Here is a 72,089-nt window from a genome sequence, read left to right on the forward strand (position 1 = left end):
TAAGTTAAATTGAAAATGATCGAAGGTTAATTTTAAGATGTTCGTGCATCGACGTCAAGTTCATTCAAATAGCACTTATGGTGTGTGTGTTTTTTTCTAAATTAGGCTTGATTGGGTTCGTGACCATACACATGTTCATATTGAAAATTGGGGTCCAAATTAGATTTCAAATTAAAACTCTTTTATTTGATACCAAATACCCATATATAAATGTCTATTTACATATTCAATACCCATACCCAAACATTAAGCCCAACAAGCACCCACATTCAAAATTTTTTAGATACCCTAGTTCTCAAGCCTTTAAAGTTTAACCACATGCCTCTTCCAGCCGTACCTCTCCACGCGTGTGATCCTCATCAGAGTGACCCCAATCCCAATAGCCCTCGTCTGTATTCATCTTTGTCACATCCTTGCCACGATAGCCACCAACGAGACAAGGGCCCTCGGTGCTTCTCCATGCCAGCATCCCTCGTGCACAAGACAACAAAACAAGACCATGAGTTGAAATAAAGCTATTATGTAGTGAGAATTAGTGGTTTATTCACGCTTTATTCCATCTAGTTTTGCCGCCTATTTATAAAATGGTCACTGCTTTCTTCTTTTCCTGCATTTCGAATATTGATGCTCATATTTTTATTTATTTTATTTTAGTCACTTGTTGGGTGCTTTACTTATTGCAATATATTCAATCCGATCTTGTAGTGACCCGATCCAGGGGTAAGACTCAAATTATTATGATCCAGACCCTTTTAATATCATTCTAACTATTGATTTTTCTAACTTCTAACTACTAACCACTAGCTTTTAATTTCTTATATTCGAATCATCGTATGACCTCGCAGTGATCCGTCTTAGAGTACGATCTGCATTATTACAGTTCAGGTTAAAATTCTAATTCTAATGTTGTTTTTATCTTTCTAAATCTACTAACCATTAATTTTTTTTTGTATTTGAACCATTGTACGACCTTGCGGTGACCCACCCTCATGTACAATCCACATTATTATGGTACACATTTAAAATAAAATATTAATCCCCTAACTTTATTTTTCTATTTTTTTTATATATTTCGGCCCTTTATTTTCTTGTCATTTACATTTTTGCCCTTAAGTTTCTACCATTTCAATTTCAGTTATACAATTTATTTTATTTACATTTCAGCATTTATTTTTCTGTTTATTTTTTAATTTGTTCCATTTTAACCCTTCATGTTATTTTTGAGCTTTATTTCATTTCTAATACATGTAATTTACTTCGTTCGTATTTTAGTCCCTATACTTTATATTCTTATATCTTTTTATGTTCATCTATATATATATATATATATATATATATTCCATACGTGATAGGCCTAGACTACGGTAATGTTTATGTATATGTATAGTATATATGTAAATATATGTTATTTATAGCATGTGTGTGTATCTATATTAAATAATACACTTTTAATTTAATTTCCACTTTTATTTTAGTTTTTTTTGTCTATAATTAATATTTTATTTATGTATTTTAACAGTATGAGTGTTCTTTTCATATATACCATTATTAATATTGTTTTTATGTTTCAAAAATGGATAAAATGATTTATATTTTCTTTGTTTTAATGTGGAATAAAAGTGAACAGAGGGATAATTTCTTTTGTCTTAGATATTAGAGAACTTGAATTTGTTCGATCTCATTTTTGTTTCATATCAAATACTAACTATTATTTTCATTAAAAAAATATTTAAAGGGAATTCAATTTATCTTAGATTTTAGACAAATCAAGTTTTTTTAATTTATTATTATTATTAATTTTTAAATAAAGTTAAAATATTGAAATAATACCTTCTTGTTCTAGATGTTGAATGAGTTAGAGCTTTTAATTTTTTTTAGTCCATATCTTCCGCTTTATTTTTTTAGGTATTAGATACGTAGTTGGGGAATTTAACACTTGATGATAGGATGAGAGAGCATTAGTATTTTTAGAATATAGAATGGTTAGTTTTAGAACTAGAATGGATAGTGAACCTTTTTGTGTTTATATTCTTTGCTTATAGATTAAAGAAACATTCATACATTTTCAGTACTTTCGTTACATTATTTCCAACGGACTATGATATTGAATTAATGGGACATTCGATATCTTTCTAGATGTTGAATGATTTTGAGGTTATTTAACGAGAGAACATATCTTTGATTTTTATAAAATTTTCATCACGGATCATGAGATTTTTGAAATTTGGGGAATATTTCTAAATTTTCTTAGACGTTAGAAAATTTTGAGGTTTAAAGTGGTGTAAGTCCCAAGCTTTGAGTCTGGTTCATGAAAATCGAGGTGTCTTGATGTGGAAAAATGTATTAAATAAGTTGGTTTGGAAATTCAATTGTTTTATTTGAATTAAATTTTATTGTTTTGAAATGTTATGTTATTTGTATATTTTATCTCACCTTAATTTGTTATACTGCCTCATTAAGTTTTACTTAGCGTGTGATATTTTCACGCGTAAGTTCAAATAAGGAAAAGGACGTGAAGTGAGGAGACTCCCGAGCATCTTTTTGGAGATCGTACCTACCTACAGTATCAGTAAGACATATATGATGTTGTTTTGACTTTTAGTGGCATGTATAATATAATTGTTTGTTTGCTGCGGATTAGTTAGAATGGTCTATAATAGTAAACCAGAACTATTTTATTTTGGTTATTATTAATTATGTTTGAAAGGTTAAATGAATAGAATATATATATATAATATTATGTTTTTTAAAGTTGCTTAAATGATCTCTAAATATAGCAGTGTTTAGGCAGTTCTATAAATATTATGAAACAACATCAAACTGCCTACTTGCTGCATAAAATTGGATTTGGATAAGATGATAAATTATTATTTTATGATTTTATGCAATTAGTTAAATTGGGTTTTAATTGATAAACTGAAGTTTTGAAATAGAACAAAATTTTATGGATTTTTAAGTAAGAAAGGTCAAAAGAGAATAGTGTGACATCTTTAATGCGTATTTACGACATATATGGGTTAAGGGTGTTACAAATATTCATTTCTACTAACATGGTTTCCTTTTGTCTTGTTATGTACTTGTTTGTGTTTTCATTTTTTGCATGAACATGAGACTTCAGTAAAAGTATTAATCTTCGAAATAGCTGGTCATTTAGAAGGTTATTGAAACAAAATGCCTATCATTGAGTTAGACAAAATTTCAAAGATTTATCTGGGGGCAGAATAGAAGTAGCATGAATCAGAAGCCAATTTACCTAATGAGGAGACAATTTGGAATGAGCAAAATTCAACGCTGATGGTAGTTGATAACTCCATAAAAAGGTTATATTTAGGGCTTTTTCACTTAAGTTATTGATTGTGGAAAGGCTCATATAGGTTCATTTAGATGCATTTAAGAGCATATAGTTGCATTTGGTGCATTTGGTTAGCCTTAGCATTTTGTTTTGTCAATTGTGTTATTTTATGGGGAAAATCTTGTTTTGGATGTTGGTGTGCAGGATTCTAAGAGCAAAGGGTATGTGAGGAAAAATTTCATGGCAAACTAATTTTCTTAAGCATAATGAAATGGATTAGCATTGCTGGATGCAGAAGAAGACAAAGGAGTGAAGATATTTTCACAAGTCGCTAGTTGTATTTCCAACACGTGTTGTTTGCTGCCATATATAGGGACCATTCTCACCTATTGTATTCACACTCACATGAAGGGAATGATCCTAGGTTACTATGGGTATTTTGGCCCAAAAACCTAGGATATTTTCTTAGTATAAAAAACGTTTGGCACAAAAGTGAGGGTGCTAACTTTTTTTGGGAAATTGTGAGCTAAACAAGAAAATGGGAGGCTAAAGGTTCCATATTTCCTTCCCCTTTCATCTTTTCAAAGGTTTTCTTCCATAGTCAAGCTAGAGGGAGTGGTGTGCCACACGTCTGAGAGACGCTAGCCGCTAAGGTGACGTTCGCGGTGGTCGGAAGAGCTACCAGCAGTTGGCATTGGGAGTTTTCCTTCACCCTTAAGCTTTTATTTTTCATTTAAATATTTGGTTTGTATGGAACGGATTATTGTCATGGATGATTTGAACCCCACCATGAACTAAACTTTATTTAGTGGAGGTTCATTTATGGTTTACTAAGTGTTTGTTTTAATGAATGTTTGAGGCTTCTATGTTTATCACTTGTTTTGTTCATTGTTTCGAATTACTTAAGATTTTAGGAGGCATGAGATTGACAATTTCTTAATTATATTACTTAGTGTTCGAGAGAAACTAAGTTAATGATCCTTAGTGTTTGAGAGAAACTAGGGGAAGATCAATATGAACAATGGGTTTAGATAGTAACTAGAGACTAATCCAATGTTAGTGTTCGAGTGAAACTAAAGTAGGATTTCAATGACTAATATGAGTTGTTATTAATCGATAGATTAAATGTTACTGCTCGGGCCAAGAGGATTGCTGTGGCATTCTAATTTGTTAGGTTCCATGACTAGAGATAGCATATTGTTGAAAACATTTTGATATTTCGATATAAAAAATTAAGTTAAATGAATTTTAAGATTTTCCAAATGATTTTCTAAGTATATTCGATAGAATTATTCGAATATCAAAACATTACTCCAAATCTTTCAAATATCATTTTTAATCCTTACTCAAAGTGTAAAATTAAGTTTTAATCTTAAAACAATTTCAAAATAATTTTACAAAGTATTTCGAACCATTTCAAAGCCAAAAATTCCAGATTGCTCAGAGGGAACCGATTCCCCCTAAGGGGGTACCGATTCCCCCCTGAATGGTTTGGCTCCGAGAATTCCAGTATGCTCGGAGGGAACCGATTCCCCCCCAGGGGGTACCGATTCCCCCCTTGTATAACGGTCGAAATATTTGAATTTTACACTTAGGGAACCGATTCCCCATAGGGGGAACCGATTCCCCATAGGGGGTACCGATTCCCCCCAAGCTCCAAGCTGTTTTATTAATTGTTTTCACACTAAAACAACTATATGATCTTCACTAATCATCCTCAACGTTCAGAAGTGATTCAAGGTGTATTTAAACAAGTTCTGAAGCCCTTGATCAATATGAAATTATAGAGAAACAAGAGAGAAAGCATCAAACACCAAGTTTGTGCAAATCAAGCCAATTTTCCTTTCAATATTCTTTTTGCTTTCAAGGAACACCATTTGTGCTCATTTGTAATTATTTGTGAGTGTTCTTTTCTTGTTCTAGAATTGTGCAAACATCTTACCTTGTGAGGTTTTCCTTGTAAGTTTGCAAATTTGTAATCTTCTATTTGGGAAAGAGTGTTCTTAAGAATTGGGGTATATTCTTGAGGGTGTTGTAAGGTTATCTCTTTGGCCTCAAAAGAAAGAACAAATTAGTGAATTTGTTGGAAAATCCTTAGTGTGGATAGCTAAGGTAGTGGACATAGACTTTAATTGAGAAAGTCAAACCACTCTAAATCGCTGTGCAATTACTTTCAATTTTCTGCAAAAGCTTCCACCAAATTTTTAATTGCCAATTCACCCCCCTCTTGGCCAATTCCATCAATCGATTAACTCAACAATTGGCATCAGAGCCTAACTCATTTGAAGGTTTAATCGCCTCTTGAGTCGATCCGGGAAGAGTTAAATCGATAAAGATGGCGTCCCCTTCCGGTTCATTCTCCATGGAAGAATCCAGACCAATTGACGTGCCTCCACACTTCAATGGAACAAATTATCGTCATTGGAAGATGTGTATGATGATATTCATCAAAGCATTTGATATGGAAGCTTGGATGATAATCAAGAAAGGATATTTCTCTCATACTAAGAAGGCAAAAAAGTGGAGTATTCAAGAACGGAATGAAGCTCAACAAAACTCAAAGGCTATGCACATGTTGTGTTGTGCAATTGATCCTAATGTATATGACAACTGTCGTTTTGTTGTCAAAATAATTCCTTATTCTCAATCAATAAATTAAGGAAATGCGTAGCAAGGAGAAGTAAGGGTCGATTCCACAGGGACATAGAAAATTATAAATTTATGTCTGAATTATTTATGCCAGGCGTGAAACAGTAAAAATGAGGGGATTTTAGTAAAAGATAATAAAGTGATTAAATAAAAGTAATTAAAGTAAAAATAAGAAGGTGAATATTGTGAATAAATACGGTAAAAGTAGCCTCAAGCTTCGCTTTGATTCAATTTCCTTTAGATCATCGAATAAGATTTTCTCTTCGGGATTCACGTCGGTTACTTTGTCTACAAGGGCTATCCTTGTGACTCTATCTTGTATACCGAATACCCAAGGCAATCTTTGATTCCGGCTTCTGTAGTTGATTCTAACAACATCTATTGTCGTAGATCAAATACCGTTTAAGTTCGTGGCGACCGACTCAGATTGTTGTTTCTATAACCGTCAATTCCGATCTCAATTACCTCTTGGCGAAGCTATCTCACCAAGTGTGTTCCCAGGAAGTTGAATTGCTTTCTATAAGCCGAATCTTCCTCCCACACGTTTAATCGCAACAACTTCTTGACCAAAGTCAATCTTCGATTTTGAAAACTGTTTTGATTTTGAAAAATAAGCGCAGAGATTGAGAGAGAGATTCCGAAGATATTAAGGGATCGTTTCAATTCTCCCGTTGGAATTGAATCATCGCGACAGCTCTCGGCTTATGAAAAGTTTAGCTAAGCATGACAAAAGTCATACTTAGCATAAAAATAAAACTTGAAAATAAAGAAAAATAAAAAGAACTTGAGAAGGAAAAGAGAAAACTTTTATAAAAACTAGAGAGAAAAGAAGAATGTATTCTGAATGATGAGTTTAGGCTTACCCCAAGTGGGTATTTATAGCCTCTCAAAGCCTAAAGGATAAACAAAGAAAATAATAAAATAATACAAAAGATAATTGTTTTTAAATTTAAATTTAAACTTAAACTAGTCTCCTAATGCAACTCTGCTCATCAATCTTCCAGAAGGCGTGCAGACGAAGTCTCCTAGAAACCGCAGCTGACTGGACCTTCTAGAAACTGCCATGTCAGACCGCGTCGTGCCCAGAGTCGTGCCCATGTCTCCAGCCGTGACCAAATAATAAAAAAAATGCAGAATTCGCCCGTTTTATCATTAATTCTGGAAAGTAAGGACCTGCACGAAAATAGACATAACACAACCAAATCAGCAGCAATAACTTCACAAAATCGAAGAAATAACGAACAGATATTAACGATTCTGAACACTCATCAAATTCCCCCTCACTTATCTCATGCTTGTCCTCAAGTATGATTAACCAAATCAGTCAAAAACTTCATTAAACGTTCTTTGTCAAGTTTCATATTCAAGGAAGCAAGGTAGAGACCACAATAACTATTGAAGTCAAGAAATCAATCAACTGAACATCACCAATTGAAACAAGTCAAGTGCAATTGTAATATCCATTCATTCATAAATCTCAATGCTCATAACACAATACCTTATCGGGATTCACTCAAATCACTCAATGTGTTTGGGGTAAAGAAACGCTCAATGTCAGAATCGACACGATATTACCATAAGCCTGCAAGTAAATCAAATCTCCACTACTAATAAGAACAAGATGCATAAATCAAAGGGTCTTTTATTGGTTGTAACGTGGCTTAGGTAAAGGTGGGGAAAAGGCTAAATATATGGCTAAAATTCAAGGCAATGAACTAACAAATAATAATCTCAACTCCATCAAAACATTAAGCACAACAAGATAAAAAGACGACATATCAAACAACAATTTTCTCGTCGAAATGCATTTTTTTCTTTTTTACACTTTTGTTGTTTTGTTTTCCATTTTTTCTTTCATGTCTTTTTTTTTGAACAGTTTTTTTTCGAACTGCTATTTTTTTTCAACATTTTTTTGTGATGGAGAATACAATGGTAAAATTATTCACTTGCCCTGAAAAAGATAGAAAAGAGGGATAAAATAAAAAGGGTTTATGAATATGGTGGAAACAAAGAAATGGAAATAGGCTCAAAAGTGGTTAACTAAGGGAAAATATGCATGGGTAGGCTATTTAGTGGGGAAACGGAATGGTTAATCCTAAGGTGCGCAAATCATTTTTAAGCATCATGTTCATGTGTAATCTCGACAGTATTTAACATGCAGGTTCTAAAATGCCAATGTCAAATTCGACACACTCAATCAAACAAAATGAGAGCGAAAATGATATGCTCGTAAAGGCTCAAATCTCACCAAATTGTTTTCATACATTGAGCTAATCACATTTCAACCAAAAAAATCATGGAATATCACAAAAATACCAACTTCTCACAATCCATGCTATCCATTATCAAGAATATCATGACCTAAATAATCATGTGTTCCCAAACAAGCATAGCATTCCAAAAAATTTCACCAAGACAAAGACAATCAATGAAATTTCCGACCAATTCAACTAACACATACTAGATTCAAAGCATAAAAATAAACAAAGAGAAATACAACCGACACTCTACTCCCCCTCACTTAAAGCGTTTTGCCTCAAAACGAAAAAAATTAAAGTGCAAGAGAAAGAACAGAGAACTCCCCGGATTTAATGTCGACCGCGGTCATGGTGGGAGGTACTGGAAACATCATGTTGTCGGTGGAAAACCAGCATCTACATCCCCTGATTGTGCGTACCATTATGAGTGGAGAGGTTGAAAACACGTTAGCAAGGGCGACGGTGAGGAGAGGAAGAAAGGATGATGGTCTCGTGCTTTTTGGGGAATGAGCGATCGGGTTTGAGAAGATGAAGATGGTTGGAATTTTGGTTGAATTTGGTTTAAAATTAGTTCTTGCCGTGGGTTGTAGAGTTGGGAGTAAATGAGGACTTTTGGTTTTTCTGTAATTTAGAAAAAAGGTATACTTAAAAATTGAAAAGGTGATTGAAAACGATAAGGTGGGGTCCATGGTCAAAGTAAGATAAAAGAGGGAAGGGGATAAGGTGGGCGGCAGAAGATAACAAAAAGGAGGAAAGAAAACAAATGGGGTTTGCTAACGTGCGCCGACCCCTCCATGGGTTTTGCTAACGTGCGCCGTTTAGTTAAATGGTGCGCACGACTTGAGGCTCTTTTTTTCTGCTCAATTCGATCGTGTACTGCTCAATGGACTCTGAAATTAACACTGTTCGAATCATAATTCCGTAATTTCTCGCCGTTTAAGTTTGAAAAAATATTCGGTTCCTGCAAATTAAAAATAAAAATTAAATTAAACATGCTTGAATGAATAAAAATAAAAAGTAAAAATATAGCGGAATTGAAAACAATGGGTTGCCTCCCATGAAGCGCTTTTGTTTAACGTCATTAGCTCGACGACCTGATTCAGTCTATAGGTTCCGTGACAGACACTTCCACTTCATTCACTTTTTCCAACTAAGAAATTCCTTATGAGAAATTTGAAAATTCTCACAAAGATTTCTTCGGATATTTCCCAATTTTAAAATCTTGTCCAGAAGAATGGCCGTCAAAACATCTTTTTTACCAAAAAATGATTTCTTCAAATGACTCCTTGATGATTTCGACTTAATTTTTGATGCCTGCAAAAAGGAATGTAAATCTTTAGTTTTTAAAGGAGTTGAGATCAAATTTGAATCAACAACTGAAATATTTTTCAACTCCCTTATGTCGTCTTTTTTATCATCCGATTCCTTGCATAAATCATCAACAAAGTTAGATTCATCATCAACAAGTTCAAAAATGCCAACAAAATTAATACTATGAATGTTATCCGGATATCTCATTACTTTATAAACATCAAATTTTAAGATCTCACCGTCAAACTCCATAGTAAGAATACCGCTTCGAACATCAATTTTTGCATTTGTCGTGCTCAGAAAAGGACGACCGAGGAGGATTTCAGAACCAATGTTGCTACGATCATTTTCCATATCAATCACATAAAAATCAGCAGGGAAAATTAAGTTTTCTACCTCCACTAGAACATTTTCTATGAGTCCTTCAGGATAAATAATTGATTTGTCGGCTAGCTGAAGTGTAACTCTCGTCTCTTTCAAAGGCTTGGTGGAAATTAAATTATAGACGGAGAGGGGCATTACATTGATAGAGGCGCCTAGATCGCACATAGCTCGCTTGATCTTAACCTCACCAATTTTACAAGGTATTGAAAACATACCTTGGTCTTTATACTTCGGTGGAAGCGGTCGTTGGAAAACTGCTAAGACGTTTGCGCCTAAATCCACTTTTTCGACCCCGGTAAGCTTCCTTTTAGTCATACAGAGATCCTTCAGAAACCGGCAATACCTTGAAACTTTCCGGATAACTTCGAGGAGAGGTATGTTAACTTCCACCTTTCGAAGTACGTCTAATATTTCCTTTTCCTCAGCTTTTTTATCCTTTTTAACTAACCTTTATGGAAAAGGTGGTGGCACGTCGTAGAGAGATGGCTTCGGATCGTCCAATTGTTCTTCTTCATTCTTATTCTGGGATCCTGCGTCATTGGTCTTCTTTTCTTTTTGGACTGCTTGGTCCGATGGGATAGGTGGCGCTACTACTGTACCACTCTGAAGGGTGATGGCGCTAACGTTTTCCCTCGGATTCACTTCAGTTTGAGACGGAAGTTTACCTTGTGACTCTAATCTCCCCACGGTTTGAGCCATTGGCTCAATTGCTTGTCCATCTCTTGGAAGTGGGCTTCAGTTCGGGTCTGGAATTTCTCCTGGGATAGTGCTAACCTTTCGACAATCGATTCTAGTGATGTCTTCTGCGGTTGTTGTTATGGTGGAGGTCTCGCTTGATAGCTTTGATTCGGCCTCGGGTTCTGCGCATAACTGAATTTCGGGTGATCCCTCCATGCTGGGTTGTATGTATTACCGTAAGGATTATAAGCTTTTTGGGGAGGTCCCGGGAAGTTTCCGACTACGTTGACTTGAGCTGTTACATCGTCTTGAATCAGTGGACAACCGTCTGTTGGATGATCAGGCAATGCATATATTCCACATACTCGGTTTTGTCCTGTCTTTCCTGCAACAATAGAGTTTACGACTTCAGTGAACTTATCTATTTTACTTTCCAATGAAGATGAACTTATCTCATGAACCCTTCGAAAAGGTTCATTATTTGCGCGGAACTGTTGGGAATTTGCAGCCATCGTTGATATTAAGTCTCTAGTCTCGGTAGGAGTCATATTCACCAAGGCTCCACCGCCATCGGTCATCTTCATTTCCAGGGGAGATAATCCTTCATAGAAGTATTGAATGAGTGTTTGTTCGGTTAGCCCATGTTGTGGGCAACTAGAACACAACTTCTTAAACCGCTCCCAGTAGTCGTAGAGCGACTCTCCATCAAGTTGCTTGATTCCAAGTATTCTCCTTCGTAGTTCACTTACTTTTGCTGCAGGGAAAAACCTGTCAAGAAAAAGACGAGTCATATTAGCCCATGTAGTAACAGAATTAGGAGAAAGATAAAATAACCACTCCTTAGCCGAGTCGGCTAAGGAAAAAGGGAAAGCTCTAAGTTTTATTTGGTCCTCGGTTACTCCCTGTGGTGTCATGCTAGAGCAGACCATGTGAAATTCTTTGAGATGTTTGTGTGGATCCTCGTTTGGCAATCCGTGGAATGTAGGGAGGAGATGAATAAGGCCAGTTTTAAACTGGTATGGAGTTTCTCCTTGGGGAAAATTAATGCACATAGGTCCTTGCTCAGTGGGTGCCGCGGCTAACTCCCGAATAGTAGGTTCGGCCATCGGATTTGTATTACCTGAATTTGATCTTTCTTCTGGATCTAATTGTTGTCTCCTTCATTCCCGAAGTGTCTGTGCGTGGAGTCTCCTAGCTTCAGCTTCAATCTCCGGGTTGTACTCCACTAATGTGCCCGGATTAGTCCTGGTCATAAATTAAAAACAAACAAAAATTAGTAACTTTGGCGAAGTCCCCGGCAACGGCGCCAATTTGACAACTGTCGTTTTGTTGTCAAAATAATTCCTTATTCTCAATCAATAAATTAAGGAAATGCGTAGCAAGGAGAAGTAAGGGTCGATTCCACAGGGACTTAGAAAATTATAAATTTCTGTCTGAATTATTTATGTCAGGCGTGAAACAGTAAAAATGAGGGGATTTTAGTAAAAGATAATAAAGTGATTAAATAAAAGTAATTAAAGTAAAAATAAGAAGGTGAAGATTGTGAATAAATACGGTAAAAGTAGCCTCAAGCTTCGCTTTGATACAATTTCCTTTAGATCATCGAATAAGATTTTCTCTTCGGGATTCACGTCGGTTACTTTGTCTACAAGGGCTATCCTTGTGACTCTATCTTGTATACCGAATACCCAAGGCAATCTTTGATTCCGGCTTCGGTAGTTGATTCTAACAACATCTATTGTCGTAGATCAAATACCGTTTAAGTTTGTGGCGACCGACTCGGATTGTTGTTTCTATAACCGTCAATTCCGATCTCAATTCCCTCTTGGCGAAGCTATCTCGCCAAGTGTGTTCCCAGGAAGTCGAATTGCTTTCTATAAGCTGAATCTTCCTCCCACACGTTTAATCGCAACAACTTCTTGACCAAAGTCAATCTTCGATTTTGAAAACTGTTTTGATTTTGAAAAATAAGCGCAGAGATTGAGAGAGAGATTCCGAAGATATTAAGGGATCGTTTCAATTCTCCCGTTGGAATTGAATCATCGCGACAGCTCTCGGCTTATGAAAAGTTTAGCTAAGCATGACAAAAGTCATACTTAGCATAAAAATAAAACTAGAAAATAAAGAAAAATAAAAAGAACTTGAAAAGGAAAAGAGAAAACTTTTATAAAAACTAGAGAGAAAAGAAGAATGTATTCTGAATGATGAGTTTAGGCTTACCTCAAGTGGGTATTTATAGCCTCTCAAAGCCTAAAGGATAAACAAAGAAAATAATAAAATAATACAAAAGATAATTGTTTTTAAATTTAAATTCAAACTTAAACTAGTCTCCTAATGCAACTCTGCTCGTCAATCTTCAAGAAGGAGTGCAGACGAAGTCTCCTAGAAACCGCCGCTGACTGGACCTTCTAGAAACTGCCATGTCAGACCGCGTCGTGCCCAGATTCGTGCCCATGTCTCCAGCCGTGACCAAATAATAAAAAAAATGCAGAATTCGCCCGTTTTATCACTAATTCTGGAAAGTAAGGACCTGCACGAAAATAGACATAACACAACCAAATCAGCAGCAATAACTTCACAAAATCGAAGAAATAGCAAACAGATATTAACGATTCTGAACACTCATCAGTATATAAAGGAGTTTCTTCTTGTTCAAGTGCCAAGAAAATGTGGGATAAGCTTTAGGAGATCTATAGAGACAAGGAAGAAGAAGAACCAATAAAAGTGATGTCTCTATTAGCTCTCACAGAGCCAAAGGTATCTTCTAACTCAAATATATCAAATTCAAAATCTTTTAATGAGTTACAAGATACTTATGATAAATTATTTTCGGAGTTTGAGACCATGAACTCCAAATACAATAAATTGATTTCTAAATTTATTGCTAAAAATGATCTTCTTTTGAAAGCTAAAACAGACTTGGAAAATCAAAATGAAATGTTGAGAAAGGAGTTAGAGCTTTCAAAAATAAAATCTGAAAACTTTGAAAAAGAAATTTTCAAATTAAACAAACTTCTTCTAGAAATGAAAATGGATTTTGAAAATCAAAATGAAATCTTGAAGAAGGATTTAGAACTCTCAAAATGAAATTTGAAAGTATTGAAAAAGAAAATTTCAATTTAAAAGATAAGCTTGAATGTTTAACAAAAGAAAAAGAGATCATTCTAAATAATTCATCTAGTTCAATAATGACAATATGTTCACATTGTCATTATCATGGTCATAAGGAACATACTTGTCCTTTAAAGAAAGGAAAAAGATTTAAAATTAGACAAGTATGGATTCCAAAAGGAACAAGAGGCATTGAAACTAATGTTCAAGGATCCAAAGCAATTTGGATACCAAAATCTACTTAAATGTCTCTTGTAGGTGTGTGGGAGCAATGGTGATGAAGTTGATGATATTCAAGATACTCTAGCCACACATGAAAAAGTAATAGGTAACCTCTAAACTTAATTTTTTTATTTTATTTGGTTGCTCATTTATTCTATGCATGCATGAGGTTTTAAATGTTAAATAATTCTAAATGATTATGTTTTGTCTCATGTATGTTGAAAAATATTGTATGATGAACATGGTAATTTTTTGGTAATTTTTTTTAAACTCTAGTTCATCATATTAATTTTTGGTCAAAATTGTTTTTAAAATGTAATTGATATCTCTTTAATAATTGATATTGATTTTTCAAGAACTTTGGTTTTGAAAAATTTTGATCTGAAATTTTAATGTTTATGCATAGATTTTTTGTTTAAATATTATAAAGTTTTAATGCATAACATTTTCAAAAACTTTATGCATGTGCTCTTACTCTCTATAATCAACATTGCATAATGTTTTATATGTGAATGGGTTAAAAGCATAATCTTTTGAAAAAATAAATTTGATAAAAGATACAATGTTTTATTTTAAATGATTACAAAATTGATTGACATTGCATCTACTTTCGATTATGCTTATTGGTCATAAAATAGGGATATCTACATGGTGCATTTAGATTCTATTGATATGACTAATTTGTGCCTAGTTGCTAAGGATGAACATGATAGTTGGTTATGGCATAGGAGACTAGGACATGCTAGTATGAGTGTTTTGCAACGGCTAATTCAAGGTGATTTAGTTCGAGGGTTGCCTAAGCTTAAATTTGATAATGATAAAATCTGTGATGCTTGTGCTAAAGGAAAACAAAAGCGAGTTTCTTTTAAATCCATTAATGATGTATCAACTAGTAGAGTTTTACAATTGATCCATTTAGATCTTTTTGGGCCAACTAGAACTACTAGCTTGGGTGGAAAACAATATGCATTTGTCTTGGTAGATGACTATTCTAGATATACTTGGGTTCTATTTTTAAATACTAAAGATGAAGCATTAGAACAATTCATCACGTTTTCAAAAGTAATCCAAAATGAAAAAGGTTACTCTATAACTAGTGTTAGGAGTGATCATGGAACTAAATTTGAAAATCTTGGATTTACTGAATTTTGTAACTCTAATGGTATTAGCCATAATTTTTCAGCACCTAGAACCCCTCAACAAAATGGAGTTGTTGAGAGGAAAAATCGAACTTTAGAAGAAATGGCTAGAACCATGCTTTGTGAAAATAATTTGCCAAAATATTTTTGGGCGGAAGCCACAAATACCGCTTGTTATGTTGTAGATCGAGTAATGATTAGGCCAATTTTAAAGAAAACTCCATATGAAATTTTCAAAAATAAAAAGCCTAACATTAGTTATTTTCATCCTTTTGGATGTAAATGTTTTGTTTTAAACAACGGTAAAGAAAACATTGGCAAATTTGATGCTAAAACTAATGAAGGAATTTTTCTGGGTTATTCCTTAAATTCTAAAGCCTATCGTGTATTTAATAAAAGAACTTTAGTTGTAGAAGAGTCTATACATGTTGTTTTCGATGATAATCCCCTTCCGAGGAAGGATTCTTGTGTGAATGATGATGTAGGTGTTATAAATACAAATGACGTTAGACAAGATGTTGGAGAACCATCATCAAATGAAGAAACGAAATATGAGGAAACTCATGATCCTCTTGAGAATCCAACCATTGAAGAAAGGGAAGTTTCTTATCCAAGAGAGTACAACTATGTCAAGGATGGTGAAATTATAAGTGATCCATCCAAAAGGGTAACAACTCGATCTTCTCTTAGAAATATTTGTAATTATGTTACATTTATCTCTTGCATAGAGCCTAAGAATATTAAAGAAGCATTAAATGATGAACTTTGGATTATGGCTATGCAAGAAGAGTTAAATCAATTTGAGAGAAGCAAAGTATGGACATTAGTTGAAAGGGCTAGTAATAAATTTAGGAATAAGCTTGATGAGAGTGGTAATATAGTGAGAAACAAGGCTAGACTTGTTGCTCAAGGGTATACTCAAGAAGAGGGCATATACTATGATGGAACATACGCTCCCGTAGCTAGGATGGAAGTAATTAGAATGTTATTAGCATTTGCATGTTTCAATGAATTTAAATTATATCAAATGGATGTTAAAATTGCATTTTTAAATGGTTTTATAAAAGAAGAAGTGTATGTGGAACAACCTCCAGGTTTTGAAAATTCAAATTTTTCGGATCATGTTTTAAAATTGACAAAAGCTCTTTATGGTTTAAAGCAAGCTCCTAGAGCTTGGTATGAAAGATTGTCAAATTTTTAATTGAAAAAGGTTTTTCAAAAGGGAAGGTTGACACTACATTGTTTTTGAAGCATAAGGGTAAAGATTTATTAGTAGTTCAAATTTATGTTAATGATATAATATTTGGTTCTACTAATGATGTTCTTTGCCAAGAATTTTCTAAGCTAATGCAAAGTGAGTTTGAGATGAGCATGATGGGGGAGCTCTCATTTTTCTTGGGACTCCAAATCAAGAAAAGAAAAGATGGCATCTTCATCAATCAAGCTAAGTACGTCAAAGATTTGCTCAAGAAGTTTGGACTGGAAAATGGGAAACCTCATGACAATCCAATGAGCTCTTCAACAAAGCTTGACTTAGATGAAGGAAGTAAATGTGTAGATGTCAAATTATATAGGTCAATGATTGGATCTCTACTTTATCTAACTGTAAGTAGATCGGATATTATGTTTAGTGTTTGCTTATGTGCTAGATTTCAATCATGTCCTAAGGAATCACATTTACTAGCTGTTAAGAGAATCTTTAGATACTTTAAAGACACTCCTAGTCTAGGAAGTTGGTATCCTAGAGACTCTAGCTTTAGCTTGCATGCTTTTTCTGATGCGGATTATGGAGGATGCAAATTAGATAGGAAAAGCACCTCCGGTACTTGCCAATTCCTTAGAAATATGCTAATTTCTTGGTTTTCAAAGAAACAAAATTGTGTTGCATTATCTACCACTGAAGCCGAATACATTTCAGCTGGTAGTTGCTGTGCACAGGTTTTATGGATGAAACAATAACTTTTTGATTATGGAATTGAAGTAGGTACCATTCCTATCAAGTGTGATAATACTAGTGCTATTTGTTTCACTAAAAATCCCATCCAACACTCTAGAACTAATCACATTGAAATAAGACATCACTTTATTGGAGACCATGTCACTAAGGAAGATGTAGTTCTAGAATTTGTTGATACTTTGCACCAATTAGCGAATATCTTTACAAAACCTTTAGACAAGGAATGATTTTGGACACTTAGGAGAGAATTAGGTTTGACCAATCTATCTTCACTGAGTGTTTAAAATAATTTTAGCACTTTTAATAATAAATGAAAAATGCTTATAATATCAATTTTTGATTGCATTCATAGCTATTAGTTAGGGGGAGTTTATGATTCTTGATGAAAAATTAATTTTATGTCCAAATATCATTTAAAGATTAATTGAATTGTTTGAACATGATTAATTTTCAATATATGAGTTGTCAATACCACTAGATGAAATTAATTTAGCATTTTGGGTGTTTAAAATCAGATTTTAGCATTTTTGTGCAGAGGGAATCGATCCCCCCTTGAGGGAACTGATTCCCCCTTTGAAGGGGAACCGATTCCCCCCCCACAGGGGAATCGATACCCCCCTGGGGTTCTGGTTTTAGCACGGGCAGAACCCAATATTTGCTCAAACCCTCTCTTATTCCTTCACGCTGTTTCTTCCCTCTACTCTCTCAAATCTCCATTCTTGCCTCAAATCAACGTTTTTAATCGGAATTCACTTCAAATATCATCCTCTAAGCCTGTTGGAATCATCAAAAACGTGCAAACTTCATCTAATCTCACTCAAATCCGAAATCATTCAAGGTATTTTTCCAAAACTTCTTTTTATCAATTTATGAACATAGAACTAGTTTTAATTAGTTCTAGGTTGAATTTTTGATCGGGCATTGATTATTTAGTGATTAGAAACTAGATATTACAACTAATTTCATCAAAAACACAAGATTTTTTTCTAAATTTTCTAAATTTTCGAAATAAAAAAAAATTAATTTTCAAATTATTGTGTTTTGATTAAATTATGTTGTTATTATGAAAACTATACATATATTGTTTCTCAAAACCATATTTTTCAAAAGTTTTTCAAAAACTTTGCCCATTAGGATTGATTTAGAGAACCTTGAAATATTGAGGACTCAATTGAGTTTTGGGATTGATTAAATTGCATACATGTGTTTTCTAAATTGCAGGTTATCATTTCTATTCCGATTTCATAAACCATGTCCAATCCTAAACGTGCTAGGTCTTCATCTAGTCGTTCACACCGTCAACCAAATCCACCTCCAAATCCTCATTCTATTCCAATTTCTAATCCTAATCCCATTGATCCTAACTTGACTATCCAAAATTCGTGTTTCAATCATCCTAGTCCTAGAAATCATCGTTTTTTTGTATTATCAATATTTCGACTATTACAAAATCCGGGAAGAACGTATTCCTTCTCGTCAAGCTATGTTAGCTATCAATTTTAAATATCTTCCTCTTTTACAAGGGTGGAAATTTGATAAACTCTTTGACCTTGAACCCATCGTTTACCATCAACTTGTTCGTATTTTCTATTCTAATTCCGTTTGTGTTAAAAACCAAACTGAAACCGAAACCATAGGAATTCGTTCCTACATTCTAGGACAATTCTTATATATTGACTCAGCTTACATATCCAATACATTCATATTAGATAATGATGGTATTTCAAATGAAAAACAGGTTTTAGGATCTCGTTATAAAAGAAGGGATAGTGCAAGTATCCTAGACCTTCATGAACGTTTTCTTCATCTAATGATTTCTTGGTGGTTTCGACCATCCGGAGGTGGTTATTCTACTCTTATAGCCTTAGATCTTTGGTGGTTACATTGTTTCGAAAACAATATTAAAATCAACCTACCTCAGATTATTTTTGCTGAAATTGTTGAAACCGTAAATCTTGTTCCTAACAAAAAAACTCTGTTCATATCTTGTTTATGGTTGCATTTTGAGTAATCTGTTTTCCAAAGCTGGGCTTAGAGTCGATCTAGATGCCGTTTTCCCCCTTAAGAAACAAATTAACCTTCTTTCCTTAACGAGAGCGGGATGGATTAAGGATAAGGAAACCGGTGAATGGGTTTGATCTTCTGCAAATACTCCGGGAGCTAGTTCTTCACAAGCTCCACCCGAAGCTGACGAAGATCTCGAGCTTGAGCAATTAATGCGAGACATCGATGAAGCCGAAGATGAGCCTGAGCAGCCCGAAGAGCAAGCACAACAAACGCATCCAATGCCTCTATATTTCCAATCCTTTATAGAGACATTCGATTTTCGATACGCTACTATGGATTCGCGCTTTACTTCTATAGAGTCCCATTTATCCACAATGAGAGCTCAACAATTAGAAATTCTTCAGGAAATGCATACAAATAATGAAGCAACCAACGCACGTATTAATGACCTCACTAACGAAATGGCCGCTATGCGAGCTCGTTTTCCTCCTCCTGATCCGGATATGTGATTCAATGTTTTGCTTTGAACTCCAAACTTATTGTTTTAACATTTTGAATATTTTGGAATGTTTGAATTTGTGGATTGATTGACTTTGAATTTGTTTGGATTTATGAATGGTTAGAAATTATCTATTTGGTGTGATTAAATTTATTCATTATTGCATCATTTACTTCATGATTAGATATATGACCAATTTTGCCATTTCACATTAATTATGAATATTGATTATGAAACTAATGGCTAACGTTTCTCTTGCTTGTGATCTTAGCAGCTTATATTATTATATATAATCAATTGGCTAAATGATTTCAAAACCTTGTTTAAATTCTTTAAAATGTCTTTTTGATTTAACAAAAAGGGGGAGAAGTGTTAAAGTGTTTTTAAATGATAAATGGGAGAAGTGTTAAAGTAAGGGGGAGTAATTTCAAAACTTGATTTCAAAATCTTAAAATTACTAAAATGTTTTGTTATATCAAAAAGGGGGACATTGTTGAAAACATTTTGATATAACAAATTAAGTTAAATGAATTTTAAGATTTTCCAAATGATTTTCTAAGTATATTCGATAGAATTATTCAAATATCAAAACATTACTCCAAATCTTTCAAAGATCATTTTTAATCCTTACTCAAAGTGTAAAATTAAGTTTTAATCTTAAAACAATTTCAAAATAATTTTACAAAGTATTTCGAACCATTTCAAAGCCAAAAATTCCAGATTGCTCAGAGGGAACCGATTCCCCCCTAAGGGGGTACCGATTCCCCCTGAATGGTTTGGCTCTGAGAATTCCAGTATGCTCGGAGGGAACCGATTCCCCCCAGGGGGTACCGATTCCCCCTTGTATAACGGTCGAAATATTTGAATTTTACACTTAGGGAACCGATTCCCCATAGGGGGTACTGATTCCCCCCCACGCTCCAAGCTATTTTATTAATTGTTTTCACACTAAAACGGATATATGATCTTCACTAATCATCCCCCAACGTTCAGAAGTGATTCAAGGTATATTTAAACAAGTTCTGAAGCCCTTGATCAATATGAAATTATAGAGAAACAAGAGAGAAAGCATCAAACACCAAGTTTGTGCAAATCAAGCCAATTTTCCTTTCAATATTCTTTTTGCTTTCAAAGAACACCATCTGTTCTCATTTGTAATTATTTGTGAGTGTTCTTTTCTTGTTCTAGAATTGTGCAAACATCTTACCTTGTGAGGGTTTCCTTGTAAGTTTGCAAATTTGTAATCTTCTCTTTGGGAAAGAGTGTTCTCAAGAATTGGGGTATATTATTGAAGGTGTTGTAAGGTTATCTCTTTGGCCTCAAAAGAAAGAACAAATTAGTGAATTTGTTGGAAAATCCTTAGTGTGGATAGCTAAGGTAGTGGACGTAGACTTTAATTGAGAAAGTCGAACCACTCTAAATCGCTGTGCAATTACTTTTAATTTTCTGCAAAAGCTTCCACCAAATTTTTAATTGCCAATTCACCCCCTCTTGGCCAATTCCGTCAATCGATTAACTCAACACATATGGACACTCTAGATGAACTCTGTTGAGGAAGTGAGCCATAGAAACTTAGACCATTCTAAAATACAAGGCTTAAGATCCCTTAATGACTCCACCATTCATTCCCATTGTAGCTTGTTTGTGTGAGGATTGTCAGTTATTTTACTTATTTCCCGAGTTATCAATCTGCTTAGCCTTAGAAGTTTTAATTGACTACTCTTTAAACATATAATTTTGCCACAACATCCCTATTTGCTACCCATTCAGCCTACCATTCCAATTCCAACTACATATATTTCATTTTGCCTCGGCATAATCATTTGTGCATACCACTAGTTATACATAGATAGCTTAGTTTGTTGCTTTGACTTAACTTGAAATTTCCTTCAATCCATGTGGAGATGATACTCACTCATCAGTGTATTACTTGTGTGATTGTGTATACTTACCCATAATTTGCGTCCAATATTTTGTACTCACAAAATACAAGAAGTTTTTAGTATGGTTGCTGAGGATTGGCTATTAGAAGTTTAATAGTATTGTAATGCATTTTTATTTTACTTCTTTATTTTGTATAGTTTTACTTTTTTTTTGTTTACTTTCTTTAGGTGGTTTGCTCTTGCATGACCCGAGGAAGTTCTCAGAGAAACATGCATGCATTAGAAAACCAAGGTGTTGGCCTAGTGGAGGATCATGCATATTAAAATGCCATAGCAATTCCAATTGTTGGGAATATTGCTCGGCCTCGTGCTATTCGAGATCACTTAGATCCTATCGTGGATGATCTATATACTGGTATTGTGGCACCCGAGATTCAGGCAGTCCACTTCGAGCTCAAACCGATGATGTTCGACGTGTTGGGCATGATTGTAAAATTTGGTGGTGCACCTCATAACGATGTGAGGCAGCATGTTCGAGCATTTTTGGAGGTGTGTGACTGCTTTCGACATCAAAGTGTGCATGAGGATGTGTTGAAATTGAAGTTGTTTCCATACTTATTGAGTGATCGAGCAATGGAGTAGCTTAATGGAGTATCTTTTGGCTCGATAAAATCATGGGAAGACTTGTGCAAAATTTTTTTGCTACGACATAATCCACCTAGTATGAACATCCACCTTATGAATGCCATAGCATCTTTTCATCATGATGATGATGAATCTATGTTTCCACACTTGTCGTAGAAACCGACAAAATCAGTTCAAATTTCACCAAACCATATATCAAATGATAAATAATATTCTTTTTTTGAATCAACCATCTTTATAGCGAGGTCTTGAATCCTTTTTAGATTTGAGAACTCTTTGTTTGAACACATGTAAATGATGTATGCAATAAACAAAAAATAAATTTAAATTATTCATAGAAATAAAGAATAAAACATTGAAAATAGAGATATGCATTTTTGTATTAAGTTAATTACATAGTGTTAGAGCAATTATTCGAACGAAAACAATAAACTTATTAACATATCATAGACAATAACAATAATTATCTTAAAATTTAAACTCAACTTAATATTCTTAATTATTCTAAACATTAAAAGCACAAACTCATTACCAATATCAAATAATAATTTTAAAAATATTGAAACATTGAAAACTCAAAGAAAACAATAAACAAATTTAATTAATTTTACCTTGATGCTAGAATATGATTTGATTTTATTCTTCTTCCTCTTTGAGAATTGTTAAAATTTTAATATTATTCTATCCAAGGATGGAGATTGTGGGTTAGGATTCATAGAAAAAAATTGGGAAAAAGATGGTGAATATCTTTGATTGAAAACTTGAGAAGGGAATTTTTAATTTTTTGTTATTAAACATTTTATAAAATGAAAAGCTAGGGTTAAAATTGGATAAATTAAAATTTTAAAAGTAAAATATTTAGAGAAAGTAAATATTGATTTTTATGCATATAAAAAGTAAAAAAAATTTTTATTATTTTTTAAAGGTGGGACTTATTTTTTAAAGGGTGTCAATTTTTTTTAAAGAGTGTCATTTTTTTTGTTTTTATACCATATATATTAAATTTATATAAAAATATTTTTTGAGATGTTTGGGGTGTCAATTGACACCCAAATTATGCTTTAGCTCCGCCCATGTATGAATCAAACATATTTTTCAAAACAAAAATGATTATATAACTTGAATCTCAAGCATATAAAATTATTTAGATGATAAACTATGAAGATAATGTTAAAAATGCAATTGAAAAATAATTATGAAAACTTTTACATCTAAAATAATATATTTATAATACAATCGATATAAAATATTCATATTATTTAAATTATATAAAAGAATGATTGATATCAAATTACTTACAAAAATAAAATATTATATACAAAAAATTGTAAAAATAATTTTTTAACAATATAATTAATCTAATTAAAAATAAAAGATAAAAAAATTATAATACCTGTTTATATCAAATAAATTCTAGAAAACATTTTATGTAAAAATTATCAAACAGTGGAAAATGAATTACTGAACATCATCCAAACACAAGAAAATACTCTTCAGAATTTACTTTTCGAGAATTGTAATTCTTTTTTCAGTAATCATTTTTTGAAAAATCAATTAAAGTGAAACAAATGGACCCTAGTTTACCTTTTTGAGTTTCACATCTCTTTTGCAAAGAATTTCTTGACAAAATATTAAGAATTCTAACGTTTATAGATAAAATGGAAGATTCCAGGAACGTGCCATTTTGCAACTATAGACATCCAATTAAAGTGATCGCTGCTTATTAGAATATTAGAATATTAATAAGATTAGTTAGTATTTGTTATTAGTTAGGACTTAGTTTGTTATTAGTTTGTTATGATTTGTTGGTTACTTGGACTATATAAATCATACCTTTTTTGTATGAGGTTGAAACATTATTTAATATTTAATAGAAAATTTATATCATCTCCCTCTTTACGATTTCTTCTTTCACGTCTGTTAACTCAGACCACCGGCCCTTTCATCATTCACAGCCTCCATGGCGCTTTCTCGCATGATATCATTTGCCAAAGATCCGGCCGTCATTACCTCCGCTATGTGTTTGCAATGCTCTTTGTTTGTTCTTGGCTCCTGATAACATCTTTCTAATTGATTTGTGCATTCTTTGATTCCAATCTTTGCTTCGATCTCGATAAGATTTATCCGTTTTGTGATCATTCGAATGTATATTCATGATTACTCATTGCTAGAAGGGTAAACTAGTGATCTGTGCTGGATTATCTTTGAGATTGCGTTATTTTGTGTTTGCGAGTTTTCTTCCATTGCTACGCACAACTTGTTTCTTGAATTACCTGACCGGTGCTGTTCTCAAGAATGACTCTCGATACTCAGACAAGTTTTATTGACACTACCTCCCCAAGCATCTCTAATATGACGATTCAACATATTCCAAAACTTGATGATGTGAAGCTAGCCGATTCTACCTTTGTTCTTTGGCAAGTCATGTTGATTATTGATGGTTATGGGCGGCTGAGGTTTATTTCTAAAGGCGAGTCGGCTTCTACTCAATTTATTCAATCCAACTTAGGAACAACAGTTCAGAATCCTGATTTTGTTGCGTATCACAGGCAGGACAAATTGCTTACTTCTTGGTTGTTGTCTACAGTGAGTGCAGAGGTTCTTGTACATCTTGCTAGTTGTCATACCACAAAGGCCATTTGGAACACTGTTAATAGAATGTTTGCTGCTTGTACCAGTGCTAAGACTTCTGCACTTTGGCATAGTTTGCATATGCAACAGAATGGTTTTCAATGGAGTTTGTTGCAGATGTCAATTTTTGTTTTGTTTTAGATGTTGTTTTACTTAGAATTTGGTTGCTTTGGTTCACTATTTCTCGTGTTATTGGTTCATATTGTGATTAAGAAGAACGAAAGAAAGCATCGGTACTTCCGATTTAAGTCGAACGGAAGGAAGCATCGGCACTTTCGATTCAAGTCGAACGGAAGGAAGCATCGGTACTTCCGATTCAAGTCGAAAGGAATGAAGCATCGGTACTTCCGATTCAAGTCGAAAGGAATGAACCATCGGTACTTACGATTCAAGTCGAAAGGAATGAAGCATCGGTACTTACGATTCAAGTCGAAAGGAATGAAGCATCGATACTTCCGATTCAAGTCGAACGGAAGGAAGCATCGACACTTCTGATTCAAGTCGAACGGAAGTATGTATCGCACTTTCGTTTCAAGCGTTCGTCTTTTCATCAAGAAGGTTGAAGAAGTCGGGTGAATATTAGAATATTAATAAGATTAGTTAGTATTTGTTATTAGTTAGGACTTAGTTTGTTATGATTTGTTGGTTACTTGGGCTATATAATCCATTACTTTTTATGAGGTTGAAACAGAGTTTATTCAATATTCAATAGAAAATTTATGTCATCTCTCTCTTTACGTTTTGTTCTCCGCGTCTGTTACCTCAGACCACTGACCCTTTCATCATTCACAGCCTCCATGGCTGCTTTCTCACATTGCTTAGACGAACGAATAATACAGGAGGAGATTCTTTAATTGTGGAAATTATGGGACGAAGATAACCAAAAAAAAAGTGTAGTTTTTTTTTATAAAGTAATACTTTTACTTTTTGATCTCGGATGTCAGCAGTATTGATAAAGCAATTTATGGAATTACTAGCGCCGGAATTCCCGAAGCAAAGGATGTTGTAAGGATTGACTTGGTCGGAAGTTTGGGTTTGTAGAAGGTGAATGATGAACGAATCTACTTTAGGTCAATTGTAATACCTCAAAAAAAAAGTTTGCATATGAACATATAGAAGTAGATGCTTAATGTATGCACTTTGAGAAACAATCAAAGGGTTTAGATCCACAGTACAAGCTCTAAAAGAGTTTGTCCGCAAACATAATGGATTTGAAAATCCGAGCAGCTCATGTGCTTGAGGAGTTCATTTGTCGAACATCCCAAAACATGAGTAGCAGGCATGATCAGATTTATCCGGTTCAGTGTTTATGTGGCTCATAGGTATAGTTTACCTTTTGATAATTGATGTTCCATTAATCTTCAGTTCTGCTACCACACACTGCAATTACCAACGAAAAACTATGCAACTGCCTCTACTCTCAGGTATACCATTTCTCGTTTCCCTTTCATTTTCACTTTGGTATGATATATTTACATATTTCAAATCATTATAAATGATCGAATGATCCTTCATTAATCTTAGGGTTTTTTAAGAGAAAAGAAGCGAAAGTGAGAGAGAGTGAGAGGAATCGAGTATTTTCCCATTACAAACTGTTTCTTTTTAGTATACGAGTGTTTAGTATTTTTTTTTCTTTTTCTAGTTGAAATCTTTAATCTTTTTTGCTTATGAAATCAAGAATTCAAGCTTCTTTAAAATGTCAAATTCGTTTCTTTAAGTTGACTGGTTTAATCCCAGAGGAAGCTCTCTTCATCAAGGTGCTTGCACGACAGATCACCTTACATTCTCTAATGATTTTTGGAGGTAAGGCTTGAACTATAATAGATATGATTTTTTTATTGAACACCCTTGAATGAACACCAGCTAATATAAGAGAGGATAGTCAAACTGTAAGTTAAAATGGTTGTTCCGCATGATTAAACGGTGTCAGATCAGCTGGTTTAACATATCAGATTAACATTCCATTATATTAGTAAATGACCGGTTTATTCTAGATTTATAACATTAGTGATCAAATCGTTAATTTGAAAACAATAATAGATGAAACAAAATCTTTCTTAAACATCATTTACCATTTATATAGTTAACCCATAGAAGCCATCATACTAGTAAGCAAAAAAATGATTTCCAAGTTGTCAAGATTATTGTCCCGTTGAATCCACTGTCAGTGCTCTATACTAAGCTTTGTTTGTTGCAGTTGGGAAGGAAGTAGTGGATCTCTGCCTTGATAGGATCAGGAAGCTAGCAGATAACTGCACTTGGCTTAAGGGTTTCTTATGTTCATCGTTGTTAGGAATGGAGCAAGGAAGTGGCTAAAAATTTCAAATTATTATTATTATTATTATTATTATTATGTATTTGAACTTTTTTTTTATATTTTTTATTTACAATATATTTTTGATTTTATAAATTTTAAAAATCCATCCTTTCTAACATAAAATATGTATTCGAAACTGAGTTTCACTGTTTACCTTTATCCACATCTGTCTTGGAGCCTTTTAATAATGTTTTAAATACTAATTCTCTCCTGAAGCACACTGATGCTGCAGTTCTCCTCGATAATGAAGCTATCTATGATATTTGCCCATGATCTCTCGACATCAAGAGACCTACTTACAGTAATCTCAACAGGCTGGTTTCTCAGGTGCCACATTTGGGATTTTCTCAACCAAAGATTGTTTTGATAGTTTGCATTAATTGTTCTTTGAATTACAGGCAATTTCTTCCCTGACTGCCTCTTTGAGATTTGATGGGTGCTTTGAAGGTGGATGTGACTGAATTCTAGACCAATTTAGTCCCATACCCCCAGAATCCATTTCAAGTTGTCATCAAATGCACCGGTGATTTCTGCCGGAAAGGCCTACCACGAGCCGAAATCACAAACAGCGCATTCGACCCATCTTCGATGATGGAAATACATGGCCTGCTGCTTGATTTAGGGTGATGTGGTGCCTAAAAATGTAAACGCTGCAGTGGCAACAATCAAGACCAAAAGGACCATCCAGTTTGTCGTTGGTGCCCCCACTGGGTTCAAGTGCGGCATCAACTACCAGTCCCCGACCACAGTGGTTCCAGGTGGGGACTTGGCCAAGGTTCAAAGGGCGGTTTGCATGATTTCGAACTCAACAAGTGTTGCCGAAGTGTTCTTGAGGGATCGATCACAAGGTTGATCTGATGTATGCCAAGCGTGCATTTGGTATGTTGGTGAGGAAATGGAGGAAGCTAGAGAAGATTTGGTTGCTCTTAAGAATGATTATCAACAAGTTAGGCTGGAATCTAGTGAAGGGGATGAGTACTAGAATGATTATCAACAAGTTGGGCTGGAATCTAGTGAAGGGGATGAGTACTAAGCTAGAATGGTGTAGAGTCTGCAACCAATGGAATTATTTGGTCTTCAGTGATTTAAATAGATGTCTGTTATCGGAATAACGACATTATATAATAATAATATCATTTGAAATTATTATTATACGATTACGATACTTACAATGACTGTAATAACGTTTATTATGATATCCATACCTGAATTAGAATGAGCTCAACAATTGATAACAAAATAAATGTTAAACATGCAATTTACTTTAAAAGAAATAAACAACTAAAACAAACAAAACTGTAATTTGACTACTTATTTTTCAATTAAACTAATTTTTATGAACCGTTTACAAGAAACATGTTTTGGCAAAACAATGGCCAGACAAAAGCAATCCTTCCAAGTCATTTGTTGTCTCAAATAATACTTACATTGATACCCACACCTCCCTCATCAATTACTACATACATACCATATAATACTATACCCACTTCTAATTTCTTATTTTCTTTTGATCCCAACAACAAACTCAAGGTTAATGTTTTCCATGTAATTACTAATTTCCTTTTCCTCTTTGCCAGCAAAGGGGATTTTCACCATTTAAATTGACAGCTCAAAAAGGATAGCATGTATTAACTGTCATTTTTAAAGGCATGATAACATTGTATTATTGCTAATTTATAAAAGATTATGAGTCACTTAGATATTACTTAGAAAATAAAACTAAGTAGGATAACGTTGTATTATTGCTAAATAACATAATCAAGTCCCATAATTAGGTCAACTGCATAAGCATGTAAGAATATTGTTGAATCCCAAAAAGCCCTAATAAAATAATTGAAAAGGGAACAAACTGGTCCAGCAGTTTATGGACAAATGGGCCCTGACCCATTCCTCAAGATATCTTGGTCGATATGCTCCCCACCAAATAACAGCCCACCATGCTATACCCTCTATAAAACACACACACTACATTTGCTATTTCCATTACATCTTTGCAAAATCTAAAACCAAACACCTCCCAACCATGTCTTCCAAAAGAAATGAAGATTTTTGCCTTCAACTTCAAGAGCTGTTATCAACTGACATCAATAAGAAAAGAAATGCAAATAAGGTGAGATTTTAAAACTTAATCAACTAGTTTTCCGATTTTGAACTGTTATTTATTTAAGGTAAATTTGAGTCGAGCTGTGATTGTTTGTTTAAAGTTGAGCACGATTCTAATCCTAATCTCTGAACATTGTCTCTCTTGGTTGTTATATTTGTAGCTATTAGAAGAGATTTGCAGTCATATTAAGAAACTTAATGGAGAGGTTGATGCTTTAAGTATTCGAATATCAGAGTTAATGGCTTCTCTAAACAAAAACAGTGGCACCAATGTCAACATCCTTAGACAACTTCTGCAACAATAAGCACTGCAAATTTTTGTTTTTTAATTTACTAAACTTTACGCTTCAACTCCTTGTAATAAGACAACATTTGGGTTGTTCCTTGCACGTTTACATGTTATTATGCATTACATCTTTATTAATTATTGACAACGCACACATCTTAGTGTGACCAATTGATAAGTTACTTATAAACAAACACGAGATATTATAAACAAAGTTTAAAGAATTAAATGCATGAAACGTGTATCCATTTTCATCGTTCACGGCCTCAAGCACTCAATCCAAAACCAAAACAAGTTGATAAGTTTGCTTTAAAGAAAGAATTATTGTTTTGATTTTAGTGTGAGATATGCAGATATTAAAAATGGAAAACCCTTTATTAATTAATATAATCAACAATAATGGAGTAATAAATTACATCTTGGCTTATTCTGACTTTTATGCTAATTCATACAAAATAAGGCCAATCTTCAACAAGATTCCGAGGTCTTTTCAATAATATTTTTCAAAGTTTAAGCAGAGACAGCATTATTTTATCGTAATTTACTTGAACTAACAACACATCATTAGACATTTTGTATTTCCTTTAAATACTTTATTAGCAACTATATAAAACAATCAACGATTCACCACAAAAGAACATTAAGGAAAACTATGTCGTATCAGTTTTGACCGCTAGGCACGGAATCAATATTAATCTTTTTTCATGTGATTAAATCACCAAAAATTATAGGATAAATTATGTGTTTAGTACCTAAACTATCAATTTTGGTCTATTTTAATACCCGGACTTTTAATTTTTGTAAAATCATACTTAAAGTTTAGTTTTTATTGCATTTTAGTACCTACTCAAAATTTAACGTCAAGTTTTGAAAAAATAATTGAAAGTTTAGGTACTAAAATGGACCAAAACTGATAATTTAGGTACTAAATGCATTAAGTTTTTAATAGTAGGTACTAGAATGAAATAAAAACTAAATGTTAGGTATGGTTAATCGGAATGAATTTTTAATTCGAATTGGGTACTAGAAAGACGAGGGTGGCCCTTCAAGCCAATTTACTCTATTCGCAAATATCAAAATTCAAACTCCTGGTCTTACTTAAGGAGTTAAATGTCTCACCCCACTAGACCAACTGGTTATTGGTTAATCAGAATGAATTTTTAATTAGAAACTGGATATATTTAGTTAATAAAAAATTAGGTTCGAGAATATGATTATGTGTGAAGTATGATTAATATTTTCATTTAATTGTTTTAGGAGTGTCTTAATATTTTACACCACTTAAGAGTATTTTAGTTATTTCATTAATTAAGACCCCTTATTAATCTTATCTATTCATTTCATAACAACTCATAAATATTTGGATAGAATAGGAGATGTTTTCAATCTTTTAACATTAGGGAGTATAGATAATCAGCTAAGGAGTATGAATATACAATCCACAAGTACAAATACACTAATATTGATACTAATGAAGGAGTATCGATATTGAGTTATTGGTATAAAAACCCAAATGACATATTAGAATGTTTTGAACCATTCAATTAATATTGATATTGTCCAAGGGAGCATTCATACAATATTAATATTGCATGAATCAATATCAGTATCACCCCTTTAAAATTAAGTTTTTCAAAATTTAAATTCATATGATGTCGATGCTGTAAAATAATATTTATACTACAATCTAAAAAACTTAAAATAAAGTTAGGAAAAATCAATCCATAATATCTCTAATCACTTGTTTTGGAGTCCTACATGATTCGTAGGGCTTAGGGGATTACTAAAGCGTCATTTAATATCATTTTAATATTTAAAAGAAACATCACCAAGATCATTAAAACATGCTTAACACCAAAAACAATCACATTCTTAATTCAGTCTTGTTGTGAACCAGATCGATGAAGTCACGTTAATTGATCATAATAATATCGATAATTTTCTTAGTCCTAACTGGATTATAGGATAATCAATTAATTAATATTATGATTTAGAGATTAATTAGTAAAGTTTTCAATACTTGAAGTTATCGACATAAATCATATATAAATATAGCAAGTTGAGAGATCATAACAAAAATTTCACAAAATTGAAGGATTATATACACAAATTAAGTGTTTTAAGCGGGTGATATTGATACCAATCTATGAATATTTGTACTGTGTATGCATAATACTCATTAAATAAATTGAAGTTGCTGCAAAAGAAACACGCCCGTACGGAGAAGAGAAGTAAAGATGAACGAAGTCTGCTTGCTCTGGAGATGGATTGGTCTAGTAGTAGGTGAACAAATCGAAAATGAAGAGAGAAAAAGGGAAATAAAATGTCTTTTTGTGACATGTTTTATTTTTATAAAGAGTCAAACAGTGAAATCCTCAAGTAACGGTTGTAAATCATGCTTTTAAAGTTACATCTGGATTGCTACAATATTTAAGTTAATCTCAAAAGCTAACATCATTTGCCTTAGAGAGAGTACAGGATATGCGTTTAGTTCGATTTCTATCACGTAATCATGAAATGAAGTAACAAAAACTTTCTGTTTGATCATTCTAACTCGATAATATATGTTAAATATTGCACAACAACAAGAGTATCTTGGTTTTGATATGTGCAGAATTACAAGGCAAGGGAAATGCTTTTGGTGCAATCAGCCGAAGTTGTTATGGGAAAACTTTGCACGTCAACAATTGTGGTCCAGTGAATGTAAAACAGAAGCCGCTCGAGCAACAGCAGATGATTTCGGTCATGTATGTGATGCAAAAGTACAAACATTTACATTGCATAGATACCATCAGTCTCGACATGGAAGGCCTATAAAAGACGAGGAGTTCTCTCATTCATATTCCCTAAAACTTGGAAATGTGAAGAATCCGGTTCTTTTAAGTTTGAGTTCAAATAACTTTACCTGACTTATTCCATCTGCTATTGGAAATTTGTCTAACAATGAACTAGTTGCCCGGATTCCTTCCACTTCAGGTCATTTGAAGCGTTTGTCTTACAATGCTTTTTGGCCCAACCCCTTCTTTAAGTGGATTAACATGTTTAAGAACTCAGAATTTTCCCAACAGTTTGCTTATTGGTTCCATCTCTTTCATCAGATCGATACGTTCTTGGAGGATCGATTTCATCTCCAAACATCTCGATTTATAGAACAGTATGCTTGTTGGTTCGATCCCTTCTTCCTTCGGACTTGTGATAGGTTTAGAAGAAGCATTCATTCCCTCTAACAAAATCAATGGATCCATACTAGAGATGCACATAGCCGGATTTAAATCCGATCCGGTTTTTTCACCAAACCAAAAAATCGGTTTATAAAAAAACCGATTCGGATCATAACCGGTTTGGAGGTCCGGATGATGTAACCGGTTTCGGTTTTAAAAAAATCGGTTTTTACCGGATTAAAAAACCGGTTTTTAATCCGGTAAAAAATCCGGTCATCCAATTTTTTAAACCCCAGACCGGATTTTTTTCCGGATAAAAAACCAGTTTTTTATCCGGTTTTTTTCAAATCGGTTTTAAATACGGTAAAAAATCCGGTCGTCCAATTTTTTCCCAAACCGGTTATACTATCCGGTTTTAAAATATCCGATCCGGTTTAAAAAACCGGTTTTTCCCAAATCCGATTTCGGATATTTTTTATGTAAAATCGGATATTCGGATTTTTTGTGCACCTCTAATCCATACAATAGGAAAACCCCAAATATGGTGAATTTGATTACATTGCACCTATATGCAAAACCTTTTAAAAGGTCATATATCTCAAGAAATTGGGAATTTAAAAGCACCGACATTTTTAGTTAATAACCTCTCACATGGTTAAACCTTTAAAAAATTGAAATATCAAATATGTTTCCTTCTGAATTGGTCTATCCAATGATGGCCGAAGAGGCCTTACCTTTGTACAATTTTCATAACAATCTTCTAGAGAGTCCGTTGGAGGGTTGATTTAGGGCATTTGGGTCCATGTGTTCCAAAGCCTCTCACATTTAGGGACAAATGGGTTTTTAGGGCTAACAATACATGGAACATAGATCACCCAACTAGATTTTTTGCTTCATATTATTAATGAACTTTGAGATAAATGTAATTGAAATGTTGAATGTATCAGTTTCTTCTTCTTCTTTTGTAGGTTGACTGTTTGCCTTGTTGAACATAGAAATATGGTTATAACTTTTTTTTAAGATTTATTTCTAAATATATAGACTATACTGCTTGAATAGGGTCATCAAAAGAGTAGATCTGGCAAATTTAATCCGGATCTAATTATTCGAACCAAGATCCGAAATAGACCCGAACATGATGATCTAATTTTACCCAAAACCTCAAAAATAAAAATCGAAATAGACCCGAGTTTTAGTTAAACCGAAAGTAACACTAACCGAACTGAAATCGACCCGAATTTTAGTCCAACCAAAAATAATTCGAACTGAAAGCAGTTGAACCAAAAATAATTTGAATCGAAAATAACCCGAATTTAATTTATCTAAACTCGATCTAAATCGAGCATTGACGGTTTTAACCCGATAATTGGGTTAAAATGTTTAAAAATACTAAAAATAACTTATTAAATTGGTTGTCAAATTATTTAAATAATTATGATACATTAATGAGTTAATTTCATTATATGTCCCTAATCTATCACCTCAATTTCAAATTAATCCTTAAACTTTTAAACATTTCAATTTCATCCTTAAACTATGACAATTATTCTAAATTAGCCCTAAAACTATTGATCATTTCATTTTCATCCCCAAGCTATGATCTTCATCATAAGTTGGTCCCCAAACTTTTTGAGTATTTCAATTTTATCCTAAATTATTTGTATATACTAATCACATCTCTTATTAATAAAATCATTAGGTAAGTTTTATATTATTATATGTTTGAAAAAAATTTAGCTTAAACTATGGCTGAAATGAATTATTATATTTTATTTTGAACTACTAATATAACTTTCCAAAACACACTACAAGGAATTTATCTTTTGTATATGAAAAAATATAGTTATTTAAATTTAATATAAAAATAACTTATTTTTATACTACACAAATAACTTATTTTTACAATATAAAGATATCTATTTTTTATAATTTAAAATTAAAATATTATTAATGATATAATAATATAATATCATTTATAAGTATATTTAGAATAATATTTATTCACACATAAATATTTTATTATTTATTACTTTTAAGTTTAATAAAAATATTATATTTTATAATTAAATATCAAGTATTTAATTTAAAATTTTAATAGATAATAAAATTTATAATTAAAGAATTTTATTTTTAATTAAATAGATTGTACCATAATTTTTTCAGTCCGGATCAGTAAAAAAATATCACAAACACTAACATATCTTATAAGTTGAGTTTGAATTAAATTATAATCAATAAATGATAATTGAATTTGAATGAAATTGAACACAAATGATAAGATTAAAAAAACACGTTTTTACAAAAATATATCAATAATTCTATATATACTTTATTTAACTTATACCCAACTCAACTTGAATTTACCTGAAGATCTAAAGTTGACCCAAATTGAAAATAGCTGATCGAATATTGATTCAACCCGAAAATCAATCAATCCAATTTAATTTGACCCGAAATCAATCGATTGGATATTCGCCCGACCCGATAACCGAACCGACCCGACTTATTATAGAACTGAATAAAAATCAAAACTCGAAATGACTCGACCCGACTTACTATAGACATGAATAAAATAAAAATCCGAAATGACCCGACCCGACTTGAACCTGACTCAAATTAAGTCTAAACCGAAATGACCCGAATCGAACTCGAACCCGATCCGAATGACATATTTGCCACCACCGCAAAAGAGAATCAAATTTTATTAATCAATGGAACCACTCCAAGAATAACTTTTAACCCTTGGGGTTTAAATTGCTTGTATATGTCATTTGGTAAATTCAAGTTCATTATTATATCAAAAAACATAAATATATTTATAAGGGTGAATTAACTGATTTATTGTTATTTATTAACAATATTTATAAATTTAACAATATAAAATTATTATAAATTTATTATTCGACCTAACTACAAGAAAATATATATTTAGTGACAATGCAAATGATTACTAAAACTGTTAAATTTAGACAATAAAATGCACAGTAACAAAATTTCTAAGTCATCACTAATAACTACCTCACTATTATATCAGTGACAAATATTCTATAAATTGTCACAATTGTTCATTTTTTGTGTCGATTCGACACAATTATCTATATAAATTATGATGAATAGGTTTGACACTAAAAATATATTTTTGTGACTATCAATATTGTCGCACTAAGTATTTTTTTAGTGACAAAATGTTTGATACTATTATCAATAAAAATTGTGATAATTTTGTTTGACACTGGAAGTATATTTTGTGACTACGTTTTTGACATAGAAAGACTAATAACAGTTAGAAATTTAGACACTAATATTATTCTTATTAGTGACAAATGTTTTATCACAACTATATAATTAAATTGATTAATTAAGAAATTTATTATGAAATTAATTATAGTAGATATTACAATTTTAGTTGTATCAATCTTATTTTGGAACTTGGATTGCAATCATTGTCATCGATTAGTTATTCATTAACAATAGATTATGTGACATCTTCACATGCTTATTTCTTTTTATAACTACTAGTATCCGATTTATTAATTGACTAATTCATATCGGGTACTACATAGGCAAGTAAGACCCTCCTAACCAAATTTTCTTAAGAGGTCTTGTACCTTATCCTGCTGGACTAATTGATTGTTGATTTCACATGTTATTTTTTTGATAAATTAATGCAATGCATGACTTTTAAGATGATCGAACCTAAAACCTTTAAGGAAAGAGTGCAATGAATAACCACTATGCCAAGAAAGAAAAATTTATTTTTAATAAAAAATAATATTTAGGTTAAAATATTATTAGAATTATTTTTTATTTTAATATATAATATTAATTATTATAATTATATTTTAATTAAATTTTCTATGATTTCTCATATAAAATACATTTGTGGAAGAATAATATAAAAATAATAATTAGATTAATTTTAAAATATAAACATAAAAATATTAATATTTAAACCTAAAGTAATATTAAGTGTCCTTAATTATATTAAAAAATAAAATAAAAATATTTGACAATGTATTAACCTCTCGTGGTGAAAGTCCTAAATTAAAAAAAAAAATACTAATAAAGTTTACCTTTTGACAAACTAGTTTATCTTAACAAAAATTTTAATTATTATTGATGTCAATATTTATCACAAAAATAGTAAAATATTAAGTGACAAGAAACCTTATTGTCGTAACAAATGTCAAATACTAGAGATCAATTTATATGTTGTTACTGTTACATCATTTCTGGCAAAAAGATAATTGGTTCCAATTTGCGTATTCTAATAGTGTCAAAAAATTTGTGACTATAAAATTTGTGTCACAGTTATATACTTATAGTGAGAATTTAATTATGAGAAAAATTTAATCATCATAGATATTACTATAACAATGATGAAATAAAAGTACATCACAATTATTTTTATAAGTAGTGTCATATAAATTTTTTGTCACCAAAAGCTTAATATTTGTAACAAAATTACTAATAGTCATGATCAATTTTTTAGTAAAAACATTTATTCTTGTAGTGATACTTGAGATATAATTTAAGACTGTTACATATATACCATTATAAAATGGTAAACTTACTAGCGAATAAATTGTAATTGTTACAATTATGAATAATAATAGTGATCACTTAATATGTTATAACTATTACATCGTTTCCTATTTAAAAAAGTTGATGTCGATTCAAGCATTTTATTAGTGACCAAATAGAAGTTGGACATAACTATTTACTTCAATAGTGACAAAAATAATTTTTTTTATAAATCACCAACTAAGATTAGTGACAAAAACAATTATTGTCACAAATCAATGTTTCCCGTGAAAAATAAGTTGGTGCTAATTTAAGCATATATTAGTGACTAATTGATAATGATTACTTATTTTGGTCATAATAAAACACTATTAGCAACAAATTACTTATTAGGGGTGTTCAAATCCGGGTACCCGAAGTTTCAGGTACCCGTGTCCTCGGGTTCTTGATTAGTCTGCCTGTGTACCAGCCTAGATGTTGTGGGTACCCGTAATTTGGGTAATCAAATACCCAATTTTTTATCATTTTCAAATTATTAATTAAAAAAACATACATAAATTTAAATGTTCAAATTACATACTCCAACATCCAAACATAGAATTTAAAAGTTCGAAATACAAAATTCAATAATCTATAATATAAATAAAACATAAAAGTTCATAACTAACTAGATAAGTAGATATAATCAACTTGATACTTGAATCATGATCATGTTTACACTTCTTCATTTTCCATTCTCATTTCCTACAAACAAATCTTTTATTAGTTATAAATAAACCATAAGTTTACAACAACCAATATCTTACCAAGATGGAAAATGAAAATATAACTAAATTTCATCATAAAAAATATCAAGTAAAACTTTCATAAATGAAAATATAACTAAAATTTAATAACTTACCAAAGTTTAGGACTTATGGCCTATGGGCATGGCTCTTCATACGTGACATCCGAAACTTCATTTGTTTCATCAATGATAATTGTTGGTTGCTTTGAAGTTAAATCTTGCATTTCTATATTAAGTATTTCAAGTATGCAATTGTTACAATGTATTACATATGCTTTAAAATACAAACATTTAAATATCTAAACATGAAATTGAAAACTAACCTTCTTCAATATTCTCCAATTCTAGCAAGTTCTCCTCTACCATAATAGTATTATGAAAAGCATGAATCCAATCTTGATTAAAATTAAGAGCTTCCACCAACCTAGGAGTCAAAGAAGTGTGGAAGGAATCAAGCACACATCCTCTCTTACTAAAAACGAACTACAAAACAACAGTGGAAATCGGACTTTCAAGTACATCATGTGCCATTCTCATAAGAATAGGATAGTTCATTGTTTCATAGACCACCAAGACAAGATATCAAAATGATCAATCTCACGAACACATTTATTCCCTAAATACTTGTCTAGCTCAATTGTTTCGGAAGTATCAAATAATTATACCTCATTCAAAAAATCTTTTCTAAAATTTGTTCATTTCAACTTCCTTATTCCTTCATCACCATTTCCACTAGACTCCATAGAGCAAGATTTCATTTGTGGTGTTGAAGGTTGCGAAAAAGCATAAAATCAAACAACATCAAAGTGTCTTTAATTCGTTGACACAAGTCAAAAGAGTTGCTAGGATCATAAGAACGACGGAAAATCCACTCAAAATATCTTAACTTATGCCTAGGATCAAGAACTAAAGTAATGAGCATCAACATATTCACATTGTTAACATTTTCCCAATACTTATCAAATTTCATTTTCATTTGGTGTGTATGCTCTTAGGCCCAACATTTGTGTCATCTAGATAATGATTAATCGTATACTTAATGTCAAATATTTTTTCCACAAAATTATTACCATTCACATACATTGATCCAGATAAGCTCAATGTAGCCTCATAAAAGATCTCAAGAAAAGGCAAGAAAATAGTAACTTTGTCCCAATCCTCATCATCAGGAGGACCACCAACCTTCCTAAGCTCTTTGGTGTAGGGAATGCTCTTCGTTTTCATATTTTTGAATGCCTTTATAAAAACCAAAGCACTCTTGAGCATGCAATAGGTGGAATTCCACCTTGTTTCAATGTCAAAGCAAACAAGAGATTTGTTGTTTATATATTCTTCAACAACAGAAGATCGAAACTTTTGTATCCTTATAGGGGAAGACCTCACATATTTCACAGCAGCAAGAACTTTCATAACAGAATCTTCAACATCCCCATCTTTAACAACAAAATTCAGAATATGCGCAACACATCTCATATGCAAAAATTGAGTATCCAACACACTTCTATCCCACAAGTTGACAATTTGCTTCAAACACTTGATCACTATATCATTTGAACTAGAATTATCAACAGTTGCCGTCAAGATTCTCTTGAGACTCCATTCTAGTTGACACCTTTCAACGGCTCTACCAATAAGTTCCTCAGAATGACCGAAAATTAGACAAAAGTTGATGATCATCTTGTAAAATTTCCAACTATCATCTATGAAATGGGCATTAAGACACATATACGAAAAATTCTGACAAGATGTCCATGTATATATGGTAAGACATACCCTAGAGGACAAATTCTTGAAAAAGTTCTTCAGCATCTTTATATTTTCAATAAACAAAGCATATCAATCTCTTGTAATAGTAGCGCATGAAGGAGGAATAAAATTAGGAATAACGATCTTGCAGAACATACGAAATCCTTCACGTTCAACAAAGTTAAATGGTAACTCATCAACAATTACCATTTTAACGAGTATTTATCTAATCTTATCTTGATCAAAACACCATAGTTTAGGAATGCTAACAGTTTATATTGTCCTATCAGCGTTACGCTTTGTCTTGGACTTGAAATCTAAGATTGTTTATGTTTTTTTTCCAAGTTAAAGGGGGATTTCTTGCACCGGGCAATATGGTGCTTCTGCATTATTTCCATTGGCAGTTGCACAACTTATTTTTTGAGCACAACAATGCATTCAACATGTTCTTTATCACCATCAAATGCTTTAAAATGATCCCAAGCAGAAGAAGTTTTTTTAATGTTTTTTGCATCCTTTAGCTTCAACGATTTCAACAATCATTTTCCCCTTCATTTTGTTTTTTGTATTGACTAGATTCTCAACCACTTTAATCTTTTTGAGTTCCTTAGACGAATCAGCTGAGGAAGATAACATCTCTATATAATCAATATTTTATCATATCATCAACATAATCTGAAAAAAAAGATTTAACGTAATAACATTACTACTAATAGTTAATTAACTAGAATAAGAGTGTATGTGAATACTGAATAAAGAATAACAACCAAAAGGCTACATTATACTGAAATAGAAAAATAGTGTGTATGTATAACAATAAAAAAAACATTGTGTGTATAACAATAAAAAACATTTATACATAATAGTGAATAACCATCAATACTGAATGTTGAAATCGAAAAATAGTGTGTATAATAATCAAAAAGGAAAATAAAATTGTTTGTTTTTAAAATATTTCCTTCACATTTCTCAATTGATGTTAATAACAATTTCACCATCTCTATCAAAATAAGAAAAAAAAAACCATTAGATTCTGCAAGCCGATATTTCCTTCACTTTTCTAAAAATATTTCCTTCACAACATACTTCAACCTTTTTTTGTTATTGTAATCTCAAATCTTGGGAGCGTTACAAACAATAGTTTAACATCTAATACATAATATCATTGCTCAAAACTTTCGATGCTGGAAAAGGAAACCATAAACCAACAATCAGATGTGCAAACACAAATGAAATCTAACATGCAAACATACATATATAAGCTGATTTTGATATAGGAAAATTAACTAACTACCTAATACAAACAAAAACATATCGATACATTGTGACAACACATAAAAAGAAAAATCAGACATCAATGAATCAGAATTAAAAGTTTTCAGATCTAGTAATATATACATGTGGCCCGAGAGTGCTTCGTGCTTGCCTACTTGCGCCTGGTGCTTGCGATCTGTGGGCTGTGGCCGTGGTAGGTGCTTGCTTGCTTAGATGACGGCCGTAGCGATGAACCGACGACCATTGACGAGTGTGAGCCGAAAGTGCATTGCTAGAACAGTGGAGCGTGAGGAAGGAATAAACGTTTTAGAGATTTTAATTTTGGGAATTCCAAATTTCTGCTGGGTGGGTGGGAGTTTTTTTTTTAATTTTATCAGTTTAATTTAATATATAAAATTAATAATAATTAAATATGTAATATGATTATATATAGAAAATAAATGTAAAAGGGTACCCAAAAAATTAATTTTGTGACCCGGTCCCAACCCGGGAAATGTCAGGCTGAGTACCCAACCCAGAACTTGATTTTTTGATCGGGTGTGCGGGTCAGGTCATCTGGGTCGGTTATTTTTTAACACCCCTATTACTTATGATGAACTTTAAAATTGTCACAACTATTATCTAAAGAGTGACCAAATAGAAATAAGTCACAATTACTCACTTCAAAAGTGACAAATAATTTTTATCGTAAATAACATACTTTCTCTAATGAAATTCTTTAGTGTCATAATTAAATGGTCACTAAAAATCCAAATTCTTGTTCTTATAAGGACGAGCAGGAATGTATCCCTTAACTTCAATCGAAGATTTGAATTCTAAGATTGACAATATATGTAACACCCTAAACTTGATTGGGCCTAAAGTGCCATACTAGGAACCCTTAACTTCAAGTGTTCTATTTTCCCCAATATTTTGTTGCTAATTACTCCTAATTGATTATTTAATATTGCTAATTTGAGTTGTTTTTATTCATTTTTACATAGGACTTCGATTTCCAAAAATTAGTGTTAAAAGAGCGTGTTCTGCAGTTTTTTTTTTCCTGGAATCAAGACTAGACACATAGGCATGACTTTGGGCATGAAGATGTCGACGTGGCAGAATCTGTAGTCCAGTCAGCGTCAACTTCTATAAGACAATCCAGTCAGTGAAAATAAGGAGGAAGGCCGGTCGGATGAAAACTCTTTAGAACTTAAGAATTGTAATTGAATTTAAAGGTTTGGGAATTATTATTTTAATTAGGGATTCTCTCTAGTATTTAGGATTTTAGATTTCTATTAATTAGGATTTGAACGTTCTTAGGATTATCTTCAGGTGTTTTATTTCCTTTAGGTACTGTATTTTCTTTAGGTTATCTCAAGCTATAAATACCCTTATTAGGGTGAAGCTTGAAAAACATGCACTACTTTTGGTTTTAATTAGCTTTGTAATTTTTAAAGATTATTTTTCTTCTTCATCTTCTTTATTTTATTTCATTCTTTTATATGCTAAGTATGATTTGTATCATGCTTAGCTAAACTTTCATTTAGTTGATAGCTGAGTGACGACTCAATCTTTTTCGTGAGGATTGAAAAAACACTTCACACCTTCAGATTTCTTTCTTGATTTTGTTAGGATTGACAATCGGCCTTTCCTTTAAACATCTCAACACTTTCAATCCAAATAGCGCACGTTGGTTTGATCGACGTTTGATCTATCATTGGGGAGAAGAGTCGACTTGTAGAAAATTCAACTAATTCAGAACACACTTAGCGATAGTCCACTAAGAGAAATCAAGATTAGATACGATTCTCATCAAAACACCATAATCCGAGCACATGCTTTTCCGGCACTAATTATAGCATTGACGTTAACTTAAATAGTCGTGGTTCATCTAAAAAAGGCTAAATTCGAAGGATTAACTTTGGAAGATTAGTTCAGCAGAGAGAAAAGTAAGTTACAATGGTTAGGCCTTCTAGACTGTAACCGACAAGCATATGAAGTAAAATCTATTTTAGTGTTCGAGATAAATTGAGGCGAGGCGAAGCGAAGCTGAAGGCTATCTTTCATCATAATTATTTTCAATTATCTATTTTCTTATTCTTATTACTTTTAATTCATTCAATTTATTTTGCTAAACCCCTTTTTTATTTTTATCTTACATTATCCTTGGATTAAGATCAATTCAAATTGATATTGGAAATTTCTAAATCCCTGTGAATCGACCCTTTCTTCTCTATACTACATTCTTAGCTTATTTATTTGAGAAAAAGGCTTATTATTTGACAATTATGACGCTTGTTAGTCTAAGCCAAATTTTTTTATAATCGGGTACCCGACCCAACTCGATAGTTTTAATATATATATAATATATATATATATATATATATATATATATATATATATATATATATATATATATATATATAGTTTAAAGGCATAATGCAACAAAATAACCTTAACATTTGACAGTGGTGTCAAATTTGTCCGTATTGTTTTTTTTTTTGGAATATTTGACCCCTTAACGTTTCATTTTAGGTAAAAACAAACCTCGTTGGATGAAAATTGTTAGTCAACTAACGATCAACGGATGGATATGACATGACAAACTTACATAACATCGCACGTTGACGTGGAAATACCACATCTGTAAAAGCAAAAATTAATTTTTTTAAAATAATTATATTAATTTTTTAATAATTTTCAACCAATACAAAGACGACACGTATCATCATTTCATTGACTTAAATATAAAATTGTAAAATTTTACAAAGACTTCGTAAATCACTGTAAATTTTCTCCTTTTTCCTTTTCGATTTTCAGCTGACATCTTGTAATTACTCCTCATATTTTATCTTCTTTTTCTTTAGAATTTATGGGTTTTTTTGCTGGGTGAGCTACAGATTTTGTGCTTTGGGTGCTAATGCTTTGGAAATTGTGAAATTTTAGCTTCTATCAGTCATTGTGGGAAAATTTTTGGGGTTAGTTTAGTTGCTTTAAAATTTTGAAAATTGATAAGTTTTCAATTTTCAGATTTATGTTTATTTTCCTGTCCAAATTGAAAATCTCATTAAATTAAGTTTAATAGACTTGGTTTTAGGTTTGTTAAACTATGGTTTATGATTTAAAAGAAAAAAAGATTTAAATTTTTCGTGTTCGTTTCCTCCCAGGACCCAGAAATGGTTCTTTGTTATTTGTTTCGAATATTTAGTTCTTATGGATCAACTTTGTGGGTTTCACCATTTTTCAAAATGTGTAGCCTTTTTGTTCTCTAATATTGCAATTCAAGTATGAAAATGGTTTATATTCCTTTTTAACTATGAGGCTTCCATCCCCATGTTTTCTTAAATGTAGTTCATTTAAGTTAAAGGAATTTTTTCTTTCTTTAAATTGAATGTTTGCAGATTTTTCCGCTTAAATGGTTAGTGCAACTCTTTTTCTTTTTACAACTATTTGTTCATATTATTTCATGGGAAGCTTAGGAGAAGTTTATTGTGTGTGAAGCAGACATTCATTTTGTTATGTGAAAAGATTGCAATGGAAATTTCACTTGCAAAATTAGTATACCTGCCAATTATTTTCTGATGTATTAGTAATTAGTAATTAGTAATTAGTATTCTAGTGGAGGTATGGTGTTTGTTGTTGGGTGTATTGTTGAAAGTCATGCTTTCATATGGCTTTTGTCAAACAAGGAGGCACCGCACATTGCATTTGTCAAAGCAATTTTCGGTGGGATTTCAGCAAATTTTCGGTGGTGCAAGTTGGCAGGAGAAATTGTTGAAAATTTGGAAATGGTAAAATCATAAATTTAGTCATTATACTTTAGGGTATTTATAAGATTAGTCCTTAAGCTTCAACTATAAATACCCTAACCCATTGAGCTTCAAAATCATCCCAAAAACCATTTATTTCTCCCTACACTAAAGATATTTCTTGTGAGTTGTGAGTGTTTTGTAAACACCTGTAAATTTTCTCTCTTTAGTAAAAGATCTGCAGTAGTATAGAGACGTAGGAAAAATTGACTGAACTTTGTTATCAATTTCGAGTATTATTTTTCCGCTTTTATTTCGCATTCTCACTAATCTGGTTATAGGGAAATCACTCGTTTATTTCCCAACAACTGGTATCATGAGCTTTTGGTTGTGAATTTTTTCAATTTTTCTGTGAGGTTACTATTCACATGAATAGTGAATTTTGTGAATAGTGAAATTTGGTCGGTGATATGAATTTGTCGACGGAGGTGTTCTAATACACGGTGGTTCGCGAAAATTGTCAGAAATGATCCAAAAGAAGCCAGATTTGAGTGGGAGAGATGGCTATGAGAAACGAAGTTGATGAGCTCAAGAGGCAGCTGCTCATGTGCAAGGGAGCAATGAGTCAATGGGATGCACTCAAGACCTTCTTGGAAGGACTTAAACCAGGGGCGATGCTCGGGGGAGAGTAAGGAGATGCCCAGAGACTTTCGGAGGCCATAGTTATAGCCGGAAAGCTGGCTGAGCTTGCAAGTGACAAGTCAAGTAGCGATGTGTCATCCAGACCCATGCCTAGAGATAGTGGCAACAGTTGGGGAGATCGGGAAAAGGTGAAGCAGGGAAATGGTAGAGAAAGCTCTTCGAATTGCCAATGAGAGCCATCGACTGTTCATAGCCAAGGAATGCCATCGAGAAAGAATGACAAGGCTAAGTCCGGGGCTAAGAAGAAGGTGAGCAAGGAAAATATTAAGTGCTACTTTTGTTTTGGACCACATTTGATTAGAGGATATCCCGAGAAGCGTCGTCTTACAACCATCATGAAGAGGATGGGACAAGGAGAAGTAGCGGAAATTGGAGTGGTCACAAGTGTTAAAGCTACCAAGCCAGGAAAAAAACTTGGTCCGATTGAGGGGATCAATGAGGCCAAGCAAGGATCGAGACAAGGCAAGACTGTTAATGTTGAAGTAGTCGAACACAGAAGAAAACGTGACGATACTGCGTGTGTCAAATCAGTCAAGCACAAGAAAGGACCTGATGCGATAACAAGAGATAAAACTGTCAAGCCGAGGATGCAAAGTGAGCAAGTCTGCTCACAGCATGCCAGGATGAAGGCGTGGTCCAAGTTGAGGCATCTAAGGCCTAAAGGGACACTTAAGGAGTATGTGAGCTGATTCAGAAGACTCATGCTCAAAGTCCCAAGTTTGACTGAAGAATATGGGTTCTTTACCTTCATGTTCAGATTGAAGCTATGGGCGAAGAGAGTGTTGGAGCGAAGGAAAGTCAAGAAGTTGTCTAAAGCCTTGACGACTGCTGAGTCCATCAAAGAATTTATTGTCAAGAAGAACAAGACTTCCAAAACAAAGCCAAAAGTCAATGATGACGACAAGGAATTCGATGATGAAGGCAAGTCAAAGGATGAGGAATATTGTTCCTCGAGTGGCAGAGAAAATCCACTCAATGATGAACCATATGATGAGTCTGGGGAAGATGTGTGCAGTCTTGGCACAAGTTCAAGTGTCAAAGATGCTAAGTCGAGGGTAAGAGTCGAGCAAACGAGGGGCGCAAACTTAAGATGACAGAAATGTTACAAAATTACCCGAGGGGAGCCGAGTCATCCAATGTGATAGATGAGCCCAAGATCAAGTTTTCTAGAGAAGAGGACGAACCCATGATCAAAGAGGCGTTGAGAGTTGGCTCAGTAAGGTTCATTTCTACCAAGGCGAGTAGAAGCCAAATGCAGGAGGAGTTGTCTGTGTCCAAGGAGTTTGCCGAGCATGTTCGTATAGAGAACATGGCTTCAGAGACCATCTTAAGAGAAGGGTCGAAGCAAGGGCTTGCCAAGGATGTTCAAGTGAGTAAAAATCCTTCAAAGACTAGTAGACAAGAGTCGAAGGAAGCCAAGACGTTGAGGGACAAGGAAACTACCCAATAATAAGTGGGTTTACAGGGAGGTGACTACAGACAAACTAAAGTTGTGTTCAGCTTCAGTTGGCATGCTAGAATAAATGAACAGAAATACTGCTGCATTGATCGAGGTGTGAAGACATATTAAAATTAGTCTTCAAGTGGGAGATTGTTGAAAGTCATGCTTTCACATGGCTTTTGTCAAACAAGGAGGCACCACACATTGCATTTGTGAAAGCAATTTTCGGTGGGATTTTAGCAAATTTTCGGTGGTGCAAGTTGGCAGGAGAAATTGTTGAAAATTTGGAAATGGTAAAATCATAAATTTAGTCATTATACTTTAGGGTATTTACAAGATTAGTTCTTAAGTTTCAACTATAAATACCCTAACCCATTGAGCTTTAAAATCATCCCAAAAATCATTTCTTTCTCCCTATACTAGAGATCTTTCTTGTGAGTTGTGAGTGTTTTGTAAACACCTGTAAATTTTCTCTTTTTAGTAAAAGATCTGCAGTAGTCCAGAGACATAGGCAAAATTGACTGAACTCCGTTATCAATTTCGGGTATTATTTTTTCTCTTTTATTTCGCATTCTCACTAATCTGGTTATAGGGAAATTACTCATTTATTTCCCAACATGTATGTCTAATGGTTGTTTTGTTTTGTTTTTGTAATTATTTGTTTTATTTTGATTGTTGCACAATTTTTTATGTTGTTTTCAGCTAGTTTGTTATTCTATTCTATAGCTTTGGAATGTTAGAGAAAATAAAGTAAATCATTTATATGGAATTGGTTTGATTATGGGTGAAGAAGAAGAGAATACCAAAGTCCCTGACCTAGTGGCTAATTGGACAACTCTTCCATAAAAATCTGTTGAAGTTGCATCGGGGATAAAAGAGGAAGAAGATAATGGAATAAAGGAAATGGAAGAAGATAAGAAAAATGAAGAGAAAGTTGAGACTGAGAAGATGGATGAAGATCAACTGGTGGAGGAAGACAAGGAAAGCAAAGAAGTGGAAAGTGAAGTAAATGAGGAACCTAAAACTGATGCAATGTAAGAAGATGTCAAGAAAGTTGAGGAGGAAAACAAATATGACGCAGGTGAGAACGTTGAGGGGATCTTACCATGGCTTCGATTAACAAGACCAAATAAGCCACGAGCATAGAAAATCAACAATCTGGCTATGCCGGAGTGGCCACAGAGTTCACTGATGGCCTTGGGGAAAACCAGATGCCTCAAATCTCGTTCTTGAACGAAACAATTGGTTTCAGTGAATCTACAAGCACAACTAGCCGAACAGTTTTTGAATTGCTCAAATGCATTCGTCGAGAAGTTTTAAGAAAGCAAAGATTAGAGATTGAACTGCAGTGAAGATGATATGTGTCTGGTTGACTCTGTTTTGAACATAGACTCCTTTTATGCATTATGGGATTGTTCCGGTAACAGGGAGCTTGCGCCTCACCGATTGGTTCAGTACAGGAGGAAAGTTTCCAGATATTTGAACAGTGGGGTCAACTGTTTTGTGAAGAGGATGGTGATGCTCGTGAGAAACCAAAGCATTCTCCACCAACGGGATACTGAAAGGCTTACAATTTTATATTTAAGCCAATGAAATGATGACATATGTCATCTCCATGTGTTGACCGTTAGTTGACTAACATTTTTCATCCAATGAGGGTGCTTTTTGACCTAAAATGAAACGTTAAGGGGTCAAATGTTAAAAAAAACTAATACAGGCAAATTTGACACCACTGTCAAATGTTAAGGTTATTTTGTTGTATTTTTCCTAGTTTAAATTATATTTTTATTTTATGTTCCTTAAAATTTTATCTTAAAATAAAAAATTTAAATTCCTAAATTTTTCTTAGGTTTGTATTACGTACTTTTAAGATTTGAATTTTTCAAAATTTTTTTTACTAATTCATCAATATGGTATTCTGAAGGAAAAATCACGATCAATTTTAATATTTTTAATGTCTTCTTTTGGAAATAAACTTTAATATATATACAAGTATTTATCTTTAAAACTAACTTTGAATTACTAATTTTTGTGTATGGATTGTATATTATAGTTTAGGGTTTAGGGTTTAAAATTTTATGTATTTCCTATATGAATTTTAAAAACTAAAAAATATATATATGAATCAGGTACCTCTGACCCAAAAATATGAGTACCTGAATTTTACGGGTACCTGACTATCTGGTAGTCGAACTTAACGGGCCGAGTCACGGGCCGACAAATGCAGTACTACTCGGAGAATCGGGTACCCAAAAATGCATGTATCTGGCTTTGAACACCTCTAGGTGAGACAACCCATGATTTCCAAAAACTGTTTATTTGCATTTCAAAACATACTACATGATATCAAAATAAACATATATATATGACAATTATAAAAACATTTTATAAACCATAGCTCTGTGACACATTGTTTAAAATAAAAAAAATAAAGCAAGCTTAGAATTTGATAAACCAAATACATGAGTAAGGTTTTATGAATATATATGCCCACTAAAGCTACAATACAATAATCTGAGGAAGATGCTGGAAGTCTTATTGCGACGATTCTCCTTCAACGAAGAAAACATCCAAACATTGAGCTTATAAATCCTAGCAGTATAATCCATAATCTAGAGCAACATTATGAATCTCATAAACATAAGCATGCTAAAGACATGGTACTAAACAGTGCTACCTACTTAAAGTTTTATTGTTCTATCACTGGAGTATGAGTGTCATGCTTCCCTTAATCCTATACTAAGACTCTCGCCATGAGTACACCTCTATTGGGTTTCTACCCACACTAATTGTAACTACTTTGCATTATCTAAATACGATACTGATACTATTGTGCATTATCTGAATGCAACATTGACATTGTTGTGCCTTATTTGAATGCAATATTGCTAGTATCTAGTCTCACATAGAAATTAGAAACTAATTAACTAAGGAAACCCGATGTCACATAGCATGGGTAAAATTCTCACTAATCTGCTAAATGATCTCCAGGTCTCACATAGGCATGAGGTAGATCATAGGGGGGAACTCGGTCATCACATAACAATCGATACATTTCCCGCTTAACTGAAGCATTGGTTCGGTCTCACATAATAGTCCAAGCTTTAAGGATATCTGTTGTAATGGACTGATACAACTACCCATACATATCTGGGGTGCTCTAAGGCCACACAACACTAACAACACCCTATTAAGGAAACTGAGGTGGCCTAGCTACACACTAGTGTAGCTCAACAACTAAAGTGAGGTCAACATTTTATGAAGGTCTAATAGTATTCTATTTTTGATAAATTATTAAGTTGCTATATTTTGGTCATTAACACTTAAGGTATTTTAGCCAATTTTGTCTCTAAAGAGGTCTTCATGTGTTTTATGATTTTACGATGATTACTGTGTTTGCTATTTATTAGATGTAATACTAGTTAACTTGATACCTGACTTGGGGTCATTACTAGGTAGCGAAACTCTAGTCGCTCTTATCATACTTCTCTTCAATACCCCTTGAATTAGAAAGATGACTTATATGCTCTCGGTTCTCTAGCGTTCCTGAAGTACACAATTTTGCTATTACGTAATCTAACTTACTTAATTATCGTACCACTTATCGGTACATTCTCTATAACGATCCCCATTCTTAATTATTCGATACATGCTTAACTGAAGATACTTGGTAGTATTGCGCTTAGTATGGTTACTTCGGTTGTAATCCACTCCTACTATTGATTTCATGCCCCCTTGGTCATTTATGTCCCTCACAAACTAAGTTTCACCATTACAGATCATCCTTAACTCTTACGGGCCTTAATGAGGTTAAATATAACCATCTGAAGTGGGTATTATCGGTACTCTACTTGTAATATCAATACCCTAGGGTCAAGTATCGATACCCCCGTGAGTCTTGGTACAAAAAATGGCTTATGTATGCTAAAAAGTGGCCCAATATCGATACGAGGTACCCTCAATATTGATATGTACCCTCAGTATCAATGTTGTAGGGACAGTATCGATACTTTCCCCATCATTATTGATACTCCCTACTAGAAATGCCCAAATTTCATACTAGTTCATCCAATATTGATACTATTCATCCAATATCAATACTCGAACCAAAATATACCTTGTTTAAGCTTAGGAAACACCCAAAAATCATCCCAAAGGTCTTAGCTTGATTCCTAATCATGTGATAAAGCTTTAGGAAGTTACTTAGGGTCATAAAGTGTCATAAAAACACATGTTTTATACCAAAAATGTTATCTAATCACGAAATCAAGCATAAATCCTAAAGTGCTCAAATACGTAAATCTTAACAAATCACGAAATCAAGCATAAATCCTAAAGTGCTCAAATACGTAAATCTTAACAAATCTTAATGCTTATGAAAGCCTTAACACCACAAATGATTTGAAATACACTGCCTTGGTGCTAGGATCCCAAAATGAAGTTCCTTGCTTAGCCACACTCCCTTCCTCTAAGATTTGGATGAAAACTCATATTTTCTCTTTAGCTTTGAGCTAGGTACTTGGAGAGGAAAATGGGAGAATGAGATGATAAGGAAATGAAGAAAAATGTAGAGAAGAAGGATATGAAAGGGATAAAAACTCTCATATTTTTATGGTTAATTGGGTTCAATCCTCATCCAATTAAGCACACACTCGACCCAACGGATTCAATTATGAATTCATTAAGGCCCACAAATCTCTCGAGTAAAGCCAAAACTACTAGCCCAAAGTTTAGGGTGTTACAATATAACATATATGTGTATGAGAATGTGAGTTTTTATAATAATAATTTATAAAATAGTTTTATTTTTAATATTACATTAATAGTAAATTTGGACTTATGAGATGTGTTAAAACAAATTTTTAGGTTTGAAAATATTTTTTAATCATATTTTGTAAAATGGAATCATCTTCGATTATTTTAGATTAGATACTACGAATATTTATTAAAATCACCTTTACATTAATTTTTATGATTTATCATTTTATAATTTGTTGTATTTCTGTCAAACATCCTTCACACGTCAGAGCCTCCGAAAATACCTTCCCCATATTTTTTTTTGCATCTTGTAGCCTTTGGAGAACCTTCCTATGATAAGCATACTAAACAAGTATATCTTCAGAAAAAGAGTTTCAAACACTCAACATCACTCGAGAACTCAAAAGACCATAAGAAGAAATGTCTCTAAAAGAAGGATCTTAGAGATCTAATATCAGAAAGCTGTGACCTATTGACATAACCTCTAATAGGCCTATGTGACCTAGCAGAGTCAAACCTATTGCTAGCTTACCATGTGATGCACCTAGAGCTTAAATGTAACCATAATTAACCTACGCCTGGAACCAGATCCAAGAGCCATAATAAAACCTCTCGATTAAGATCGAGAATTGGGATGGAACCTAGATGGAACGACCTCACACTTATACATGTCTCTTCTATCTCTCAATGGAGTCATAATATTTTGGCATTGAAAAACAATTGATCCCTTATTAGATGAGATTCTCCACCCAAAATCAAAAGGAGTGAACCGCCTATAACCACTGTAACTCAATTATTCACATCAACATAATTTATGGTACTTTATGTTTTTATATATTTTTACTATTTTAAAAATTATTTATATTTTAAATTTAAATATATTTTAAATTTTTAATTTTTCTAAAAAAATAAATAAACCTTCAAGCTTTCCAAAAAAAATGAATTAGGCCATTAAATTTGACTAAGAGAATTAATTAAACCCTTGACACATTATCAACCACTGTGAACATCTACATCACCACTATGAATATCTATTTTAACATTACGAATCATCATGTCAACATCAAATTATCAACTCATACATTCATATCAGTTTTTTAAATTCAAAAGTTACATTAAGGTTTAAAAAAAATTGAGGATCTCAAATATTATTGAATGTATAATAATAAGCCTTAGAAATTTCTGCAAAAATACTAGTTAAAGGAATTCCATTTCCGCTGTGAATCAAACTAAATTATTGTTCATCAATAATTGTGTGTGTGTGATTTTCATTTCATTTTGTTTTCTTAGTTACAATAATGGTGGTATATGCTAAATTAACCATAACATGAACTTTGAAGTTTAAACTCTAAGCCTAAGAGTTGAAGGATTAATGTCAAAATTTTATCATTTTTGAACATATAAGTATTCATGTTGTTAATGCTAAACAAAGATATCCACATATGTATAAACAAACATGTTTGTGAATGTTAAACGAGTATGTTCATGAACGTTAAATAAACCAATCACGAACACCTTTAAAATAAATAAACGAACACGAACATAATATTAAAATTTTAAACAAACACGAATCAAATATAAACATCTTTCAAAAATAAATAAACAGACACAAACAAAATATTATTAGTTTAAACTCGTTCATTTACGCTTCTATGTAAACTATCCATCACTGGTCATAGAATAAGGATTGGGAGGCCTTTGCCTCATTAATCCTTTCAAATATATATATATAAATGAAATTACACATTAATTCAATTTTAACCCTTCTACAATTTCTATCTTCGCCCAAGGTCATCAATACTAATAAATAGTAATCAATATTAATCGTAAATAACACTAAGAAAAAGGAAACCATCAATGAACGATCATAATAACGACGAGCTGTGATCGATAGCTATTTATATCCAACCTTTCTCTCTCTCTCCATGAGTTTAATGCAATTGCTGTCGTCTTTTTGACTCTTTGGAGTGGAAGTTGGAACTCGGAAGGGCCACCTTTCCCCCTCATTTTAAGTCACAATCCTCTCTATCTTGCACTTTCGTTTCTATATATGTAAATCCTCCAACATCAACATTCTTTGTCTTCGGCTCTTGTCTTAAAGCTCCCTACTTCATATCCCTAAAGAAAAACCAAGTGCAGATTTTCAAAAGGAAAACAAGCTCTGATAATGGGAAGACAACCTTGTTGTGACATAGTTGGTGTAAAGAAAGTGCAATGGACTCCTGAAGAAGATATCATCTTGGTGTCCTATATTCAAAAACATGGTCCTGGGAATTGGAGGGCTATTCCTACAAAAACAGGTTTTCTTCTACAATTGTTCTGGTATTTGTTCTTAAAGGAGATTCAATCATGCAAGTATTGATCTTCTTTTTTTCAGGGTTGCTTAGATGTAGCAAAAGCTGCAGACTTAGATGGACAAATTACTTGAGGCCTGGTATTAAAAGGGGTAACTTTACAGAAAATGAAGAGAAGATGATAATCCACCCCCAAGCTCTTTTAGGCAACAGGTAATTAACTAGTATTTAATAAGTTGGTTCTGTCAAAGAAGTGTAATAAATGGTGGTGCATTTAATATTGTTGCAGATGGGCTGCAATAGCATCTTACCTTCCTCAAAGAACAGACAATGACATTAAAAACTATTGGAACACTCATTTGAAGAAGAAGCTGAAGAAACTCCAAGGCCATGAAGGTTATTCTAGAGATGGGTTTTCATCATCACCATCACCATCATCATCATCAGCAGCATCATACCAGATTTCTAGAGATCAATGGGAGAGGAAGTTGCAGACTGATATCCGGATGGCTAAAAAAGCTTTATCTGATGCAATATCCCCAGTGAAATCAAGTGGTTCAGTTGAGTTTGAACCCTTCAATGGCCACACATCTTATGCAAAACCAAGTGGATATGCTTCGAGCACTGAAAACATAGCTAAGTTGTTGAAAGGATGGATGAGAAATCCCTTGAAAATGGCTGATTCTGCAGATTTTAGTGCAGAAGGGACTGATCCAGTGAAGGAAGAGAAGAACAGTGAGGGTTTTCAATCAGTTTTAGGGTTTGAATCTTTAGATTCTTCCATTTCTGATATCTCACAGTCTATGTCACCTGAGGCGAGCCTTTCACAAGACGAAAGTAAGCCAAATGTTAATGCACAAACCCAGCTTTCATTGCTCGAGGAATGGGTTTTTGATGAAGGCAAAGATTACCAACTTTGTGATTTGGCATTAGATGAAAACGTTAATTATTTCTAAAGGGGAAGTTGTTTGCTTTATTGGCTTCCTTGGGATACTACTTTTGATCTTGGTTAATTTATAATGTTTTTGGGTTTAGGGTTTGTTAAATGAAGAAATTATTAGTAGTCACCCCTTTTAATGGTACAACAAATTTAATGTATAAATTACATATCGAAGAATTCATTCAGTGATTCTTATAATAAAAAGGAATGTTATTTTTTTAAGATTATGAGTTTAAGTAACTGTATTTGTAGGAGTTGTGTGTGCAATCAATAGCTGAATTACAAACATAAAAAATATTTTAGATAAAAATTAACTCTAACGTACTTTTGTTCCTGATACACCATAATTTAATTTAATTGATTGATTCTAGTTAATTGATGCTTTTCGACACTTACATTATTTTTATAAATTTTTTATATAAAAAAATTCGATGGATGACTGCTTTCCATTGTTCATCCTCAACCTCCAATTCCGATCGTAAATAAATACCATTCTCTCCTCAAAATCAAGTTGAAAGCCTGTTTCATTATTTAAAATAATTATTACGGAAAACCCCAATAAATGTATCGCGATTATGAATCTTCTTTATAAACATAAAATTATTGTTATGTTAAGCGTTTTAAATATATAAAATGTTTGGATTGTGATTATAATAGAAATGTTGGGATATTTGGTTGAATGGATAACTTATAGGCAAAGCAAATCTGGCAATAGAGCAGCAGAAATCACCTAAACAAAGAAACAACACCTTAAAAGGTCATCCTTGGAAATCAATCCAACTGTGACAACAAATAAAATGTAGACCACTGAATTTGAAATTTAGATGGATTGATTTGATGGAGGTGGCTGCTTTGATGGATCATGACTAGTTTTTCATGCTCTGATCTTGTTTTCTCAGTATTAACCATTTTTTTTGTTAAAACAATAATTTTAATATGCAAAACTAAAATATGGGTTCGAAACTATAATTATTTATATGAGGAAATATTAATACCCTCATAATACTTAAAAGTTAGTGCCATGTTAAATACATATTACCTTAAATTTTAAAAATCATAAGTTTAGATTTAAACATTTAAATATGATCCCTCAAAAAAATAATCAAATAAAATTTACTTTAAAAAGAAAATTTTTAAAATATTAAATTAAAACATTATAGTTCATTCGATTTTTAAAAGAATGCTCTTTCTTTAAAAATAAATTGCAAACGAATTTGAAAACTATCTCATAATTTTTTTGACGTGAAAATATTATCTTTATTTTGAATTTGCCTCAAGATTTTTTCAGAATAATCTCGTCATATTTCGTGGATTCATTCATTAATATTTTCATAAAAACATTTTTCTCAAAATAATTTAATACCAAAATGACATATAAACAAAACCAAATGCAGAACCCTAGCCCCGACTCTAATGATCGAGCAATAAAAGGAACCTCATTATCACCGGGATAAACTGTCGGACGGTGGGTCCGATACTGTTGATGAGCCAATTAATATACATGAAACTCGTCTAGCCCTGTTTCCTATCGTGATAGGCTTATGGCCGACACTGTGAACCAAATTGAAGAAGAAGATGTTGATCTTGTTAATGACTATATCGAAATATTTTATGGCGACGTGAAGCGAACTATGGTCAATGGATTAATCTCCATCGATTTCTCTTACAGAGTTCACGATCTCGCAGTTAAAAGTCTAAGTCAAACGGTAGTTGTGGAACTCCTTGGTCGTTGTATCAGATACAATGCGCTTCAGAACTGAATCTATGATCTCTGGAAACCATCGCAGGCCCTCCCCATTATGGACATAGAGAACGACTATTTTCTCGTCACTTTTCGAAACCATACTGATTATGGTTACTTGACAATAGAAACCTGGACCAAAGATTTTTCAACCACACAACCCCATCCGAGCAAAGTGATCACATGGATTAGTCTTCCTATCGGGTTTGCCCGTCCCTCTCTACAAGCACAGCCTCATCACTGAGATTGGCAAGTGTATTGGAACAATAATTAAAATTAACTATCAAACTGATAGTGGTAGGAGAGGCCGCTTCGTGCGAATGGTGATAAGAATTGATTTGAACAAACCTTTGATTTCAAAGCTTGTGATCAACGGTAGAACACAAACTGTTGAATATGAGTCCTTGCCTATCATTTGTTTCAACTGTGGAACATATGGTCATGCTATAGAAAAATGCCCAACATCAAAGAATGCTCTTGTTCATGACACTAACACTGCAAATTCTTCCCCACCCTCGGTGTAAACAAATGAAAATGCTCCATATGGCCCATAGATGCTTATGGAAAGGCGGCAACACTGGCCAAAGAAGTTTGATGATAAAACCGCGCGAACTACATCCTCTGTGATGAAACGATCCAGGTTCAACACAATTGCACATGCTAATGAGTAAAGTGTCAAGCCAAATGACATGTATGGCCTTGATACTCGACCATCTATTATGACTTCCACCACTGGACAGGTTAATCTTGTAACTATGAAAGTCAAATGGAAAGATAAAGTCCTAGACTTATCTAAGGTGAACAAACAAAAGGGGGCTGTTAATCTGAAGAAATCGATGGCTACACCCCTTTCAACCTCGAATCAAGCGTTTTCTTCATCACACTGTTACCCCTGATCTCTAAAAATCGGTGCTAGCTCTTCTTCCCTTAGTAAGCAGGTTCACTTGGATAAATCGAAGCATTCTTATGTTGTTGTTTCAGAAAAATCAGATCCTAATATTCCTATTCAAAGCGGACACATAGCCCCTGTTGATGTGTCCCTTGGTGATGGAAGAATAGAAGAACCTCCGGATTTAAGACACTTAAATCATCCTCATTTGTTAGTGAAAAAAATTAAATTCTATGACTGCCTTGCATGCGGATCCCATGGATATTACAAATGTTGGTTTCCTTGATGGGGGGATAAATGTTCTTATGTCGGATTGAGTTATTGCTCATTTCTTTTTCCTTATTTCATTTATGAATCTCTCTTTTGTTAGAACGTCCAAGGTACTGGACACCCTCGTTATCTGACAGTTATAAAGCAGTACATCCGTGATCACAAGCCTGATATCATTGGCCTTGTTGAGCCTTGGATTAGTGGTCCAAAAGCTGATGTCGTCACTACTACTCTGAGGTTTCCCAACTCTCGTTGTTTTGAACCTGTGGCATCTGGCTATGTTGGTATGACTCTGTAACCGTTGACATTATCTATAATTATATCTAGTTCATTCATTGTCTCATTACTCACAAAAAGACAATTAAGCTATTCTCGCTACAGTTATCTACGCTAGCCCAAACGCTACAAAGAGGAAGTTGCTATGGCACCATTTGCGTTACCTGGCTCATATGATTCACCAATTTTAGATCATTTTGGGGGATTTTAATGTAACTTTAAATTTCGTTGATCATATGGGTGAGGCTGGTACCATTAACCCGTGCAAAGATTTCGAAGATTTCCTTATGAATTTCGAACTCTGAGATATGGGATTCCACGGCCCCCACCTTTACTTAGTCTCTTGGCCCAACTCATGCTCACCTTGACAGAGCCCTCTGCAATAATTATTGGGCTGAGCACTATCCCGACTCTATTTTACAACATCTTCTCCGTATTCGCTCGGATCATTGGCTCATTCTTCTCTAAATTGGTAACGTTCGCAAGCATTCTGGCACTCAACATTCCGATATTTCACTGGATGGCAAATGCATTAAGATTTTCATCGCACGGTTCAAGATAACTGGTTGCATAAGGGTAGTCTCACGACGTCTATTGCTAACTATATTAAAGTTATCAACGCTTGGAATAGATCAATTTTTGATTTTATCAGTTCCAAGAAAAATATAGTTATGGCTCGTTTAAGAGGTGTACAAAGAGTTTTCCAATCTCGCTACTCTTCCTCTCTTCTTGACTTCGAATCTTTCTCTTCTCTGTGAACTTGAATCTTTTCTTGATCAAGAGGAACTTCTTTGGCATCAACGCTCTTGGACTGACTGGATTTCCTTTGGCGACTGACAAATGTCGTATGTTTTCAAATAAATAGTCTTTTTCTCAAACAAATAAGCTATAAACGTAGTATAGAGAAGAACGGGCTGATCTACAATGACTTTGGAGATTCTTATGTAGGAAGGTTTTTTATTCTAATTTTGGGCAAAAAGGGATAAATAAAATGGGGTTTTTTATTGAAAGAATAAAATGAAAATAAATGTAAAAATAAAGTAATTGTGAAAAAATAAATATAGGAAATTGATGAAAGTCATCTGTCTGTCCTTCTAAAATGCTCACTAGACCGCCTTCTAGAAGCTGCTGATTGGACTGCCACATCAGAAATTGTCATGCCCAAAGTCATGCCCATGTGTCCAGCCTCGATTCCAGAATCATACTAAAATCCATTTGTAAGAGCTAGATAAACAAAGGAGTCAACTAGCTCAGACCGTGGGACACTTAGAATCATAGGGAAAGCTTGCATCTCAAATCAAGATGAATCCACGAGAGAATGTTAGCGCCATCACCCTTCGAAGTAGTACAATTATCGCATAACTAGTCCCATAGGATATAGATACAGGATCCTAGAAGAAGAAAGATGGCCTAAGATCCCAGAGAGAAGAAGATGGAGCTGATGTAAATTCCCAGAGAGGAAAAAAGGGTGACATAGGACCCTAGAAAAAAAAAGAATAATGAATCTCAGGATGCTCCCACACCATCTCTTTATGTCGTTCCACCTCCTTTCCCCTCGAGGTTGGTAAAACGAGACAAGCAAGCTAAGGAAAAAAAAGATACTAGAAGTCTTTCAGAAGGTAATCTGAAATGTGTCAAGGTATGCCATATTTTTTAAAGACCTTTCCACAAACCAACAGAAGACTTACGGGAAACGAAAATATGAACTTACGCAAGAATATCTAAGCCATTTTTCAATTAAAGCTCCCACCAAAGTTAAAGGACCAAGGTATGTTTGTAATTCCTTGTAAGATCGGTAATGATGGAATCAAACGAGCTATGTGCGATCTTTGTGCCTTAATCAACATAATGCCTCTCTCCATCAAAAATTTAATTACCACTGACCCTTTAAAGGAAATGAGAGTTATGATTTAGCTCGTCGAATTGATCGGTTATCTATCGTAAATGATTCCTAAAAAATGTTTTGGTAAAGGTAAACAATTTAATTTTTCTAGCTTATTTCTATGTTATTATATGAAAAATGATCGTACCAGCATTGCCTCTAAAATTCTCCTCGCCCGTCCATTTCTAAGCACGACGCATAAAAAAATTTAAGCCAGGAGTGATATTCTTACCATGGAGTTTGACGGTGAGATCGTTAAAATTGATGTATATAAAGCGATGAAATACTTGTGAGCATTAATTTTATTGATATTTTTTATCCTTTGGCAAATGATTTTGTAGAAATTAACTTGTCCGATGATTTTTGTAGGGAATTAGAAGACTACGATGAAGAGATCATAGAGTTTGAAATTTTTTCTATATATTGATATTCACGTCTGGTTCCATCCAAACCTAAAATTTTTTATTCTATTTTGCAGTCTCCTCAAATAGAACTGAAGCAATTACTGAAACACCTGAAGTACACATTTTTGGGATAAAATGTTACTTTACTGGTAATTATATCAAATAAACTGTCAAAATAGGAGGAGATGACTTAGTTACTATTTTCCGTACATATACACATTGAAGAACTAAGCCCTTCGATGTCAGCTATAGTTCATCCTATTGCCTCCTTCTGTGCACACAAAATAGTAACTAAGTCCTCTTCCTCCTCTTTTGACAGTTTATTTGATATATTTTTTGTCAAAGTATCATTTTCTAAAAAAACGTACTTCAGGTGTTCTAGTAAATACTTCAGTTCTATTTGAGGAGCCTACAAAATAGAAGGAATAATTCTATATTTAGATGGAACCAAACATGAATCAGAACAAAATAGATTTTTTTTTCAAACTTCGTGATCTCATCGTCGTAGTCTTCCAATTCCGTGAAAAAATCATTGGACAATTTAGTTTCTACGAACTCATTTTCCAAAGGATAAAAAATATCAATAAAATTAATGCTCACAACATTAACCGGGTATTTCATCACTTCATATACATCAAATTTAACGATCTCACCGAAAAACTCCATGTTTGAGGATAATTTCAGAGGCAATGCTGGTACGATAATTTTTCGTATCAACAACATAAAAATCACATTGAAAAATTAAATCATTTACCTTTACCAAAATGTTTTCTAGGAGTCTTTCAGGAGATAACTTATTTGTCGGTGAGCTAAATTGTAACTCTAGTTTCCTTTAAAGGCTCAGTGGTAATTAAATTGTAGATGGAGAGAGGTATTACATTGATAGAGGCGCCAAAATCATACATAGCTCGCTTGATTCTAACCTTACCGATCTTACAAGGTATTGCGAACATACATTGGTCCTTCAAAGATTTGGTATACCTCGACGCCTTTTGGATTACCTCCAGGAGAGGTATGTTGATCTTCACCTTTCGAAAGACTTCCATTATCTTTTTTTCCTCAGCTTGCTTGTATCATTTTACCAATATCGATGGGAAATTAGGTGGAACATCATAAGGAGATAGTGTCAGATCAGTTTGAGATTATTCCTTCTTCTTTTCCTAGGATCATGCATCACCCATTTTTTCTCTCTAGAAATTTACGTTAGTTCACTCTTCTTTTCTCTGTGATCTCATCTCATCTTCCTTCTTCTAGGATCCTACACTTATATCCTATAGGATTGGTTTTGCGATAATTGAACCACTCAACCAATCCGAAGGGTAATGGTGCTAACATTCTCTTGTAAGTTCACCTTGGTTTGAGATTAAAGTTTTCATTTTGATTCTAAGCGCCCTACGGTCTGAACCAGTTGACTCATTTATTTATCTAGCTCTTGCAAATAGGCTTCAGTGCGATTCTGGAGTCGAGCCTGAACACATGGGCATAACAATTTCTGACGTGGTAGTCTAGTCAGCATCATCTAAAAGGCGGTCCAATCAACATTCTAGAAGGACAGACTGATAACTTAGGATTAGTTGAAATTTGAATTTAGGATTTATCATTTGTTTATCCTTTGTTATTTTCACTTCATTTTTAATATTTTAGAAAGCTATAAATACCCTCTGTTGGGATTTACGGAAGCTCAAATCGACAACTGGAACAGTTTGCAAAGAGGGGTCGGAATGGTTTTTGTGTTTAAGGAGTAAGGAGATTGAAAAATAGAGAATTGCATAGCGATTTATAGTGGTTCGACTTCTCAACCAAGTCTACATCCACTACCTTAGCTCCTCACTAAGGATTTTCCAACAAATTCACTAATTTGTTCTTTGTTTTTCAAGGACAAAGAGATAACCTTTACAATTCCCTAGTCTTTCAATGGCTAAACTAGAATCTTTCCCTAGCTTTTACATGGGCTTAGCTAGAACCTATCCCCTTTACAAAGGATAAGAAACGTAAAAAAGAAAACCTCTCTAAGGTAGGTGTTTACAAGATTGAGCTCACCAAAACAAAATATTTACAATAGAAAGGAAAATAAGAATAAAAAGCTATTCTCTTGTGTTTGATTGCTTGGATAGTTGTTCCCTTACTTCTTCAAGTGTCCTCAGCTTGTATTTATAGCTTGGAATGAGTTTGAAGTCGTATATAGCCGTTGGGGATGTTTTGGAGCCGTTTGGGAATAATTTTTCTACTCAAATAGGCTGCCCAGGACATGTAGTATCGGTACCCCATCAATGGGTATCGATACCCTTCATAATATTTGAATTTTATGACTGTTGGGCTGTATGAACAGTAAAAGTATCAGTACCCCTGTAGCAGGTATCGATACCCCTGTAGCATTCTAGATTTTTTTGAGCATCGGGTACTGTTCAAACAATATCGGTGCTGTTCAAACAATATCGGTACTATTTATACAATAATTTACTATTCATAAAAAACATTTTTGTGCTCAATTCCAAATTAAATGGACTTTGAATTATTTTTGAAACCTTTTTAAAACTTTGAATAAATTCAATTCAAGTCCAAAAACATTTTGCCTTTAAATTTGTTATATCGAAACATAATTCAACACTCTCTCAGGGTAAAACTAAGGTAAAGCTTGAAGCATATCTCGGATTAACTTTGTTCTTTGATTTCTTGTTTTACAAAGTTTTTTCTCTTTTTTTTTTTTACTTTTAAGCTTTTATTTTATTTTCTTTAAAAAATACTATGTATGATTTTTATCATGCATAGCTAAATTTCCTATAAGCCAAATGGTTAAGTGATGACTCAGTTCCGATCGTGAGAATTGAAAAGTATCTAATATTTTCAGATATAATTCTCAATTTCCTATAAACTTGAATTAGAAATCGACTTTTCCTTTAAAAATCAAAAGACTTTCATTTCAAAAAGTCGACGTTGGTATGAATGTTGTTCTGATTTAAAGTTGGGAGGAAAAATCAACTGGTAGCAAGTTCAACTTTCTGGGAACACACTTAGTGATGGACAGCTAAGGGAAATTGAGCTCGGATTCTATTCTCATTGAGATAACATAATTCAAGTCAGGCTTTTCCAAAACCTAAATTGTATTGGTGCCTGGGACGATAGTCGTTGTTAGTCCAAATAAGGATTGAATTCCAAAGATTGATTTTGGATTGATGGTTTACCAGAGATAAAAAAAAAGTTACAAGGATTAGGTCATGTAGACTATAACCGACATTTAACCAGAGTAAAAATCCTCTTTGATGATCAATTGGAATTGAGGCAAAGCAAGGCATGAAGTTATTTTACTTATTTGAATATCTTCTAAATTTTACTTTCATCAATTTACTAGATTTAATTTTTCACAGTTCCTTTATTTTTACATTTATTTTCATTTTATTCATTCAATCAACCTCCCATTTTATTTATCCATTTTCGTCCAAAATTAGAATAAAAAACCATCCTAAATCAGAATCCCCAAAGTCCCTACGAATCATCCATTTCTTCTCTATACTACATTTCTAGCTTATCTATTTGAGAAAAGGCTATTTATTTGACAATATACGATGCTTGTCAAATTGGTGTCGTTGTCGAAGATCCGAGTTCAATCCCCGACAATGGTGCCAATTCGACATGTGTCGTATACTTTCAAATAAATAGCCTTTTTCTCAAACAAATAAGCTATAAACATAGTATAAAAAAGAAAGGGTCGATCCATATGGATTTTGGAGATTTTTGAACTTCTTTTAAGATAAAGCTAACTGCTCAACGATGGATTCTAATGATGGCTTTAGCGATTAATGTGGTTGTGGTAGAGGTGGCCTTGATTAATAGACTTGATTAGGCCTTGGGTTTTATGCATAATTGAAATTTGGATTATCTCCCCACCCCGAGTTGTTGGTGATTGCATGAGGGTTGTAAGGCCTCTAGGGAGGTCCCAATAAATTCCTCAATTTGTTTACTTGTGTGTCACCCTCTTCTTGTAAAACGGGTAGCAATACGTTGGATGGTCCGACATGGTGAATATTCCACATAGTCTGGACATTCTGATTTTTCCTTAAATAAGAGAATTAACTACATCAGTTAATTTATCAATTTTACTTTCTAAGGAAATTGTATTTATCTTGTGAACCCACCGGGTGGGTTCATAGGAAGAGACAAACTACTTAGAGTTGGCAGTCATTGTATAAATCAAATCTCTAGACGCATTTGGTGTCATGTTGAATAGAGTTCCTCCACTGGAAGTATTGACCATCTTCATTTCCAAACCGTAGAAGTGTCTACTCGGTTAACCCGTGTTACGGACAACTTGTGCAGAGGTTTTTAAATTGTTTCTAATATTCGTAGAGTGATTCTCCGTCTTTTTTGTCAGAATCTAAGGATGTTTCTTCTTCCTTTGTCTTAGGGACTAACCTATCAAGAAAAATACAAGTCATGTTAGCCCAAGTATTGATAGAGTTATGTGGTAAATAAAATAACTATTCCTTAGCCAAACCAGCTAAAGAAATAGGGAAAGCTCTTAATTTAATTTGATCATTGGATACTCCATGTGGTTTCATTCTTGAGCAAACCATGTGAAATTCTGTAAGATGCTTATGCAAATTTTCACTAGGCAGTCTATAGAAGTTAGGGAGAAGATGGATGAGTGATGAGTGTTCAAAATCGTTAATCTTTGCTTGTTATTTCTTCGATTTTGTGGAATTATTGCTGTTGAATTGGACGTGTTATACTTATTTTTGTACAGGTCCTTGCTTTCCAGAATTTGTGACAAAACGAGCGAATTCTGCATTTTTTTTATTATTTGGTCACAGTTGGAGACATGGGCACGACGTGGTCTGACGTGGCAATTTCTAGAAGGTCCAGTCAACGGCGGTCTCTAGAAGACTTCATCCGCATTCCTTCTGGATGATTGACGAGTAGAGTTGCATTAGGAGACTAGTTTAAGTTTGAATTTAAATTTAAAAATAATTATATTTTGTATTATTTTATTATTTTCTTTGCTTATCCTTTAGGATTTGAGAGGCTATAAATACCCACTTGGGGTAAGCCTAAACTCATCACTCAAATTACATTCTTCTTTCCTCTCTAGTTTTAGTAAAGTTTTCTCTTTTTACTTTTCAAGTTTTTTCCTTTTTCTTTTATTTTCAAGCTTTATTTTTAATATGCTAAGTATGACTTTTGTCATGCTTAGCTAAACTTTTCAAAAGCCGAGAGTTGTCGCGATGATTCAATTCCAACGGGAGAATTAAAACGGTCCCTTAATATCTTCGAAATATCTCTCTCAATCTCTGCGTTTATTTTTCAAAATCAAAACAATTTTCAAAATCAAAGATTGACTTTGGTCAAGAGGTTATTGTGATTAAATGTGTGGGAGGAAGATTCGGCTTATAGAAAGCAATTCGACTTCCTGGGAACACACTTGGCGAGATAGTTTCGCCAAGGGGGAATTGAGATTGGAATTGACGGTTATAGAAGCAACAATCCGAGTCAGACGCTACGAACTTAAACGGTAATTGATCTACGACAATTGATGTCGTTAGAATCAATTATCGAAGCTGGAATCAAAGATTGTCTTGGGTGTTCGGTATACAAGATAGAGTCACGGAGATAGCCCTTGTAGACAAAGTAACCGACGTGAATCCCGAAGAGAAAATCTTATTCGATGATCATAAAGCGAAGCTTGAGGCTACTTTTACCGAATTTATTCACAATCTTCATCTTCTTATTTTTACTTTAATTATTTTTATTTATTTAATCGCTTTTATTATTTTAATATCTTTTTACCAAAATCCCCCCCTATTTTTACTGTTTCACGCTTGGCATAAATAAATCAGACAGAAATTTATAATTTTCTAAGTCCCTGTGGAATCGACCTTTACTACTCTTTACTACGTATTTCCTTTATTTATTGATTGAGAATAAGGAATTTATTTTTACACCGAAACGATGGGTGTCAAATTGGCGCTGTTGTCGGGGACTTCGCCAAAGTTACTAATTTTTGTTTGCTTTTGATTTATAACCAGGTCTAATCCGGGAGCATTAGTGGAGTATGACCCGGAGATTGAAGCTAAAGCTAGGAGACTCCACGCACAGACAATTCGGGAAAGAATGAGACAACAAATGAATCCAGAAGAAGAATCAAATTCAGGTAATACAATTATGATGGTCAAACCTACTATTCGGGAGTTAGTCGCGGCACCCACTGAACAAGGACCGATGTGCATTGATTTTCCCCGAGGAGAAACTCCATACCAGTTGAAAACTGGCCTTATTCATCTCCTCCCTACATTCTGTGGATTGCCAAACGAGGATCCACACAAACATCTCAAGGAATTTCACATGGTCTGCTCCAGCATGACACCACAGGGAGTATCCGAGGACCAAATCAAACTTAGAGCTTTTCCTTTTTCCTTAGCTGAATCGGCTAAGGAATGGTTATTTTATATTCCTCCTAATTATATTACTACATGGGCTCAAATGAATCGTCTTTTTCTTGACAGGTTTTTCCCTTCGACAAAAGTAAATGAACTATGAAGAAAAATACTTGGAATTAATCAGCTTGATGGCACTTTACGACTACTGGGAGCGGTTTAAGAAGTTATGTTCTAGTTGCCCACAACATGGGTTAATCGAACAAACACTCCTTCAATACTTTTATGAAGGATTATCTCCCATGGAAATAAAGATGATCGATGCTGCCAGCGGATGAGCCTTGGTGAATATGACTCTTACTGAGGCTAGAGACTTAATATCGACAATGGCTGTAAATTCCCAAAAATTTCACATAAATAATGAACATTCTCGAAGGGTTCATGAGATAAGTTCATCTTCCTTAGAAAATAAAATAGATAAGCTAAATGAAGTCGTAAACTCTCTTGTTGCAGGAAATACAAGACCAAACCAATTATATGGAATATATGCATTACATGATCATCCAACAGACGGTTGTCCACTGATTCAAGATGACGTAGCAACTCAAGTCAATGCAGTCGGGAATTTTCCGAGACCTCCCCAAAGAGCTTATAATCCTTACGGTAATACATACAACACAGGATGGAGGGATCATTCGAACTTCAGTTATGCTCAGAACCCGAGACCGAATCAAGGCTATCAACTGAGACCTCCACCACCGCAACAACCGTAGAAGTCATCATTAGAATCAATTGTCGAGAGGTTAGCACTTTCCCAGGAAAAATTCCAGAATCATACTGAAGCCCGCTTACAAGAGATAGACAAACAAATGAGCCAACTGGCTCAAACCGTAGGTCGCTTGAAATCACAAGATAAGCTACCATCACAAACTGAACTGAATCCAATAGAGAATGTTAGCGCTATCACCCTCTGAAGCGGTACAATTGTTGAATAACCTGACCCAAAGGAGGTAAGTTCAAGATCCCGGAAGAAAAAAGAAGATTCGAACTCCCAAAGGGAAGAAGAAGCTGATGATGCATGATCCTAGAAAGAGAATGATAAAGAGCAAATAGACGACCCGACGCCATCCCCCTATGACGTGCCACCGCCTTTTCCATCGAGGTTAGTTAAAAAAGATAAAAAGACTGAGGAAAAGGAAATATTAGACATACTTCGAAAGGTGGAAGTTAACATACCTCTCCTCGAGGTTATCCGGAAAGTTCCAAGGTATTACCGATTTTTGAAGGATCTTTGTACGACTAAAAGGTAGCTTACCGGGGTCGAGAAAGTAGATTTAGGCGCGAACGTCCCAGCAGTTTTCCAACGACCGCTTCCACATAAGTATAAAGACCAAGGTATATTTTCAATACCTTGTAAAATTGGTGAGGTTAAAATCAAGCGAGCTATGTGTGATCTAGGTGCCTCTATAAATGTAATGCCCCTCTCCGTCTATAATTTAATTTCCACCAAGCCTTTGAAGGAGATGAGAGTTATGTTAACTTCCTAAAAAGACTACTTTTAAAGCCTTTTTCACTTAAGTTATTGTTTGTTTAAAAGCTCATTTTAGTCATTTTAGGATCATGTAGTTGCATATAGTTGCATTTGTGGTGGTTGTGCTATTTTATTTCTTAATGGTGCTGTTTGAGGGAAATGTGCAGTTTGTCTATAGTATGAAGGGAATAGCAAGAAAAAGGATTCTTTGGGAAGTGATGCCGCGGCATCACATGTTGCTAAAGCAGATTGAAATGCCTTGGTATTTCTGGCACAGAAAAAGACAAAAAGATATTTCTGCATAAGGACAGCTGGCACTGGACAGCTGTCTCTACACGTGAAGGACTGCTGTAACCGCTTGCCAGAGCTGCCAAAGGACCAATGCCACTTGGAGGATAAAGTTCATGCACAACATGTGATTCTAGGGGTATGAGGGGTATTTTGCACCCAACAACCTCATCATTACCCCTAGATATTTTTATTATATATGACACCTCATGGGAGAGAAAAAAATGGGGACAGAGAGCACACGCATAGAGTAGAAAAAAATCACATTTTTATTTTCTCTTTTCCTTTCTTCTTCCTTGGGATATTCCTCCATTGATAAAGCTCCAAGGAGTGGCAAGCTAGGCATCGGAAGGAGCTAGCGAGCTAGGTGGTTCGTGGTGGCCGAGAGGAGACCTCCGGTGGTGCGTCGAAGGCTTCTTCTCACTTCCCTTTTTCTGCTATTTTTCTATTAATTTATGGGTTGTTGGAACGAATATTTTCATGACTTTGTGTTTGGATATTTCGAACCCCACCATGAACTAACTTATTTGGTGGTGGTTGGTTGAACGATTGTTTAAACTTTATTTTTAGGGTATATTTAAGTTTATTTTGGGTTCTTTATTTGCTTTGCTTATGAATGCTTCACCATCTAGGTTTGTAAGAGGCATGGAAATGTCAATCTCTTAGATGAAGGTTAGGTATTCGGAAGAATCCTAAGCTAAAAATACTTGTAAGTATTCGGAAGAAACGCAAGATAAGATCCTCATAAGCAATGGGTTATGGTATTTTCAAGGGGCTTTGAACCGACTTAGGAATATTATAACTTAATCCCTTAGATCTTGGAAGAGACTAGGATAGAATTTCAATGACTAAACAGGGTGTCTTTATCAATAGGGTAGACTGTCCAACATCGTTGAGTGAGAGCAGATGCGTTGGCATCCTATTCTGTTAGGTTCTTTTGAACACCTTAGGAAAGCCCTGTCGAGTAAGTAAAGACGAGATAGTTTAAATATACTTGAGAAATAAGTTTAGCAACCTTAGACCAATCCTTACCATTCATTTCATTGGAAGCTTGTCACGTGAGAATTATTTTCTTCTTATTTTATTTATTTATTTTATTTTTTTTATTTACTGTTTTTACCATTTTTCATTGCCTTGACATTTCACCATACTCAATATTAAACATCCATCATTGCCACTGCATTTCTATTTGCTACACCATCATACCATCAATCCGCATCCACCAGCATACACATATCCATTGCCGTGACATTTGTATATATCAAGACTAACTATACTTAGATAATTTAGTGCGTTGCTTTGGTTAGACTTTCGTAATTTCACCCAATCCCTGTGGAGACGATACTCACTCATTATTATATTACTTGAGCGATTGTGTATACTTGTACATTATTTGCGTATATTTTATAGTACTCACAACACGCGAACAAGTTTTTGGCGCCGTTGCCGGGGATTGGCAGCCTGAAGTTATTTAGTTTTGCCAGAGCATTTTATTTTGTTTTGCATTTTTATTTTTTGTATAGTTTACTTGATATTTTTGTTTTATTTTTCAGGTTTATTTAGTGTATGCCTAGAAGAAATTCTGAAGAGCCTTTGAAACCAATAGAACCTGAGATTGAAAGACTCTTTAGAAGAAGAAGACGTGCTCAAGGAAATATGTATCAGATTGGAAACCAAGGCATTGGTCAAGATGACGGAAATCAGAATGCCGCGGCATTAAACAATGTTGAACCTGCTATCAGGCCTCGTGTTATTCGAGATCATTTAAATCCGATGCTGGATGATCTGAATCCTGAGATTGTGGCACCCGAAATTCAAGCTGCACATTTCGAGCTGAAATCAGTCATATTCAACATGTTGAATTCCATTGGGCAGTTTGGGGGTATGCCAACTGAAGATGCCAGGCAGCACATTCGCAATTTTCTGGAAGTTTGTGATTCTTTCCGCCAAGAAGGAGTGCATGAGGATTTTCTGAAATTAAAGCTTTTTCCGTATTCATTGCGTGACCGAGCAAGAGCTTGGTTGAGTGGTGTACCAGTCGGTTCGATGAAATCATGGGCCGATCTTTGCAAGAGTTTCTTATTGAGGTACAACCCACCAAACATGAATACGCAGCTAAGGAATGAAATATCATCTTTTCGCCAGGGCGACGACGAATCCATGTATGAGTGTTGGGATCGTTACAAGAGTTTGCTTCGAAAGTGTTCAAATCATGGTTTTCATGATTGGACTCAAGTAGTCATGTTCTATAATGGAGTCAATACACCCACGAGGATGTTACTGGATGCCTCGGCAAATGGGACATTGCTGGAAAAATCACCTACGGAGGCGTTTGCTATCTTGGACAGAATTGCTAACAATGATTATCAATTTCCTTCCTCAAGACTTGGGAGTGGGAGGAGAGCACCTGGAGCATTCGAGTTAGAAGCCAAAGATTCGGTGTCCGCTCAACTCTCCGCTATTACTAATATGTTGAAGAACTTACAATGTTTCACTGATGTGAAGGAAGTGAAAACAACTAATCTGGCATGTCTGTTATGCAAAGGCAATCATCACAAAAGCGAATGCCCAACCAACCATGAGTCCATCAACTTTGTTGGTAATTACAATCGAGGCAGCAACAATCCTTACTCAAACACTTATAATGCTGGATGGCGTCAGCATCCCAATTTCTCATGGGGAAATCAAGGAGCCCACAATGCTAATCAACCTACTAGGCAGCAGAATCACAATGAGCCTCAAAGTTACCAAAATGCTATGCCATGGCATAATACTAACAAAGGAGCTTCATCTTCAGCGAGCATAAGTTCCTTAGAAGCTACAATTCAAGAATTCATATATACTACGAAGACAATGTTGCAAGACCATTCTACTTTAATTAAGAATCAAGGAGCTTTACTTCATAGTCAAGGCGCCTTACTTCAAAGCCATAGCTCGTCTCTAAGAGCTTCGGAATGTCAAGTTGGTCAGATTGCTACGGCATTGCAAGAGCGTCAGCAAGGACGTTTGCCAAGTGATACTGAAGTTACTAAAGGGCCTGGAAAAGAGCACTGCAATGTGTTAACTATTAGGAGTGGAACACAAATCAATTGACAAATCAAGGATAGTGGGCCACAACATGATGATTCTAATCCCACTACTGAAGCTGAATTACAAGATGATAGAGTTTCTGAGAAGGACAAGGAGGAGGATTCTACCAAGGTACCAGATTCTGATGCCAAGGCAAAAGAAAATTCTATTCCTATAGCTAAGGAAGCTGGACCTCCCCCACCCTTCCCGCAAAGATTGAAGAAGCACAATGATGAAGTTTAGTTCAAGAAGTTTGTAGACATTCTTGATCAGCTCCATATCAATATACCTCTCTTGGAAGCTGTTAAACAGATGTCGATGTATGCCAAATTTCTGAAGGACATCTGTACCAAGAAGAGGAAAGTAGAGACTGTTGCCACGGCAATAGAATTTTGTTCTTCATTGAGTAAGTTGCCGCCAAAGAGAAATGATCCGGGCAGCTTCATTATTCCTTGTTCAATTGGAACTAATTTCGTTGGAAAGGCTTTATGTGATCTTGGTTCAAGTGTCAACTTAATGCCGAAATCGATATTCTTGAAGCTTGGCATAGGAGAGGCAAGACCCACCTCAGTTATTTTACAACTTGCCGACAAATCCCATGTTAAACCTGAAGGGAGAGTCGAGGATGTCAAGTTTGTGTTTC

General features: G+C 33.8%; 2 protein-coding genes and 1 pseudogene across 2 annotated transcripts; all 3 read left to right on the plus strand.

Annotated features, from left to right (window-relative positions):
- Window positions 1–24,387: 24,387 nt before the first annotated feature.
- LOC120130964 lies at window positions 24,388–28,016 on the plus strand (annotated as a pseudogene).
- Window positions 28,017–28,988: 972 nt separating this feature from the next.
- On the plus strand, window positions 28,989–29,466 carry LOC120130582 (transcription factor ILI3-like). The gene is made up of 2 exons (XM_039147793.1): window positions 28,989–29,093; window positions 29,248–29,466. Exons 1-2 carry the CDS (start codon window positions 29,007–29,009, stop codon window positions 29,389–29,391), a joined length of 231 nt encoding a protein of 76 aa, XP_039003724.1. The 5' UTR covers window positions 28,989–29,006; the 3' UTR covers window positions 29,392–29,466.
- Window positions 29,467–53,661: 24,195 nt separating this feature from the next.
- LOC120130601 (transcription factor MYB30-like) lies at window positions 53,662–54,744 on the plus strand. Its single transcript, XM_039147811.1, has 3 exons — window positions 53,662–53,794; window positions 53,872–54,001; window positions 54,078–54,744. The coding sequence occupies exons 1-3, from the start codon at window positions 53,662–53,664 to the stop codon at window positions 54,742–54,744; spliced, it is 930 nt and encodes a 309-aa protein (XP_039003742.1).
- Window positions 54,745–72,089: the final 17,345 nt, after the last annotated feature.

This window comes from Hibiscus syriacus, unplaced genomic scaffold (genome assembly GCF_006381635.1).
Source record: "Hibiscus syriacus cultivar Baekdansim isolate YM2019G1 unplaced genomic scaffold, ASM638163v2 tig00110548_pilon, whole genome shotgun sequence".
NCBI lineage: Eukaryota > Viridiplantae > Streptophyta > Magnoliopsida > Malvales > Malvaceae > Hibiscus > Hibiscus syriacus.

Excerpts from the sequence above, each read along its gene's own strand:
- LOC120130582 (XM_039147793.1), top strand. The coding sequence starts at position 29,007 with ATGTCTTCCAAAAGAAATGAAGATTTTTGCCTTCAACTTCAAGAGCTG. Across the intron at positions 29,094-29,247 it reads AGAAAAGAAATGCAAATAAG|CTATTAGAAGAGATTTGCAG; the intron begins GTGAGATTTTAA and ends TTATATTTGTAG.
- LOC120130601 (XM_039147811.1), top strand. The coding sequence starts at position 53,662 with ATGGGAAGACAACCTTGTTGTGACATAGTTGGTGTAAAGAAAGTGCAA. Across the intron at positions 53,795-53,871 it reads GGCTATTCCTACAAAAACAG|GGTTGCTTAGATGTAGCAAA; the intron begins GTTTTCTTCTAC and ends TCTTTTTTTCAG. Across the intron at positions 54,002-54,077 it reads CAAGCTCTTTTAGGCAACAG|ATGGGCTGCAATAGCATCTT; the intron begins GTAATTAACTAG and ends ATATTGTTGCAG.